The following is a 72,089-nucleotide window of genomic DNA, read 5'->3' as shown; positions in this document are numbered from 1 at the left end:
TCATTTTAAAATCAAATTAACATTCAAAGGAACCCTTTTATTCAAAATCAATACATACACATGTATAACAAGCATAATGTTTGAGTGATGAACATTTAACTACTTACCAAATAAAGCATGTTTGGAAAATAATAAACACATATAACAAGAATTAACTGTGCATATAATAGCTGAAAAAGTTAAAAATATTAAATGACTGATGAATGCTAAAGTATTTACTGTGATCTACTCAGGTCTCATCAGGTAAATAGACGATGTTTTCTGCACCTTTCGTTTAGAATAAACTAGGTATTCTTCATAAATACCTTTGTTGTCGACATGATTGTATTAATCCTTCTTTGTATATCAAGCATACACACGTTACACCAAAAAGAATATTAAACTTTATCCAGTTGAAAGGGACTTAAGATGTTTCGTAAACATTGGACAAGTCCAAAATATTATTAGCAAATTTATCACAATTTAAAGGCAGTAATATGATACAAATGCTAGAATGATGCATAGCACCATTACTCAGTTACTTGTCTATGGAATCATATATTACGAGTAAAAACAAGTTCAGGCTTATGTGATGAAATAACACCCCTCTGTTTAAACCTTACATCTATACAGTATGGACAATGATAACCAAAACTGTTGAATGCTAAAAAGAAACAGCTCAGGAGGAAAGGGACGCTTGACCTCAAGTTTTATCCTAATATATATATATTCTTACTATCTTTATTAAAAAAAATAAGACATTTTAATAAACAAATCAGATGTAAACATACTTATAAAACTTAACAGTATACATAGTCCTAACAAAATATTTGTAAAAACATTTCGTTGACCCAGAAGTGATAAAACTGCATTAACCTTTTTCCATTTTCCACACTCAATCCTCGGCCCTTGACCTCTGAATCTAAATTTGTCAAATTTTAAGATTCCCGTGCCAAATGACTTTGAAACCGTGGGAAACCTGTCTGTGTTGCTTTAGTTCTAAAAAAACTCAAAACATTGTTGAGTGGATAGTACAGACACTTTTGACATAAAAACATAGTCATATTGTATGAAACTATTTCCAGAAAGGATTTTTATTTGAAATCTGGACAAATCTTCTTTTTAAAACGTGTTTAACTTCTTATTACAGTTCACATGTTGTAACGGATTTATGAACTATGTTTTCTAACTATCAAACCTTAAAACTAAGCCTTAAACAAAACATTATTTTTTTTAACTTTTTAAGTTTTCGTCCTTCAAACGACTTGTGCACTTTGGAAGGCCCTTAATGGCCAATTTACTTCCAAGGGTGGTCCCTCAAATATGTTTTATGTTGCATATTTAAATGTAATTTAGATGTAAAGCATTTTGTAAATTTATCTTATTAATATATCTTTTTGTTTTTACTTTTGCTTAATACATTTAACTAACATTACAATACTAGTAAAAAGCCAGACTTTGTGATTGTTTGTTCTGTATAAATTGTTTTTAAAGATAAATGAATTGTTTAACTAGGCATGTTTGAAATACATAGTTACTGGGTCCCAACTTTACAGCACATGCATTACCATTGCAACATTCAACATTACTACTACTTGTAAATAATCGATAAAGGTTATATACTTTTTAATCTTTAACTGTGTTTTAATTTCAGCCAAGATAGAGGGAGAGGAGTTTTTTGAGAGTGTACCGGGCCTCTGCAAGTCTGTTGCCAGTATATGTACGATATCGTGTGTGGCGTCACTGATGACGATTGCAGCCATGAGCTTGAACAGATAAGTTTTCATTTGCGCCAACGACATATATAGCAAAATATTTACCAAGAAAACCTGTTGCGTCATATCATTATCGATATACTCCGTAGGAATAATTCTTGTCTTGATGAATACCGAAGGCTTAGGTGACCATGGTTTTGACCGAAAAAGTTTGGAATACATATGGGACAGAATGGAGACGTTCCCATTTACGATTATATTTTCTGTCATTTTGGTATGGATACCATCAATCATTATCGGCTTATGCTTTCTGAGGATTTATAATTACGTCCGGAAACATAGACGTCGAATACAACAGCATACCTCTCAAACATTTAATGCCGACCGGCCACTGAAGTGTTTATGCCTTTCTAAAACGTTTGTCTTAATATACACCGTATTTGTGTTATGTTGGACGCCCTACGCCCTTCCTATTGTTATTGATTTGAACGACACATTCCCGCACGAAGTTCACCTATACATCACTATGTTTGCCCATTTGCACCCGTCTATGAACTGGTGTATCTACTTCATGACAAATAAACATTTTGCAAAGGCGTACAAGGAGGTATTTGAAATGTTATTGTCTTGCAAAAAACAGACAAACACACGTGTGCACAGAATAGAATCACATCAGTTCAAAGTCATCAAAACCATTAGTCACTCCTAATCGAGTGTCTCAAAACGGCTCACGGAAACAGCATCCCGCTACAGTGACAATAGATGGTGTTGCCGATACGCTTATATGAAAACTATAAACAATGGTTTAAAATCAGAACGGTTAAAATACGAATCCCTTCATGCTTTTCAGTGAAAAAACAACAACATGTTTTTGAAAGTGAAGTTAGCACTGTTACGTCGGTAGGTTACATCTCTTAAATGATCTTCAAATTTACGCCAATCAAATTAACAATTTCTTTAAAATTTTAAAATAAAATTATAAAGAAAAACAGAAAATATGTTGCAGTTCGGTGCCTATCAACATTGTTTTCACGTTTGTTCCTAGATAATCGAATTATTACTTATCATCTCTGGCTGCGCTATTCGTGAAATATTACTTAAATTTAGACATTACACCGAAACTCCGATGTATTTGTGTTATTGTTAAAATATTTTAAATGACCATTGTAGGTAATTATAAACATCGGATTTTTGCGGTAAATGTGTACAAAATAAACAGCAGACATTACAAGTCGGTGTTATAAACTCGATCCAAATAGTCCTAGCAAGCACCTGGTACAATCGACACAGTACATATACATATATATATATATATATATATATATATAAATATATATATAGGGAATATTATGATAGCACGCTTTTCTGGTGACCTGTATCACGTCGAGTTCAGTGTCTAAACACGTATCCATCGAGACAGCAAGTCGAGACGGATACATGTTTACTTACCGAACGAGACGTGATCCAGGTCACCAGATAAGCGTTTTATCGTAATATTCTATTTATTATATACCTGCCTATTTAATTCTTCTTCTTTATTTTTCGGTTTCAATTTGATTTAATTTTCCCGCCATCTGTCAATGCGCGAATTAATTCGAATGTGTTTCGTAGTTGTGTATAATGAAGTCAAGGGAGACTACTAGAGCGAAACGAAGTCAAAAGTTACAGACATCACTTGAGTATTGAGTGAAAAAAGAACAAAATATTTTAACAAATTGATTATACGAAAACAATTATTAAATGTCACAGCACAAAAAAACAGAACAACAAAAAGCGGTACTTATTTTAACAGTTTACACTAATCGTCATTTCCTGTAGACGTAACGCGGCCATTTCAAACAAAGTAAATATTCGTGGGATTTTTTGACGATCATAATATACAGAATTGAGCCAATTGATTAAAATTAGAACAGTCATAGTACAAATCCCTTCATGCAAACAACTATTTCACTGAATCGTGTGTGAAGTAACTGTCTAGATAGATTGGAAGTGTTCTCTGCTTCGTGCCTATCCTCATGGTTCTTTGAAAAACATGCAAACATTATTCCTGAATATTAACATGCATCAAGTGAGAGATAATATATAGAGATAAATTGTTTAATTTAATGTATTAAAAAGTTGACAGGTTTTACAAGCTATTTTAGAAACGCGAAAGAAGTTCCGAAATTACACATGGTACTCGCATGATACGGAATCAGAAAACGACAGTATCGTGTCCTTTCCATTTTCGCGTATACGCCATGCCTGTTTGTGTTTCATATTTTACTATTATCTGTTTACATTTGCTATAATGCTATCTTACTTTTGCTATACTGTTATCTTACCATTTGTCTTACATAATGCATTTTGTATTATTTGATATGGTCTATTGGAGGGCGTTTTATTTACCTCCAACTTTGTTTCGGCCATGTTTATTGTTCGTTTGTAATACCATTTGTCTTACTTAATGTATTTTGCATTATTTGATATGTTCTATTGGAGGGCGTTTTATTTACCTCCAACTTTGTTTCGGCCATGTATATTGTTCGTTTGTAACGATATACGTCATTTAAGGTGAATAAATGACATTTTTCAATTTCCACCCTGGTTTGTCAATTACACGAAAGAAATGAGCTCAACTCATACCTATAAGACTGATAGGGTTGGCCACAACGGTAACATACAAGTCCGAAATGGCCAAATTCACGATAAAAATGGACTCCACATTCCTCAGTTTCTTTTTTGTAGCAATGACAAACAGAATCAACAGGTTACATTTTGTTCCAACAATTGATGCAAAGCCAGGCACAATAATGCATTGAACTGCTAGTCCAAGCCTTCAAAAACTCATGACGTCCGTTTAACAGTACACCTAATGTTATGTTGTCTACGACGATATTATTATTGGTAAAAATCGTGTCCTCAGAGTTATGATAAAAGTCTCCACATTCCTCAGTTTCCTCTTTGTAGCAATGACAAACAGAATCAACAGGTTACTCATTGTACCAACAATGGACGCAAAGCCAAGCACAATAATACATGGAACTGCTAGTCCAGGTCTAGCCTGCAGAAATACATGACGTACGTATACAACGTATACGTACGTGTGTAGTTTCTACGGCGCTAATATTATTGGTAGCAATCGTTTCATAAGTTAATAAACTCAAATAAAGCAGAACGTACGCTTCGCTACGATATCAAAAGGAAACCAATACAACGTCTGTTCAGAGTCGTTACAAGTTCTTACACAAACTACGTTCAATGACAATTGCGTGTTTCTCAAGCACCTTCTAACATAAATGATAAATGTTTCCACGTCGTCATTCTTGAATATAAACTCACTCTTCAACATCTACGGAATCGCCAGAAACCTTCAGATTTTTTTACAATTACAGATTTTCTTTTGGATAAACGTAAGAGAAGGTAATCTGCTTCTTACAATAATTATGTTGTTGCAGCAGTTGTTACTCTTTTTTTAATCGCGATAAATAGTAATATAACATTTTAATACGACGGCCATTCGAAAAACAATTCCTTATAACTTTTGAAGATTTGGACCTCTTCTCATAATAGTTAGTTATTATATAACTTTATCAATAAAGATATACACATGCACAATTTTTAAAGTAATTATTGGTTTAACAATAACACGGTTAAACGGAGCATACGGGTTAAAAAGGGGTTTATATGAATGTTTGGGTGATTAATTAAATAAACATGCGTAAAATGTTACCAAAATTTGTTACTGACAGCACTCAAGTAGTATCGGTGAATATGCGCAAAATGTACGAATAATAAACGATTCTGAACCAACCTTTCTGACAATCTTTCATCATCGAAGTGATTGACAGAAATAAATGTTGTCAAAATATGGACGGAACCACATTTTGTTGTATATTTTGTAAACATACCTGTTTTCTGTTCGAAAGTGGTAAGAGAACACACGAGTGCACAGTTCTACTTATGTATATTTAATGGTCGAACCTGATGCTATATATATATATATATATATAAACTAAAACATTCTTTCTAGGGCCATTCATATATATATATATATATGAATGGCCCTACAAAGAATGTTTTAGTGGGTCGGTTGTTCTTTGTTACGCAACTGTGCGTTTAACCACACTCCTGTGCGGATTACAACCGTTTAATGGGCGCAATATACGGGCAGAAAGGATACATGACACCAAAGCCCCTGGTTAGACTGTGAAGTATAAGGAAAACATGTGCTATTGGCTATAAAATATTGAAACATTAAAGCTGCACTCTCATAGATTGAACGTTTTGACAACTTTTTTTTAAATTTTTGTCTTGGAACGAGCAAATTTTTGCAAAAAACCATGGATACCAGTTATATAAGACTGCTGACAAAAAAATAGATCGCAGATTTGTATATTTAAGGTCAAAAAATGATGTTTTATGCATTTTTCTTAAACCGTTAGTTTAAGCCATAAAACATTATTTTTTGAACGTAAATATGAAACACAATGATCTGATGTTTTTGTCAGCAATCTTATATAATTGGTTTGAAGATGTTTACCCCAAAATTTGCTCTTTCCAAGACAAAAAATAAAAGTTATAAAAATGGTATATCTGTGAGAGTGCAGCTTCAAATGACAAATAAACGTTATTTGGCAAAATGATTCTTCAAACCATTGAACCTCAAAATGGCTTTTGTTAAATGTTAGGCTACTGGGCTACAAACCTTTCCGGTAGTTTCCATTAGTTCATTAAATGGGTATTTGACCCTTGGCGTTCACTTAAGATTATCCTTAAATCATTGTATGTTTGCAGTGCAAATAACTGGTGTGGATTACAATTTTTAGTGCTTAACCTATAGGCACAAAAAAGCCCAGAGCCCCTGGTCTGACTGAGAAGTATAATGAACACATGTCGTATTGGTGGTGTTAGGGTCCTTCTCCCGAGTGCATGTAAGGGGCACCGGATGCGAACCCTAACTCCAGAACCACTAATAAATAAATGTTTTGGGAAAGAGTAAAATATCCCAAAACATTGGATAATAGACTATCCATGTCATCAACGGTTTGAGTTAAAACTCTTGCATAAGTTTTACATTTAGTTGCGCTTTATTGTAATGGCCTATTGTTATTATCATAAACAAAACAGTTAGGAATGAAATGAGATGTGGTGCAACGTTGTGCGTTACTCATCTAGCGTGTGGTTTCGAGACGAGTTTTTAAGCACGACAAAATTCACAGGAAATGCCTGGCCAATGTGAAAGAGTGAGACATCTTATGTCAAATATTGTTGCCATTTCATAGAGCATTTGGTTATGACGTGAAGCATTATTGTTGAAAAACAATTGGACAATTTTTTCCGGTCTAGTCTTGGTTTATTATAGATTGTCTATTCTTTGGTATTCATTCACTGTAGACATTGTTTAGTTATAATATGAAACCAGTAACCTATGTACCCTCATTGTTTCAGTAATATATTTCCTTATATGTTTAAAAGATCGGAGTAATAGTCATATACTTCTTCAAACCAAGTAATTATCCTGCCAATACGGTAACAAAATGTATGGGTTTTTAAATTAATAACATTTACTTACAACATTTTCGAATTATTTATATGATAAATATTGGTCTGGCAAATCATTTTGATTAATAAGTAAACAAAATCACCTTTGCTACCTGTCAAAATGTGCTTAAGTATAACAAAACACGTTAACACGTACAGTTTTATCTCATAGCAAAATATATAGAAATGCTAATTGCTCGAATTTAGAACTATATAAAATTCGGATCTTATACATTGTCATCTGTCAATGTTTTATGTTCTTCTTAGTACTAAAGTCAAAGTCAAAAACAAAAGACAAACTACAAATATTATAAAAACAAGGTCGTTATATTTTTAATCAGTTTATGATAAACAGAAAGTGTGAACATACACAGTCTTGCCAGCATTACATAACAAAACATTTATTACGCTTTAACTGTAAAAACATTCACAGCAGACGGATACAACTTACTATCTCGGTGAAAGATTTACAGAGCTAGAGCCAAGCAAATGCAATAAAAATCATACAGTTGATAAGAATGGTAACTTTATCAAATTAATATTTTCACATCATCATTCAGTAGTATACATATTAACAAATATGTACTTGAAACGTAATATTATCCGATATGCTTTATTATTTGTTATCTAAACAATGTAACAGAAATAAAAATAAAACAGCTCGTATATTTATATAAGCTAAATATTTTCTTGTTGAAGATGAAAATGAAAAAAATGCAAAACAGACAGCCACGCCTAAACTATATTTGTAAAATGGTTAATGATAAACTTTCGTCGTATATTGAAGAACATATTGAGTTTATAAAAGAGGTTCACTCAAATTCAACAAAATATGTTTTATAAGTCAAACCTGTTAAGGGACAGAAATATTTCTTTTTTCAATCTATAGTGCAACAATATACTGGAATGGATTGTCAGCTGACATAAAATAGTCCTAAACATGTTTCGATTTAAAACTAGTGTTATGATTTGCTGGATATAGCAAACAAATATGCTTGCTATTTTATCATAAATCCAACTGACACAGAATTTAACATGTTGTGATTAATTTCTGTGATCCATTGCCTTAAGCAGCTTTATGTTAGCATTTAATGTAATATAGTTATGTAATACTAAATATATATTGAGTGAACATAAATAGACATAAATATAACAATGTATTAGTTGAACGTTGAGAATAAAATTAAATCGCACATTCTAGATATAGTTAAAATAAACCCTTACAAAAGTAAAGCATATTTATTTTTGCACTGGCTGATATTAAACTATTAATGTAAAAGTGTATTACACCATAATATTGTTTAAATCGCTGAAAGAACCAATTACAAAACACATACAACGGTTTAGCTTACTTAAGAATACCAATGTAATGTTCCAGAAATCATAGGAATACCGATGGTCGTTTGCCGCCTGTTGTTTTGAGCTGCGTATTGATAGACACAATTAACCTTTATTTGCTCATACTTTGTACATAAACTGCACGAAAACCTTCATTGCTTTGAATGGCAACCTTTATAAGTTAACAATTCATTTTCATTGAGGCCAGCTAAGTTGCCGGTGATTATTATTTTTTATTGGTAATCAAACGTAACATATGAGCTAAGGATATTGAAGTTCGTCTGTTGTTTCAGATTTTTAAAAAATAATCCGTTCACTTATTTCCCTCTGGCTCATGACGCAGAACATTTTTCTTCTGGCGTTTGCACATTTAAAGGATTAACTTTTTAAAATATTGCTTGGTCGATTTTTTAAACAATTATGCAAATTCGATGCCTCTAAAAGTTTACGCTCCAGGGTGTTTGAATGTGCGATAATAGATGTAACCGCATCGTATGACCTGCTAAAGGAATATGGCTGTTGACGCTGATATATTGTAATATAATTTGATAGATATATTGCTGTTTGTACTTTTACTTCATGTAAGTCAAGAAAATATATTTTGTTTAAGTATGCATAATTTTGGCAAGATCATATAAGAATATTTTGCCGGACCATAAAGTAATAAACCGGTACAAATACATATCGAGGTACAATGACTGACGTCCCTATTTATATAAGACATGTAAACTTAAAATTTCATTAAAAAGGAAGAAGCAATGGAACATAACATATATTTCTCCAATGACGAATACTAGTTTATTAAAATTGATGCACTTAAATGAAACAGACATTTCCACGTTTCCTCGGACATTTTTAACTAAAACAGCCTCGATTAATTAATGGATGTATGCTGGTGCATCAATAACAGATGTTCTTATTTTTTTAATTATATCATTAATTAATAAAGTGTGTTAGCTTGTTTTAACTGATCTTAGTTTAAATTGATTGGCAGCGAAGTGAGTATTTTAAAACATAATTCCCAAGAGTTAAATCATTAAGTTAAACTGCTAAATTAAATTTCTACGCGATCAACTTGAAGCGGACTTAAACATGCCAATTTCTGAGTATGTAAACCGTCCAAATACATCCGAGGTTGTTTTCGTTTAAATGGTCTAGGAGTTCAGAATGTACAAAAACGTACTATTTATTTACACCCATAAAACGTGTTGGCAGTCAAACAAACATTCATATCTTATACAAATGATGACATACACGTAAACGTTTGCTTTATTTTTCACAATGAGTCAACACACTGGATAATGGGAATCATTGGTGATATATTGTTATCCTTTACTTATTCCTGATTCCTTGTTCGAAAAAGAATTTGGACTAACAAATCGCATATGTCGTAATGATCATTATTTTTGTCCGGCCTGTTTATACAATGATCTGAAAGAGATGTATGCAGAGGCGGGTACCCGTGTACCTGTGGGTAAGAAACGTTTAGGGGAGTATAATTTTAAAACCGGGTACCCGACCAGTACAGCAATACAACATAAGTTTAGTGATTTGAGGTTGTTAACGTCAGCATTATCGCCTGCTGGTTGGTAAAGTGTATGGATAAGTTTGTTATTCTTACTATGCATATATGAGTTGGCTTTTCATATAACAAACAATAATGGAAATAATTGACCGGGTACCAACATTTCTATCTGTCAATGCTCATCTCAGATGGTGTCTGTTTAGTTTTTTGAACGCAGCTGTATTTCGAACACTGCCAACTTCAACTATTTCATCATATACGTTAGATCCCTCAACTTCGTTATTTGCTGCAGATTCCTCTTCTTGTGTGGCATCATTCTCAAATCGCACTTCTATTGCAGGTGTGATGTACATATCATTCTGTGAAGTCCCTTTATTGTACCTTGGTCGTTGCTTGGAATGCTGTCTGTATAGCAACCATATCACGAGCAATACTAACATAGCACAAACACCTACCAAAATGGAGCATATTATGACCAAAAAGTGCTTATTGTTCGTGTTTGCATCATCCTTTGTCTCAGATCCTGATGTGTTAGATATGTCATGTTTAACATCCATACAAATGAATGCATTTTCATTCGAACAGTTTTCTGTCTCCAGATAAATGATTCCTTTCAATTTTGTAATTGATAAACAAGACAAAGAAACATTGTCCTTGATTTTGATATTATCTTCAACAACTTTGAAAGTCCGAAAACTGCCAAGCATCACGGATGAATTTAAAGATAATGTTTTGCGAAAATTAAACGATAGAAGAGTTCCATTGTATGCCACACATTTTAGGATATGCTCAAGAAATGTACCATTTTCTTTGATCAGACATAATGCACCGCTGTTAACCTTTGGAATACATTTGCTACTTAACGGACTGTCAATACGGTGGCTACATAAACCATATAATGTAGACGAACATTTAGTGTTGTAATAATATGTACCGTCTTTTTCTATCAAAGCGCTTATGCAGTTGAAGTCTGGCGACTCAGATTGGGTACTCAATATACGTTCACGAAATCTAAAAACGATAATGCCTTTGTTGGTGTCCAGAAAATCTCGTTCTAAACATTCCGGGGTATAAGGAAACGACCTGTACGTCTCACTAATGCAGAAGCATAAGTTCCTAGTGATTCCAAAGTATCCGGTAAGATCGCGTTTTTGAGCACAGTGAACACTGCATTCATATAAAATATTGGTATGAAATGTCACGTTTTCTGCAAATGTGTGTTTATCCAAACTCATACAGGTGTAAAGTGCAATATAAGGACCTGAGGTTGCTAGTCCTAAAACCCATACCGGGATGTTTTCCGTTAATGAGTTGTATGAATCAAGCTCATCAGCGTTCTCAATTATACCTCTAAAAAGATTTGACGATTTAAACACATTCTCTTGAGGTAATCCTCCATGGTTTTGACATTTGAAGCTTGCAGTTTTATAGTTTGTTACTTGTCCACTTTCATCTTTTGCACAGGCGATTATGTGCCAAAATATCACAGGAAGACACGTGATAAGGACTGACTCAGTTATAATATATCCCATAGCTTAACGCAGTAATATCATGATAACTAATAACTATAATAATTAAAACCCACATTTCACTGTCGGTCGTTTAATGTCCTTGTATAGAACCTAGCCTTTAAACCAATTAGAATAGCCTGCCTATCAACAATAAAAACATAAATTTACAACAGTTTTTGCAAAATCAAGTATTGAAATCATTAGTTATTGATTATTTGCAACCTTCAAGAGTGGTTGATATATATACAGTATAAAATCAGTTGAACACACACAATGGCATATTTTTACACAGAAAACTGTCGAACTAGTAGTATCTATCTATATTTAAAGAGATAGCCATAATATTGTACAAGAAAGCTGTGAAGCACGTGCGAATGTTCGGTCAAATGCGGCTGATTTAAGGGATGTCGCTTGCCAAGTCTCTGAATGTGCGCGGACCCACAAAGGGCAGTATGGTAAACCATTTCCTCATAATTAGCACGGATCGTTCAAGAATATATTTTGACATATTGTTGTGGATATGTACCCGTACGAAATAAAGGGGCGGTTTTAGGGCTGAATCGAGGCGTAATTGGCGCGGTTTCAGTGAATTCCGCCTGGAGTATGACCGGAATTATTATTGCGCCTGAAATCTATATGTTTCATGTAGATTATGGGCGTAAAAGTATTGGAAGTTCTAAGCGAAAGCAAAGTACGGGCGTATTTATATAATTTAACAATTGTATTACACGGAATTTTGTACTGATTTTTGCATGTTCACCATTGCTTCAGAGATGGACGCATGCGCATACCAAGGGAGGAATCAAGTTGACATTATCAAGTTTTATTGCCTTTGTTCAGAAGGGCTTAACTGATGTTAGTACATTTATAAACATAATAATAACAATAATGAAATCCTGAACAACTTAAACTCAACGGTAATTGCTGTGTTTTTAAAATTAACGTTATCAATAGCAGGTAAATTGGCAGTTTAGTTATAACTTTTATAACGTTACGTTAACAGACAAAATTACAATAAAACATTTTGCTCAAAATGCAGACCATGCAGGCTTGTAAACTAAAATAGGTCAAATTCCATATAAATCCATATAAATCGCAAATAACACTTGCTTCAACGAGATTATTTGGACAACAAACAGAAATCTGACAGCCGTTAACATGTGCTTGTTTTCGTTTCTAACATAAGCGAATATAACTACATTTCATGATGGCATATAACTGCCGTAAGTTAACGTTCGCGAATTGTTTTATGTTAACCACTTAATTTCCGCGATAATTATCCAGCTATCTAGTTAATATCCGCGAAACATTTTCGGTAAGATAAATATCATATGACTAAAAACTGGCGTGAAAGTGCCCAGAACTGCCACCTGTTACATATTTAGCTGTACAGCATTAACAGGTTAACTCCACTTAATAAGTAACATAATAACTGGTTAACTAGATAAGATTCGTGTGACCACTTACCTATCAATGCACTATTGGAATCTAGCAGTAACTGGTTATCAAGTAATAGTTGCCGAATTCCACTTAATAATATTATATTACTTATTAAGTGGATTTCGCAAATCATAACTATTTAACCTGTTTATTGTTTAAAAAAGTAACTCTTTTTTAAGAAAATATTGACTCCCCATATACACGTAAAACAAGAGCTGTTGTAGGACACCGCGCTCGACTATTTGCCGCTTTGTGTTAGAAATGAATACAATGATGATGTATTATGTGCTTGTCAAAGCAATTAAACTGTCAAATTAAAAAGTTAACTGAACAATGCGACGAAACCAAGTTATCAACAATTGACAGAAAAACATAAGTCTTCCTTGTTAAATTAAGTTTCAACTGTATTTTCTATCTGTGTTTAATAGCAGTGACCTGGGTCTTGACCCTAGGGGCCCGAAACGCAATTCCGTGGAAGACTCCCATAAACTCTTCCTACATACTAAATTTGGTCAAAACATATCAACCCTAACTAAAGTCATTCAGTACCAAATTGTTATCTATTTAAAAAAAAAACAGTGACTTTGAACAAAGGGCAACAAATGCGACAACATAAAAGGTCTCCATTAACTCTTCACATATATCAAATTTGGTCGCAAAGTCTCAAACCTAACAAAAAATAATTCAGTACCAACCAATTTTCTATTTAAGTAACATTGACCTTCACCCTAGTGACCACAAACGCAATCACATGAAAGGTCTCCGTTAACTCTATGTCCCAAGTTTTGTTCAAATATATAAACCCTAACTAAAGCTATTCATTGACACTGGCTGTATAAATTCTTCATATATTCCAAGTTTAGTCAATTCATGTCAAACCTTACTGAATTTTGTTCGATACCACAGGAGAGTTTGACGCCGCCTTTTGGCCGCCCATACAACGGCGTATTTTAATAACCAGGAGTTACTTTGTGAAAACCGTGTTAAATATAAAAATGTACCTGTGAAAAGCAAGCAAAAGGAAGGTAAATTCAATCAAGCGCCATTATTTGTTTTAAGGGTTAATATAAAGTTACCTAACATAATTGTGTGATGACTACCGTGTCAAGTATGAGTGCCACTGAATGAACAGTATTTAAGGTTTGAGTTAAAACCCAAAACATTACCCGATTTTTTTAAGCCGATCAATTGCCATAATTTGTATCAGGAGTACTATGGAGTAATGTTACCTAAAATTATTAAAGGGGGTTGAGAGTACTCCAATAAGATTTGCTATTGTAGTCAGTGGCGGAGTCATCAAGTTTTCCCTGGAAGCCCAGAATATGCTGTATAAATGAATAAGGGGAAATGAAGGACTTCCCACTATAATTTTCGTCTTATTTTAGTCTTGAACTGTGCAATTTGGTGTAATATTTGCATTTTCATATAAAGACATGAACATTTCACTTTATGGCACCACTTTGAACATGTGACGTATTCCATGAAGGCCCAAAATATGTACTCGCCGAAGAATTTATTGGCTAATTGTATTCTTAAACAGTGTCTTTTGTAATATTTGCTAATTATGTCTACAATAATGAAATGAAAAGTTAATTTCGAACATTTTAGGGGGTTGAGATTATACATATTTAGATAAATCATAATACTTTAAACTACCAAATGCTTATCAAGTATAGCACAGATTGCTCAAATCAAATAATGTAAAAAGGAACTATATTTCAATATTGTTTTTAGTAAATATCACTTCTAATCAATTAGCTTTAATATGATTTTAATCAGCTGATGTTCAATCAACAGATTTCTCATTTGAATGCTTTACTTTGACAAAGGGTTTTAATAAAGAGTTTTTATAAGAAATTTGTATCGAAATTAGCCGCGAAAGTCAATGTTGTGTACGTTTATCAACTGGTCCAATAAGCATACATGAACACGTATTTATTTGTCACTGTATATATTTTATTATAGTATTGCTTTTTTGTTCATGACCGTGCATCTTTATTGAGTCCAGTCATGTTCGTCAAAATGTTCAATAAAACAGTAAAAAAAGTCGTGCGCAATGTTTACTGCAGTATGTGATAAATGAATGAGTTCCAGTACTTTATATTTACGGTAAATAGTTGCGCCAACTCCTAAATCAAAGGATGCCATGCGTTGTGACAATGTCCTAGAATTTTCTATAAGCACGTACCTAATTTATGAATAGCCTGATACATCTACAAGGGGGCTGTTAGGGATAGAAGGCAGACATTAGGTAAAAATTGCTGCCTGAGTGAAGTCAATTTTGTTACGTCTATGTACAACATACAATAAACGGCATGTTATCAGTTCTCGGGCAACTATGTATAGATTGAAGGCATGATCATGTGCTCAGTAAGAAGACATGTGTACTTTGAAATTGTATGATAATAGAAATATGTGTTTTGATAGTTGATGATTTTCAAATCGAAGATTCTGTGGAACACAAAATGACACTGTAAAAACTGTTCTAATGAACCCAAAGAAGTTTTGGGTGTTGTTTTGTTCTCTAATTATACATGAATATTAAATAGTGTTGGCTTTCATCCATACATATTGTTCAATAGTACCGTTTGAATTAAATTAACATACTGGTTGGCGAACTTAATTTATGTATAGTTTGTGAAATATTTTGAAAATCTTGTTTCTTATTTATCGATGCACATTAAGACACACGATGTATGATTATTTATGACAGGCTTTGGTCAATCCCGGAATACGGAAATTATGTTTAGCGTTCAATGATGTCAATTTTCGGATTACAATGCTGATATGAGATAAAAAAAAAACTATATATCCATGTATAACGAGAAACTTATTACATGCATTAAAATGACAGAGGCTTTGAACTATCCCTGTTAACGATGATGATGTTTAGCGATCCATGATGTGATATCCCAGCTACTGATTTGTACTAAATACGCTTTGAATACTTGATGTATGCTGGTTTATGACAGAGGCTTTGATAAATGATCGCTTCAAATTGCCATATCTAGGACATACTATTCACACATTCATATTTTCACAAAATGGCATTCTATTTTGTAAATTTAATGTATTCAAGTATTAGTTTATGGACCTAAATATAAAGGTAAACAATCTTAAATGTTATCCCTGTGTACCCCCGTTGATATGGACTTCCGGTAGCAGTCAATAGTTTTATCAAATTTTTGTCTATAAGGCACTGGGGTTAAATTTAAGCATTATCAGTCTCTTCAAATTATACAATGCTTTCGTTTCTGTTAAACAGGTCCAGCTACTGTTTCTTTTCATTTGAAGGTGTTTTATTTCATTAAATTGCAACTATTCAATATGCATTTCGTAAAAATACAATTAAACATTATTAAACAACACATTTATATAATAAATTATATGATTTACCGATATAATCTTTTGTTTTCTATTGTCACGTGATTTGGATGGTATGAGCGATGAATGATAAATGTTCAAGAGCTTAAGTGTGCCTAACGCCACAAAACCGCCAAGTGTTCAACTAGAACTAAGTTAGAACTCAACAACTTCTTAAGTTCATATTTTTATACTTGAATATTTAATTTAATTTATATTTTGTTGCATGAGATCACATCTCAAAATATCAATACAAATTTCAACACAATATTTAGACCGACATTATAAAATCAAGTATGCAAAGGGATTGGACCACGAGTTATCCCAACATCAATGTCAAAAACTTAAAAAAAAGGAATTCTCAGCTTTTTGACTTGACTGTAGTACTAACACAGAGAAATGTGATTAGAGGTGCAATATTATGACAACTTATAAACTACCCAAGCCCACACTCACTTGTACTAAACATGACAACTTATTCATAACTGTGCATTTGTTCACAATCAGCTGTCAACCACATAAGCAAAAGTGAATAATAACGTATCCTTCAAATTTGTCCTACACTAATTAAGAAGTGTTGAGTATCAAAACATGTATAACATATATACATTTAATAAAAACCTAATTACTTCATAACAGCGACGACAACGTTCTCTTAAGGTTATATTCGGGAATTTTTATGAAGATTTTTAAAACAAGTCTGTGCTTCAACCCTATACAATGGTGATTTAACTGTCTACATATATTGTCGTCCCTTTTTAATGCAAGAATTTCTTTGCACAAGCGATAGATAAGTTTTGATATCTTCACATTACACGGATTGTTTTACGAATCCTTACGTATGACACAAAGTCGTAAAAGTTCGAGGATCCTTGTAATTTGGCCTCTTTTATGAGTGATTTAAGAATGGTAACGAGTAGTTACGAGTCATTTACGGTTTATTACGAGAACTTGCGATGTATTAACGGCCAACTACTAAACTTAGTTCCAAGTTACCACGGATAAATATGAGCAAGTTATAACATTGTACGAGCATTTTATTGATTGTTACGAGTGTATTACGGAATGTTACGACCCATCTAAGATTTTACCTGTAAATTAAGAAATGTTAACGTGTTGTTACTAATAGTTGCGAGTTCGTTACGAGTTTGTACGTTTCATTTCGATTTTGCAAAAAGTATGTAATTATTTATGTATCATCAATCGACATCTGACATCCAGCGAGACAACATGGCATGTGGGAGAAACGGATTGCATTTATACGTTATACGTTATTTCAACACCTCAGCGGGCTGTCGCTGCGGTTGTAGTTCTGTGATGGGTGAACGCGTTCTCTCCTTCTCAATGACTGCCTTCCTCTTTGGACCTATGCTTGTATATATTGTATACACGACGTGCAGGGATTTGACTTATTTGACGTCTTGAAAACAACTGAAGGGAACTGTTCGATGTTGTAGTTTTTATATCTTTTTTAATCGTAAAGTATACGTATGAATTCGTAAAGTACTCGTAACTACAATTAAAGTGCTCGTTATACCTCTCAACATTCCGTAAAGTTCTATAATTACACGGAACCTCCCGATTGTCTGCGAGTTGTGACGAGTTAATAACGGATACCAACGACATATATACGAATGTTTGCGCTTGACTAAGAGTTACTAACCGTAAGGAAAAAATCAGTGTATGTGAAGGGGGTAAAAACTAGTATGAGCATTGTACAAGTATCTGACATATTTACCGGAATGAAAAAATAAGAAACTTCAAAATACGCAATAAGCAAAACTGCTTGGTCAATTTTTGACAAATTATAAAAATGTAGTTATATACAAATACAAGCGATGTTGATTAATCCACTGAATTTAAGCAATTCTTGTGTAATAAAACCTCCGCCATGGTGACAGCTCACATATGCACTCGTGTAATTCCTTAAATGTCATTTTAATTGGGTTTAAGAACATATCCATGATGTTATGCTGATGAATATTGAAAACAATGCTTGAAGGAATGTTTCATGTTGGCACGTAGATACATTTTGCGGTATGGATGAATACTACGTCACAAGCACCTGCCGAATGCTTGGTAAATGTAAAAAAAACACACACACATTAAATCGCACTTGCTGCTTTATTTCCCTTTGCATTGTTGAAGAACAGTAGTTGCACAATACATATATTGATTCTTTTGTGAAGAGTTTTTTATGATTTACAATTTTAATTTACAATATATAATAATTAAAATGCCAAATTACCCAATTTTTAAAAATTACTTTCATATTATTTCAGTATTTACCTAACTGTAACACCACCCTACTGTCCTGTGATATATTTAAACATTCTTATCCATGAATGTAATACTAACCTTTAATGCACGACTTGTTTGAATGTGTGGAGTGCAATATGAGTCATAATTATTGTTCATGTTAAATGCGTTTGATTTTTATGATTTCAGGTAAATGCGTTTTGTTCTATTGTTTCTATATTAGATATAGTCTTATCGGCAATTAACATATTTCATCGTAATGTCTTAATTTAGTTTTTAGATATATTATAGTAAGTAGTGAAATTCAACAAGTAACATTAAAACGTATTTGTATAACCATGCATAGTATTTGCATTTATTTGTCCTGATGTATGACCAGTCAAAATGATTGTTCATAATAGATATCTTTGATATGTACCATTTCAGTTTTATTTCAAGGTTAATTTAATATAAGAAATACCACAATGAACACAAATGCCAGATGGGTAACGTCGACACTCGTATATAGGACACGCAGTCTGGTATCAAGCAGGGTTTCGTCACGTGATACAGATGTATTATTTCTGTCTTGATCGAGTTTTGCATTGCAGGAATAAAGTGACGTTGTTATATGTATATTTCATGTATCGTTTTGATGAAAAAAAGAGGTAAAGGTCAAAAACGAAAATCAAATGACATTTCAAGGACGTCATGTCTAGATCAGTAAGGTAAAGCGGGACAGTAGGCGAGCGCTGAGGACTCGAATATACTCAGCGACTTACTAAAGAGATACATTCATATTGGTTACAGGTGGTTAATACGAACAGCGTCTTTGATGGCTGTAGTACCCATGTGACCTCTCAGAGTGAACATCTTCACATATCCGCAATTCCCTCAACAAATATGGTTACATAGAGAGTAAATCAGGAGCCTCAACATTAATATCAACTATAAATGAAAATGAGTCTTACGATGATACGCCTTCTTCTGAACCCACTATGGCTGATATTTTCATTCCAGGGAAGGAAAAGGGCTTAGATAAATCATACGTTATAGAGAAGATAGTGTCAAGTTTTAAAAATATAAAAAAAGTTTCAACAATTCTGGAAAAATAATAATGAAATATTGCTGGTAGTAATAAAATGCCTAATTGCTGTCATTAACGGGGATATGGGCGCAGTTGGGTTAAAGTTCGCGTGGACTTCACACAATTTAACCAGCTTATCTTTGTTCATATTCCGATAATGACACCAATAACGCAATCCATTCCTTGAAAAAATACATAGATATGGAATGATTGTCCAACATCAACCTTGGACGTAGTAAAGCGTGGATTTGAACCTGGGAATCGCTATAGAGAGGATGTGAACTATGGAGAAGCAACAGTATCTCATAAAAGATGAGTTGTGTTGAATTAATAATTAAAACGTCGGAAATTAACCCCCTACTGCATTATCTAAAGAAACAACAATGTTTGATGCTCGAACCAGGCAGTTAAAAAGGTAATGAGTTTGACATCTTATGCTTATGCCTCTTTACATCTAAGACGTATATATCGTTTATAAGCGTAAAATGGCAAGATACACATGAATAATTGAATACATGATGCTTCATGTAGTCTCTTCTAACATCTCGGCAAACTCACTGTTGTCTGTATTGGCACAGTGAATTAATGTCATTGTTATGAAGTCTATAAAAAAAACTATGGTGTTTGAAAAACGGAAGAGCCTTCAAATCTTATTTTTTTCAATTTTGAAGTCATATATCTTTTAATAGGTAAATATCTTGGTAAGGACTAAAAATCACAATTTTAATAAATAAAACTATTATAAAAAGCAACATGCTTGTTATTAAGATTAAAACATCAGTCTACAGTTCTGGGTAAAGACGGAAAGGAGAAATTGCTGACATTCTATTGTTTTATCTAGAGACTTTGTGTCATTCTTCAATTGTATTTAAAGAGGAGGAGGGCATGTATAAGGTGGACACATTGTGTCATTCTGCTGTTCTATGTATATATTAAATGGAAAATTGTGCCATTCTTCTGTTCAATTTACAAACTAAATGGAAACGTTAGGCCATTCTGCTGTTCAATGTACATATTAAATGGACACATTGTGCCATTCTGCTGTTCAATGTACATATTGAATGGACACATCGTGCCATTCTGCTGTTCAATGTACATATTAAATGGACACTTTGTACCATTCTGCTGTTCAATGTACATATTAAATGGACACATTGTGCCATTCTTCTGTTCAATGTACAAATTAAATGGAAACATTGTACCATTCTGATGTTCAATGTACATATTAAATGGACACATTGTGCCATTTTGCTGTTCAATGTACATTTTGAATGGACACATTGTGCCATTCTGCTGTTCAATGTACATATTAAATGGACACATTGTGCCATTCTTCTTTTCAATGTACATATAAAATGGAAGAATTGTGTCATTCTGCTGTTCTATGTACATATTAAATGGACACATTGTGCCATTCTGCTGTTCAATGTATATATTAAATGGACAAATTGTGCCATTCTTCTGTTCAATGTACATATTAAATGGATACATTGTGTCATTCGGCTGTTCAATGTACATATAAAATGGAAGCATTGTGTCATTCTGCTGTACTATGTACATATTAAATGGACACATTGTGCCACTCTGCTGTTAAATGTATATATTAAATGGACAAATTGTGCCATTCTGCTGTTCAATGTACATATTAAATGGACACATTGTGCCATTCTGCTGTTCAATGTACATATTGAATGGACACATCGTGCCATTCTGCTGTTCAATGTACATATTAAATGGACACATTGTGCCATTCTTCTGTTCAATGTACAAATTAAATGGAAACATTGTAACATTCTAATGTTCAATGTACATATTAAATGGACACATTGTGCCATTTTGCTGTTCAATGTATATATTGAATGGACACATTGTGCCATTCTGCTGTTCAATGTACATATTAAATGGACACATTGTGCCATTCTTCTTTTCAATGTTCAAATTGAATGGACAAATTGTGCCATTCTGCCGTTCAATGTACATATTAAATGGATACATTGTGTCATTCGGCTGTTCAATGTACATATTAAATGGAAACATTGTGTCATTCTGCTGTTCTATGTATATATTAAATGGACAAATTGTGCCATTCTGCTGTTCAATGTACATATTAAATGGACACATTGTGCCATTCTGGTGTTCAATGTACATATTAAATGGACACATTGTGTCATTTGGCTGTTCTTTGTACATATTAAATGCAACCATTGTGTCATTTAGCTGTTAAATGTACATATTAAATGGACACATCGTGCCATTCTGCTGTTCTATGTACATATTAAATGGACACATTGTGTCATTTGGCTGTTCTATGTACATATCAAATGGACACATTGTGTCATTCGGCTGTTCAATGTACATATAAAATGGACACATTTTGGCATTCTGCTGTTCTATGTACAAATTGAATGGAACTATTAAGTCATTATGCTGTTCTATGTACATATTGAATAAAACCATTGTACCATTCTGCTGTTCATTGTACATATTGAATAGACACATTGTGTCATTCTGCTGTTTAATGAACATATTGAATGGACAAATTGTGTCATTCTGCTGTTCAATGTACATATTGAACGGACACATTGTGTCAATCTGCTGTTCTATGTACATATTGATTGGAACCGTTAAGTCATTCTGCTGTTCTATGTACATATTGAATGGAACCATTGTGTCATTATGCTGTTCTATGTACATATTAAATGGAACCATTATGTCTTTCTGCTGTTCTATGTACATATTCAATGGAACCATTGTGTCATTGTGCTGTTCTATGTACATATTGAATGGAACCATTGTTTCATTCTGCTGGTCCATGTACATATTGAATGGAACCATTGTGTCATTCTGCGTTCTATGTTTCTGCGTTCTATGTACATATTGAATGGAACCATTGTGTCATTCAGCTGTTTTATTTACATATTGAATGAAACCATTGTGTCATTCTGCTGTTCTATGTGCATATTGAATGAAACCATTGCGTAATTCTGCTGTTCTATGTACATATTGAATGAAACCATTGTGTCATTCTGCTGTTATATGTTCATATTGAATGAAACCATTTTGTCATTCTGCTGTTCTTTGTGCATATTGAATGAAACCATTGTGTCATTCTGCTGTTCAATGTTCATATTGAATGAACAAATTGTGCCATTCTGCTGTTCTATGTACATATTTAATAGACACATTGTGTCATTCTGGTGTTCTATGTACATATTGAAGGAGCCATTGTTTCATTCTGCTGTTCTATGAAATTATGTAGTGAACATATTGTTTTCAATTTGCCTTTCTGGGTATAAACGGAGTGGGCATATTGCTGACATTCTATTGTTTTATCTAGAAAAAGAGTGGATTTTGTGTCATTCTACAATTGTATTTGAAGAAGAGGTGGACATGTATGGAGTAGACACATTGTGTTATTCTGCAATTTTATGTAGAAATGGAGAAGTTCAATTGTGTCATTGCGCAATTCTATGTAGAGATGGAGTGGGCCCCTTGTGTCATTCTGCAATTTAATAAATAAATGGATTCAAGACATCGAGTCTTTCGGCATATTTGTTTGTAAATATGGAATGGATACATTATGTCATTTTGTTGTTAAATATGGAAATAGAGGGGATGCTTTGTTTAATTCCACTGTTTAATGTAGAGATTTGTAATTTTGCAGCTTATTGTAGAGATGGGGTGTGTTTGTCATTCGACAGTTTTATGTAGGGTTGACATGTAAAGATGGAATAACCCATTGCTTTCACTCTGCAACTCAATGTTGATATGGAGTGGACGCATTGCTGTCACTCTGCAGTTCAATGTTACGATTGAGTTAACATATGGTTTCTATCTGTAGTTCAATGTAGCGATATAGTGGACAGATTGCTGTCATTTTGCAATTCCAGGTAGAGAAGTAGTGTACACATGGTGTCATTTTGCAGTTCAATATAGAGGCGGAGTGGACGCCTTGTAAAATTCTGCAGTTTAATATAGTGATGGAGTGACCACATTGCTGTCTTTGCGATTCGATTTACAGAAGGAGTGCACTCATTATGTCACCCTTCAGTTCAATGTTATGATTGTGTTTTTAATGAAATGAAATTGAATGAATGTTTTTATTTAACCTATAGTATGGTAGCCTTGTGGTGATTTCGTTAGAATATAAGTTAGTATATGTATGATATTCATATATAGATAAATGTCATGGCTATCATATATATGTTTGCAACGTTATTTGCCAAAAGCATTATGACGATTTGTCAATAATCTTTGAATTATTATAAACATGTGAATGACGTTTTAACCACAAGTTAAAATGATGTCTTGGCTATAATTTTAATAATATATTGGCTTTATCTGATAATGTTGTATTGGACAAATAAGAAAATAATGTCTTGCTTATGTATTATAACGATGACTCTTTATAATCTTATACAAGTCTATTAGACATTGCTTGGTATGAAATATTAATGTTTAAAGGAAAGACATTTATCCACATACAAGGCCAAATTATCTATTTAAATACCAAAAATGTGAGCATGTTCAAAGAATAATTAAGACATAAAATGACATGCATGTTAGGACTTTTTATGATATTTTTATAAATGTAATTAATATTAATATTCTGTGTTTTGTTTACATTTCACTGAATGTGTGTTCTGTATTCATGATAATCGTGTTGATTTTTATAATCTTAGAACATTGCAACTTTATTGTTTGGTTTTGTAAGTGTATAGTTACGTTGTATATTGATAAAAGCTGGACTGATTTCTATATTGAATTGCTATTAGTGCATGGATTAAGGAGTGTATGTTATGTTTATTAAGAATGGCATTTAAATGAAATATAGCAATTGTAATTCTCACAAGTAAAAGTTAGTCTTCCTGTTCCAGAATTTGAAATAGAAACACTGAAAGGATTTACAACATACGGTGGACTAACAAAACCATTTCCTACAGCTCTACCGAATAAATATTGACTTCTTAAATACGCAAAAGAAACGTTTAAGCATTTTTTTATGAAATATATCAATGCGTCCGCGGAATCCTAATTTGAGACAATAAAGTGTTCGCCTGTATCATACCTACACAAGGCCATGCTTACAAATGTAGACCTTCGCCATACAATGAGTATCAAGATGTTCGTTGCGCAGCTAAGTTCCTTCAAAAAAATTAAAACGGAAATAGTTTTTATCGTATCGGATCTTTGTGACATAGTATCCTACCATTGTGAAATAGTTAAACCGCTAAACAAGTGTGAGTGCAAACATGCTACATTTCCTTTGCGGCTTTTTTGTTCAAGTTTTAAACGAGCAGATTAGCATTGTTACGTTCGTTAAGACAAGTAAAATGCTTTTGTTAGCTATAATTGCGTATTTATTTATTATTGCTGAAGGATACAAAGAAGATTTAAGCAACTACACAAATGCGAAAGCTAACTGTCACAATCGTGGAGGTCTTATTTCACAGAAGATGCTTAAATTCTATGGATTAATCAACATCACATGTGAACTTGGTGTGAACAACGGTGTTTTAAAGGACGGCGAATCTGTGTGGGTACAAGGACAGATTCAAACTGGACCCTATATAGCTCTCCATACTTGCATGAGATTTAGCAGCCAGGATAAACACCATTTTGCAAGAAACAGGACATTTTTCCAACATCCTATACGAATGCAGCGTATTCTGTGATCAGACTGTAAACTCGTATGGATATCTAGGGATTTACAAAGAGTCCTGTTTGTGCATTTCTGATTCATTCAAATTTCCACATACACCGGAATGTCTGGGAAATGATTTTATGGACATTTACATGGAGGTAATCGTTTTCAGACTGATTGGAAGCATACAGTTTGATGTCCAATCAAAATCAGCAAATTTCAACTGCATTGGGGCTTCGTTTCAGGAAAGTGAAAATATATTGTACTTTAATACTAAATGTTCATCTACGTTATATAGCATGTGCATGCAACGTGTTGATAGTGATCTTAGTAACAAATGTCTACCTCGACAAGACGGGTTTTGTTTAAACAAAGAACATATTACATTCCTTGAGCATTACCGAAAATGTTGGCTTTACAATGGAACCCTTATCCCGTTTATTTCAGGCATATCAGTAAATTTTAATTATTCAGTTATGCTTGGCAGTTTTCGAGCTTTCAAAGCTATTGGGGATAATGGACAAAACAATGGCAATGCTGCTTGGTTATGTTTATCAATCACAAAATACAATGGAACCGTTTATCTAGAGACAGAAAACTGTTCGAATGAAAATGCATTCATTTGTATGAATGACATATTGAACACATCAGGATCTGAGATGAAGGATGGTGCAAACACAAACATAAGGCAACTTGTTATCATAGTATGTTCAATTTTGGCATCTATGGTTATCATGTTTACATTATTCCTGATCTGGTCGCGTTACAGACGTCACTCTAACATCCAAGCAATGTACAATAACGTAACCTCTCTGAATGATATGTACATCACACCCACAACATACGACCGACTTGAGAATGATGCAACGCAAGTGCATGAATCGGCAGCCTATGATGAAGTCGAAGCATCTGAAATCTACGATGAAATATTTGAAGTTTGCAGTGTTCGAAATACAGCTTAAAAAACTAAAATGACATCTTCTGAGAAAAGGCATAGACGGGTAGAAATGATTAACCGGGTACCTTGTTGTCGATTACCTCCGAGTACCCCTAGGTTTCCGTTTATACATGCAAACATCAGAAACGAACCAAATGATAAGAAACATGCCGTTTGATACAAAAAAAGTACAGTTTGTACTTTTATCAATCGTTATGTCATATTTTGTCACAAATGTCATCTTTGAAAAAGTATCAGGAGAAGAAACTCAACGAGCAGATGACGATAAAGCTAACGCCTTACATCACGTTGCATGATGAGATCATGCTTCACTTGTCGGGTACCGGATTCTAAAATTCACCAAAAAGTGCATTGCCCGCGGGTGCCGGGTTACCCATCCAAGCGCTATTACATTTAAAGATCATGATTACCTTATTTGTTGGTTCTTATTCATACTCTAATAAAGAGTATTTGAAGTATAAGGAACCAACTGATAGCTCATGACGTTTTTTACCCATATCAGGTTTAAACAAAAACAGTTGTACATTTCGGATATTGTTAAATATGGTTGAACATCCTTTTCAAAGACAAACTTTTCTGTCAAACACGATGGACACCTGTCTTTTTCTGCGTTCAACATTAAACAAGGACATATTAAGTAAAGATCAACTTAGGTGCTGCTTTATTAATACTACTCTAACTTTGTAAAAATACCGAATATAGCATATTGAACAATACTACCTTATCACTAAATATTTGTTAGTATGCCATACTATTGATGATGTAAAAACATAAATTCATAAATTTGATATACTTTTTAGCTGATACTTTTATTTCTTTGGCATGTCACTATCTCCAAAAAACTTTCAAACATGGTGTTATTTTTATTTGATGGCTATGAATAATTTTACATTGAAATCTTAATCAATGTGTTCGTATTTTATGTTATGTTATGTAATCTTAGGTTACGCTATGTTATGATATGTTATGCTATGGTATGTTATGGTATGTTATGGTATGTAATGTTGGCAAAACTTATGTTTACACTTTATCTTGATACAAAACAAATAATAAATCATGTAATCATGTAATAATAAATCAGGTTCTGAGATACTTTCCTTTGTTTGTCTTTAAATCCCTTTTTGACTTGAGAACCAAGAGAAATATATATAGTCCAAAGTCCGCTGTACATAAGAGCCAAAATACGTAATAACTTGTTATAAAATCGGGGTATCAAACATTTTGAAAAATAAATTTCATTTGTGAAATCCTTACAACACTATTAACAATTATTTCCCTGGACAAGAACTGTCAACAGCAAGACCTCGGTAAATTTTCAAAAGTAAAACCTATCTAATTATAGACCTAGGTAGAAGCCAACAGTAAGCCTAGGTTAATTTCAAAAGTAAGACATATGTATTGTCAACAGTAAAACCTAGGTAAGTAACTGTCTACAGAAAGACAGATGTGATTATCAACAGTAAGACCTCTGTTAATGTCAGCAGTAAAACATAGGTAATTGAAAAATGTTAGACCAAGGTAATTGCCAAGAGTAATATCTTGGTATCCCTTAATAGCAACTGTCAACAGTTAGAACTACGTAATTGTCAACAGTCAGACCTAGGTAACTGACAACAGTTAGACCCTGGTAACTGTCAACAGTGAAACCTTGGTAACGTTCATAAGTCAGACCTAGGTAACTTTCAAACGTAAGACCTAGGTAGCTGTCAACAAAAAGTCCTAGGTACTTTTCAACAGTTAGAATTTATTCATTGTCAACAGTTAGACCCTATTCAATGTCAACAGTTAAACCCTGGTAATTGTCAACAGTTAGGTCTTGGTAACTGTCCACAATAAGATATAGGTAACTGTAAGACCTAAGCAATTTTCAACAGCAATACCAAGGAAACTGTCAGCTGTAAGACCTTGATAGTTGCCAACAGCAAGCTCTAGGTTCATTTTCAAAAGTGAGACCTAGGATATTATCATGAAATAGACATATGTAAGTGTTTACAATAAGACCTAGGCTAGTTTACAAAAGTAAGATAAATGCTATTTTCAACAGTAAGACATTCGTCACTGTCAACAGAAGGATCTTGCTATCTCTCAACACTAAGCTCTTAGTTACTGTCAAGAGTGAAGCGTACGTAACTGCCAATTCCTTGGTATCTGCCAATAATAGGACCAAGGTAATCGGCAACAGTAAGACCTAGGCAATTGTCACCAGTAAGACCGTGGTTACTGTCAACAGTAAGACCTAGGCAATTGATCCCAGTAAAACCTTGGTAATTGTCAACAAAAAGACCTTGGCTACTAATAGTTTTTTTGTCAACAATTAGACCATGGAAATTGTCAGTTAAAAATTGTCAACAGTAAGTCCTAGGTATCTGTCAACAGTAAGTCCTAGGTACCTGTCAACAGCAAGACCTAGGTTACTGTCAACAGCAAGACCTAGGTAACTGTCAACAGTTTGACCTAAGTAACTGTCAAAAGCAAGACCAAAATAACTGTCAACAGTAAGACCTAGGTAATTGTCAACAGCAAGACCAAAATAACTGTCAACAGTAAGACCTAGGTAACTGTCAATAGCTAGACCTAGGTAATTGTCAACAGCTACACTTAGGTAACTGTCAAGAGTTTGACCTAGGTAACTGTCAACAGCAAGACCAAAATAACTGTCAACAGTTGGACCTAGGTAAATGTCAACAGCAAGACCAAAATAACTGTCAACAGTAAGACCTAGGTAACTGTCAACAGTATGACCTAGGTAATTGTCAACAGCAAGACCTTGGTAAATTTCAAACAATACGACCTCGGTAATTGTCAACAATAAGAACTAGGTTACTATCAACAATAAAATCTAGGATATTTTGGCAACACTTAACCATTAGTAACTGTCAACAGTACGACCATAGTAACTGTCAGCAGTAAGACTTAGGTAATTATCATCAATAAGACCTAGGTAACTGTTAACTGTAAAAGACAAAGTAACTGTCGACAGTACGACATTGGTATCTGTCAACAGTAAGACATTGGTAATTGTTTACAGAAAGACCTAGTTAATTGTCAACAGAAATACCTAGTTAGGTGTCAACAGTCAGACATAAGTAATTTTCAATAGTATGACCTAGGTAATTGTCAACGGTAAGACCTAGGTAAGTTTTAACAGTTATATCTAGGTAATTGTCAACAGTAAGACCTAGGTAACTTTCAACAGTGTGACATAGGTTACTGATGACTGTAAGACCTAGGTAAGTGTCAAGAGTAAAACCTAGGCAACTGTCAACAGTAAGACCTAGGTAGTTGTCAACAGTACGACCTAGCTAGTTGTCAACAGGCAGACCTTCGTAACTGTCATCAATAAGACCTAGGTAATTGTGAACAGTTATTTTTTAGGTAACTGTCAACAGTAAAACCTATGCTATTATTAACACTCGGACCTAGTCAATTGTCAACAGTAATACCTGGGTAACGGTCAACAGTAAGACATAGGTAACTGTAAACAGTAAGACCTAAGTTATTGTCAACAGTAAGACCTATGTATTTGTTATCAGAAATACTTGTCACTGTCAACAGTAAGACCTTGGTTATTGTCAACAGTAAGACCACGGTAATTATCAAGAGTATGGTCTAGGTAACTGGCAACAATAAGAACGAGGTACCAGGCAACAGTTACACCTACGTAATTGTCAACAGTAAGACCTTGGTAATTGCCAACAGTAAGACCTAGGTAACTGTCAACAGATTGGCCGGGGTACTTGTAACACTGTAAGAGATCTGCTAACAAGTTACCGTTCTAGTATGGAAATAAGCCGTTTACAGATACAACACTGTCAAATATGATTGACGATAAATGTAATGGTGTGAAAATAATCCTGTTAAGTTTAAGCCAATATTACTGCAAATACCTTACATATATCAATGGTATTGGCCATAAACGTTTGTATTTATGCTATTGATCGGAGCATGTTCTCAGTGCATGAGTATGCCATTACTTAGTCAGTGTATTGATATGATAAAAACTTGGTTTGAAAAAGCATATTGATTTGATCTTTAAACTCATAGTGAAATGTATTTTACCTAAAATCAAAAGTCTACATGGGCACTTGCGGTTTTATCTTATTTAATAAACAATGTATGCGGTTGATGAATTACAAACAATACAACAATAATCAAGATGAAACTGCTTCACGACCGGGAAGGAAATCTCCTATTGTATAGTTATGTTGATGATTCATGCACACACGCACGTACGTACACACACTTACGTGGCGCTCTCTCACACACACACACACACGCACGCACGCACGCACGCACGCACGCACACACACACACACGCACACACACACACATACGCACGCACACACGCACACACGCACACACACACACATACACACACACGCACACACGCACACACACACACCCACGCGCGCACGCACACACACAGACACACCCTTTGTTTTGCTAGCTGGCTTGAAAAATGATCAAATTTGATCAATTCCATTACATTAAAATTTGCAAAATACTAAACATTTTAATTTTGTCGTAAAATAAAGCCTATATGAGCAATTATTCTATATTTGTCACACATGACCCCTTTTATGATTGAAACAGATATGTTAAAAAGTATAAAGTTAATTTGGGAAATCTAAGAATTTATTAAAGACTAATTAGTATTGGTTCAGGACATGAAACACTGAAGAAACTTCATTGTCAACCACCGAGCCACTGGCAGGGCAATGGGGATCATCCGTGGCGTAATTCGCAATGTTCCTACTTACTTAACTGGTTCGAAGTGCCGACATTCTACCACGACTATAATCATCGGTCTTGCAATTTTCAGTAGGGCATTATGAATGTTTCGTTTCACGGTAGATTTGTTAAACTTGGCTTGTTGTGTATGATATCCCTTGCCGCATTTAGTCGTCAGTGATCTGCGATGGAAAGAATACAGGACAGGTCAAATTGCTCTTGTAACTTGAATCGGACAGAAATGGATATAAAGACACATCTTCCTGCGATTATTATCAAATGGAAAAAGTTTAAAAACCTTTTCTGTGCATGGTAATTACATCACTTTTCTAGTTCAGCTTGTAATGTCGATCAATGTCTGTATTTTAATATTCTTCATCAGATTCTGCAAATATATGTAACTTTTCTGCAGCAGCTTTTACAATTTTAATGAAACTTACATGATGGTTCCTTGGGAGCTGATATTGTGCTAAGCGTGCTAGGACGTACTTTTTAGGCAAACAATAATACACTTTCATCTATTAATTAAAGTTAACATTTAACCACTGGGATAGTTAGTCTTAAAACTGATTAACATAGACCAATATATACTACATCTAGAATTCTACACAAATTAATCCACATCCGCTAGGCTCAGCATATTAAAAGAATTGTCTAGTGATCCTTAATAATGTTATTATAATATCCTCAGATAGGTGAATAGGTTTAAATAGGAGCTGCACGTCGCGTCACGTCGCATCCCGTCATCCAACTCCTTATACTTGTTCGTATCTAGCTTCAAAATAATTTCACATGTAGACAGTATGTTGGTCAGCAATGGATGTTATACATCCGTCATTAATGTCACATTTTACTATGACTATCGAGAGTTATGACCCTTGGCTTAGCAATAAATGGTCTGAAAATGATTTTGTCGATGCAGCACCATTGTATCCAACTTAGCAAGGGTTCGTGGCATTTGTCATTTTCGCCATATTTCACTATGGCTACCAAGATTTATGGCCCTTGATTTGGTAGCATACGGTCTGATTATTTTGTTCGCATGTAACTCAAAATGTATTGCTTTTACACCAATGAATCGTCACTGTTATGCTAGTTAGCATTGTAACTTGTGCAATTTCGATTGTTTTGACATTTCTTTTTGTCGAACAATAGTATAACCCTTAGTACAAAATGGCCTCAGAAATCTTGTGTTGAATGTAGCAACAGATGTATTGCCCCTACACTCATGAAGCTACATAGGAATATTGGTCGGCGTACGCTACTGTGCATCTGCCATGCTTTCAACTTTAACTCCTTTATTCAACAACTCGATATCTAACCATTCCTCTTTTGTATAGGCGGCGTCTGAGGATATTTGTCATGCCCGTTATATCTCTAGTTTTCCATTGTACAATATGACATATGGATGACATATGATGAACTGTCTGTGACTATTATCCTACCCTAAAGAATGAGGTTATGACATCATTGTCCGTTCGTCATTCTGTCTATCCATCCTCCCTAGTTCGTCGGGCTTCAGTCCTTCCATCCATAATTGTTCATGTCTGCGCCAACAAACCGTGCTAAATATTAATTATACTTGGACCACATTCTAATCATAAAGTCAAAATGCAGATCCATTGTTATAATTATGTACGCTAAAGGTCAAGATCGCATTTTCATAGTTCTTGCATTTTATGTCCGTTCCTTCTGTTATGATCGTTTAAAAGTATTTCAATTCATTTGTGGTCAAATATATTTTCCAATTAAGTCGGATATGTCTAAGTCAAGCCACTTTGAAAAGGCAATGAACTTTGCACATAATGTTGTATTTAACTTTCCATATTTTATGGCTGGATATAAAACATTAAGCTTTGTATGCTTTGTTCCATTCATTTATTCACATTTTTCTTGTTAACATGTTCATCTGCAAATATCAATTTTAACTCGTCGGTTTTTGTGTCGGGGTGTTGTTATAGCCTTAGTGCCGATTGTGCAAAATCTGTAACCTTGGTCATAACTTATTAATCGTTCAAGGTAGACAATACACACAGGTAAAGCAACGCACCAAATTCTGGCTTTAATAGTTGTTGAGAAACGCCTCTTTTTGAATAGTAATTAACTAGGGATGCAAACGGATGGCAAAATTGATATTCGAATATTCGGTATTTCTTTCGATCAAATATTCGAATATTCGAAAACCAAAACGATCCTTTAAAAATTGTATTAAACTAATATTCACCTTTTTTGTATTCGGTACACGCGACGGACACTTATTGTTCCACAAATTTGCCTCTCTGAATTTCCCCATTTTCAGAATATATCCCAAGAAAAAACGATATATTTTGAACAAAAAAACCCGAACTATATCAATTCCTCTGCGTTCACTTTTATAAACAATGCAAAATAGGATCGGGTAATCTCGTTTTTTCCCTGTTAAATGACGATATGCGCAAACGTGGTACTTGCAGCCTCGTTCTGGGATTGACGAAATATATTTATAGATAACGACACCAACCATGGACAAACGTCGATTTTGATTGATGTATTGTACAACAATACAGGACATATATCCTTAAACATTAAACCATATAGTTACTTTTCAACGCAAGAGGGTTGTATCGAAACATGAAAAACAGTTTAAAGCACATAACTAGCACATGTCCTTCGAAACATCAAGGCGATTTGCGCAATATCCCCAAGCTTGATTAGCAGTGAAGATAACACATTGGTATTAAGGCCGATCTTAATGTTACCAAAATAATTGGAATGTGTTTGATGTCACTTGTCTAACAGCCAGTAAATGCAAAATTACGGGGACTGTTTAAAGTTCCCGACGATATATTCGATATGGCGCGTGTATAGAGTCATCAAGGTCACACCTCTGGCATTACGGGTCAGTCGTTGTAAAAACAAGACAGACAAAGATGACAGTTGTAGGCAAAACGTTTATTAATTTATTAATTCAACAAAAACATCGAATATTCGAATACCGATTTTGACATTCGAATACCAAACGTTCGATCGAATATTCGAATATTCGTTTGCATCCCTATAATTAACTGACGAGCTTTGCGTTCGGATCGATACGCTCTTGTTAAAATTTAAGATGCATTTACAACTTCAGGGCAGTTTAAAATTATATGCAATATAATCATAGCAGATGTCAACAATAACTTCAACAAAAATATAACTGCTCTGGTAGCAGATAAGGTGATGCATTTGTTTCTATTCTTATGCGTTGAATCGCCACAAGATGACGACGTTGAAACCGAGCACCAGGAAATACACAGCCCTGACGACACGGTCCGATAATTCGTCTACAAAGTCTCATGGCCCTTGCTGTTCATTTGAATTGTATTGTATTGTATTTTCATAACTTGGCTCTTGGTATGTGATGCCGGCAGTTTCATGAATTTTTTAACCTTCGGCAATACTTTTAAAACAGTGTAATATATTCACATGCAAATATGTATCAAACATTGAAGCTATATTTAACCCTGGCTTGAATTATTTTAGTAATGTCCTTTCAACTAGCTGAAAAATTGGATGGGCTTTTGCAAAGTCCACATGCTCTTGATTTTCACAATTTGCATTGATGTTATTGTTAATGTTAATATACAATGTATAACGGTAAATGCATAAACGTTAATATGAACCATTCAAACCAGCTCTACTCGTTAACTCCGGGCACGTGACTAATGGGGAAAAAAGCGGCATCTCGACTTTGGCCATCAGTGGCGGGTCCGTGGTTTAGTGGTAACACACTTGACTGTCAATCCAGGGGTAGATTTCTCGCTGCACCACTAAAAATATTAGTCGTCTTCCGGAAGGAAGTTCCCTGTGACATATGTTATACACTGATGCATGTTAAAGTACCAGGGTAGCTCTAACCAGGATTACATTCTGTCTGTGCACTAAGCTTCAAAAACCTCAAACTACTAACATTCTTTTCGGATCACCCGCCGAATGGGCCAAGCCCGAGCGCGAGGATTAATAGGCTTACACACACTCTTTTGCCATTCTTGTGCTGGCGTTCGTTTGGGTCACATCACATATTACATGTGTAAATATATATTTAATCTTAACGAACGGAATAAACGCTGAACACATAAAACATGTTTACACTTAATTTCTCTAATAACAGTTTTGAACAAAAATATGTAAAATTTTGAGTCTTGAATTTTAATCTCAAACTCACGACATACGTGAATATTGGCCTTTATAATTGTTGGGTTACTATTTTTATCTTTGCAGGTATTATATGGAAAGACAGTATGCACATTATAGCAAAAGTATGTTGCTAGTTATAGTCAAAATGATTGTTCAAATCAGAACTGTTCGCGTTCATTTCTCGAGTGAGGTACAAGAACATTATATGTTTGTGTGTATATGTGAAGCATCCTTATTCAAAATTAGACATTTCTTCCCGGTCGTGTCAAGGTTTCTTCTTGGTTGTCGTTCTTTTGTTTAGAACTTCTTTCCTGTAGACATTGTTTATTTCTTAGGTGAAACAGGAACTTTCCAAGTACAAGTTTGGTTCCATTAATATATTTCCTTATCAGTATATTAGAACAAATTCATGGTCATATACTTTTTCATACTACGTCGTTTTTCTGTCAATACGCGGTCAACATGATTATTTTAAATATATACATAAACATATTTTCACAACCTTTTTAGAGTTATATGATAATAAACGCTCATGGCCAATCCTGTGCCTTTTACAAAATGACCAAACGAAGCCAACGTTTGGTACTTGTCATAAAATTCGCTTAAATAAAACAGAAATACGTTAATACAATTACAGTTTCATATTGGAAAGTATATATTTGCATTTAAGAACGATAACATGTAAGCTGAGCCCTTACAGTGTGTTATGTATAAAGGTCATGTTGAAAGTTTCTATTAGCAGAACGTATTGTTAATACTTGTCAGGAATGTAATATTATGCCTGTAATGTACGAGTTTGTATAAAAATGCTAGATGCCTCGGTTTGAAAACTAAAAAGTACTGTTAGGCTCTTATACAGTGTCATCTGGATAATTCATGTTCTTCTTGCTACCCATGTAAAAAACGGGACCAAAATACATACTTCAAATATGCCAAAAACAAAGTCGTTATATTTAATGATAGATTAGGACCAGGATAAATTGTGAACGTCCACATTCTCGCCAATATTACATAACATGACATTTGTTAAGCTCTAAATGAATCAACATTTATAGTCAACTAATACGATAAGCATTATTCGTGAAGGTTATACAGAGATAGAGAAATAAGAGTGTTTTAACTTTCATACAGCTAATAGGAAAGTTAAACTTATAAATGATGTAAATGTTTTCACATTATCATTCAATAGAAAGACATATTATCAAATATGGAGACAAAAGTTTTTTTGTTCAATATGCTATATTTTTCGGTTTCTTAACAAATTAACAGTGTTATAATAAAACAACACATATATTGATATTATTTAGGTATGTCCTTGTTGAATGTTGAAAATTAAAACTGTTAATCTTAAACAATAAACATACATTTTTTTCAAAATTGTTAATGATATGTTTCCATCGTATATAAAATTATAGTTTGTTTTTGTAAAGGATGTTCACTCATATTTAATGAAAATAATATGCATAACCTTTAAGTTTGAACCTGTTATGGAAAAGAACATTTCTGTCTTCGATAGATCCATAAAAAAGGGAATTGATTGGCAGCTCTCAGGCTTCAACCACTTTTCGTTATACCATTATACCATTATGCGTTATCTTTAAACGTGGAAACTGAGAGAGAGACATAATTTTTGCGTTTCTTTCAATCATGTAAAATGATGAATTATCTGCTTCATACTAGCTCGCATTGACAAATCTAGGCATGTTCTGAGAAAATACTGTATTTGCCGATATGGGGATCATCTGGTGTCTAGGCTGTTTTGAATGGGAAACGTTTTCAAATAACTTAAATGAAAAACAGATTCAAAATCAGATAATGTGGTTAAACTACTTCTTTGTCAAATAAGTACTGCTTGAAGGGATCCAGTTTTTGTTAAATGCATTTTATCTTTAGAGCATTAATATACATGATCTAGTTTTGCTAACTCTTATCAATCAATGCAAGCATATTGAAACGTAGAGTTTACTAAAAGGGATCAAGTTTTGTTAAAATCATTTTCTGGGATAAATAGTTAATACTTAGTGGGATGATCCATTTTCGAAAACACAAAATGTGTAGCAATATAACATCGGAGGAGAATAAGCAGCTATATCAAGCTTGGTTGGCTAACAAGGACTTATTGGAAGAAATATTTCCGGAAAATCATCCGGGTCGTGAGTTCAAGAATTCATCAAAGAGTGGCACGACTTATCCGACGACTAAGCTGTATCGACCGACCTACAACGAACCATGCCTAAGCGTTCAGCAGAGGATGTACTCTACCATCCAGGAGCTAAACGACGCCGACGGGAGGGCGATGGAACGAGAAAACGAAGAGTCATTAGATACAGAAGAAAGCACGGAGGACGAGGACGACGAGGAGGACAAAGGAGGCACAAGCGACACATCCTGCAGTTCCACGGAGGAGATCGAAGACTCGCCCACTACCCGAAAGCTAACCTCGTCAAAAGACATCAGAGTTTTGGAGTCGATTCCATGAAAGTACTCACGCTGACGTACTCTCATATGGCAGTGAATCATCAAGTGCTGACGCTGATGATAGAACCGTTCACGATCTAGACAACAGCTATAACGGACTTTTCAGATATGGTGGGAGCCAATTTGGACAATTACGAGATGTACCAGTTCCTAGACATGAGAGTGGATCTATTGAACTTCAACAGGAAAGACACACTGAGTTATGGATACGTGCCGAGCCAAGGAAATCTCATGATGAGCAATGTGGAGACGCAGAAATACGACGAAACGGATATGTACTACACATGGGACTACAGCAATCAGTTTGGATCAGCAAGCAAGACCTATCCTACAGGAGACCTGACCAAGCTTTACAAAAGGAAGACCATCCGTTGCAGGAACATGAGGTCATCGTTCACCTACTACTACAAGTGCAAACCGCATCCAGATCGTACTTGTAATAACGTCCGAGGAGGATCAGCAGCAGGATCGAACTATATCTTCAAGTTGATCAAACACTTCACGGAAGGCAACAACGGCGATATCGAGATTGGAATACGTCGCATCATCGCACAGCCGAAACGAAAGATATGGTCAGGAAAATACTTTGCTTACGGAGACGACTACACCCCAACGCGACTCATCATCGGATTAGAGAACCACTACACACCAGAAGAGTATTTGAACCATACCACACTCCATGGCACAGGAATTGAAGAGGTCAAGAGTCATCTGGAATGGAACGAACAGGTCAAGATCAGGATCATCACGTAGAACCCCACGTGTCCACCACTGAACTAAATATGGCACTGTTTAACAAGCTTTTAAAATTTATTCACAGACTGAAATGTATTTTTGTATGTACATGTACTTGTAATCATACTATTATACGATTAATAAAGGCAAGGCCAATAAAGAAATAAAAAAAAAATAATTCGATAAGAAAATCGATACAAAATGTCAACCCATGGATTATCTCCCCTGACGACAGAAATTATTTCTGACTAACGGGAGATGTGATTCGACCTGGGTGAGAGGACACACTCTAAAAAAGTTGGAATTTTAATGACATCCTTGATTTGCGGTCAAAGCGCTGATCGGTCGCATGCGACCTGCAATGCGCGATGACCGCAAATCAAGGATGTCATTAAAATTTCGCTTTGTAAAGCCGTTATATGGTTATATGACGTAGTTTAGAGGCATGAAAATTGCTATGAATAAACACGGGATCGAGCTTATTACACTTGCAGTGAAATCTTTTAAAGGAGCTGTTATTGAAAGCTAAAATATCAGAAATAATCAAAACGCAGGCAATATGTCATTATATTTTTAGCATACCCATATTGGCCTTAACATTCGCATTACAGCTGACGGATCAAATACATTTTCTGGTTACAATGTACTAAATGGAAAATTAATTTGATAAATAATGGATCTCATAAAACATTTTCTTTTTCCATTCTTCAAAAAATGGTCAATAAGTTCAGAATGCTTGAAACTGGATCATATATAAAAGATTGTGCCACGAAAATGTACCGGATCAAAACTGGATTCCATAAAACATTTTTTTTCTTCAGAATTATGGTTACTGAGTTTAAATCATGTGCAAACATTTCTCCCATATGATACAGTGTACCCCAAAAATGTGTATTTTGCGACAAGTTTATCCCATGAAACCAACTTTTTTCAGAAAATGGTTAAATGCTCAAAACTGGATCTCATTGTACCTAGACAATACATTTGATAAAAATGAAACTTACGTTACAATCTTTAAACATAATTGCATGATTGCTGACAATGAAATACCAAAAACCGTATCAGATACGGTACCCAGATAGTAATTAAAATGTCAAGCGAAAACCATATATCTTATTTTAACAACTTACATGAAATGCTTTCTTCTTTTCAATGTTTTAAGTTCAAACTACCGCCATACTTCGTACAAGAACACATTACCCAATAAGTTAAGCAATACCATCAACGTTTGGTGATTTGAATTTTTAAACGTCGACCTAATTGTCTGTTGCTTGCTGAAGTGAATAAATAAGTGTTCTTCTCCTTGTACCTTTTTAAAGATAACATTCACCTTTATTTGTGACTGAGTTGACATGAACATACACGGAACGACTTAACAATTTCAAACTGTACTTGTTTTTGTATCAGGTGACATGGCTTCAATTATATGTCGACTGTCTGCTGTTTGAATGTTTGGACTATGTGTCCGGTTGTTGTAGATTTGTTTGTTTTTTGTGAGAATGACGTCTGTGTAGCAACCATACCAGGAGAAGTGCTAACATAATATCTACAGATTTCATTGTATTTTGTGATTGATAAACATGACGAAGAATTAGTGTCATTGTTTTCGCCATCCTCCCCCATCGCGTTGAAAGCTCGAAAACTGCGAAGCATGACTGAATGATTCAAATATACGGTTAAGCTTGAAATAAACGGTATCAGGGATCCATTGAAGCGCCAACACTTTCGGTAATGTTCAAGGAATGTACTACGTTCTTCGTTAAAGCAAAAGTTTCCTAGTCTAGGCAGACACTATTTACTAAGATAACTACCAACACGTTGTTTGCATATGCTATATAACGTAGATGCACATTTAGTGTTAAAGTACGATATTTTTCCATCCCGCTAACGTATTTATATATTTTGTAATAAAGTTTGCTTTTAACGTTTATTTCGATTAATTGATACAGTTGATATTATTCCACCAAGACGAACTTTTTACATGGCTTTACGAACGTTATCATAATGCTCGACCTGCATGATACTTAAAGAAGATAATACCGCAAGGAAACGTGGCATGTTGGCACCGACTGACGTTTTGCGGTTGAACAAGTTTATAGTGGTGGAATAGTACGTCATAAGCACCTGCTCCAACCATTTCCTGGATGATTGGCAAACGTAGACGAAACCAGTCAATCTCTCTACTGCATTATTTCTTTGAGGTTTTAAGAAGCGGAAATCTTGATTATTAATTTATACATGCCGAAAATATGCATACTTCTACGCCTAGACTGGTGTCCATAAGAGAATTATGTTATTGTCACTTTGTTTATTTCACATATTTAAGATACTCAGTGTAACATTACTGTCCAATCCAAACTTAGGGTTCGGTCACGTGATACAAAACTTACAGATGTATCAGTTTATCACGAAACTTCAGTTTCAAAGGACACGTTTTAAGGGGATACAATTAGTATATACTTGGACTTTTAAAGAGTATAACAGTGATAATAAATAAATAAAATGGTTCTATTTCAATGTTATTGATATTTGGAACAAATTAAAAATTGAATTTATAAATGTTGATACTAATGGCTTAAAAAAATAGAGTAATAATGATGATAATCGTAAACATATTCGTGACAATTCAAATAATGGTCAAGATGAAACCCCGAGAACAGGCAGATCCACTTAAAAGGGACCAAAAATTTAACAATCTAACAGTAACTATCATAATTCGGAGAACAGATTCAGTGAAACATAATGGGCATAGTATTTTGTATGACGATTCGTTTGCCTTGAATAATATTGCTGTTGAATCTGAAACTGTACTTCTGGGTAGGACTATGGCAGAGGCGGCTTTTCGATTGGCGCCGGAAGTCCCAGAACAGCCAGCGTCTGCGGTGCCCGTATGAACAAATGCACGAGAGGACGCCCAATGAGCATATCCAGTTCTTTCGGAAACATAGCATGCTAGTACGCCCTCTACTTGTCGTCAACGCTGCTTTGGACTATTTAAGGAGGATAAATAGCCAGTAAAACTTTCTAAACATACCCTTCTTTACCCTTGACAACATTGAAAAATGTCAGTAATTTTGAGCAAGAGATGAAGAAAATGTAGACGATCAGAAACATGGGCGCTAATTTGATTTCCGTTGATGAACGTGTGAACACTCTTGAATACAACTTATTGACGACTCGAAGCGAGCTTCATCAAGTCCGTAACGAGGAAATCAAAACCAGGAACGGCCTTATTTTTTGTAAAAACGCAATCTATGAGCAATGATTTGGTGTTAGGGAACATACAGGATCAAATGGCTTAAAGTTGGGCTGGAGTGAAATCTACGTAAACTGAAAATTGCTAAGGACATTGTCTGCACAAACACATCCCAACACACTCAGAGATTTCCGGTCGTCGGCGAGAGCTTATACCACGGGAATCGAAACCTTTTGCCACAACAACACATCAACTGGCACCACAACATATCCACTGGCACCACAACATATCAACTGGCACAACAACACATCAACTGGCACAACAACATATCCACTGGCACAACAACATATCCACTGGCACAACAACACATCCACTGGCACCACAACATATCCACTGGAACCACAACATATTCACTGACACAACAACATATCCACTTGCACAACAACTGGCACCACAACACATCAACTGGCACCACAACACATCAACTAGCACCACAAAACATCAACTGGCACCACAAAATATCCACTGGCACAATAACATATCCACTGGCATCACAACACCTCAACAAGCACCACAACCTATCGAATGGCACAACAACACATCAACTACCACCACAATATATCCACTGGCACCACAACACATCAACTACCACCGAAACATATCCACTGGCACAACAATACATCAACTGGCACCACAACATATCCACTGGCACCACAACATATCCACTGGCACCACAACACATCAACTGGCACCAAAACATATCCACTGGCACAACAACATATCCACTGGCACAACAACACAACAACTGGCACCACAACATATCAATTGGTACCACAATATATCCACTAGCACCACAACATATCCACTGGCACAACAACATATCCACTGGCACAACAACACAACAACTGGCACAACAACATATCAACTGGCACCACTATATATACACTAGCACCACAACATATCCACTGGCACCACAACATATCCACTGGCACAACAACATATCCACTGGCACAACAACACATGAACTGGCACCACAAAACATCAACTGGCACCACAACATATCCACTGGCACAACAACACAACAACTGGCACCACAACACATCAACTGGCACCACAACATATCAACTGGCACCAAAATATATCCACTAGCACCACAACATATCCACTGGCACCACAACATATCCACTGGCACAACAACATATCCACTGGCACAAAAACACATGAACTGGCACCACAACACATGAACTGGCACCACTACACATCATCTAGCACCATAACATATCCACTGACACAACAACACATCAACTAGCACAACAATATATCCACTGGCCCACAACACATCAACTAGCACCACAGCCTATCCACTGGCACAACAACACATCATCTAGCACCACAACACATCAACTGGCTCCACAACATATGCACTGGCACAACAACATATGCACTGGCACAACAACACATCAACTACCACCACAACATTTCCACTGGCACCACAACGCATTAAGTACCATAACAACATATACACTGGCACAACAACACATCAACTGGCACCACAACATATCCACTGGCATAGCAACACATCAACTGGCACCACAACATATCCACTGGCACAACAACACATCAACTGGCATATCAACATATCTGCTGGCACCACAACATATCAACTGGCACAAGAACACATCAACTAGCATATCAACATATCCACTGGCACCACATTATATCCACTGGCACAACAACACATCAACTGGCATATCAACATATCCACTGGCACAACAACACATCAATTGGCATATCAACATATCCACTGGCACCACAACATATTAACTGGCACCAAAACACACCCACTGGCACCACAACATATGACTGGCACCACAACCTATTCAGTGACACCACAACATATCCACTGGCACCACAACCAATCCACTGGCACCACAACATATCCACTGGCACAATGATCGATCCACAGGCACCAAAACTTATTCCCTCGTACCACAGCATATCCACTTACATCACATCACATCCGATGACAGCACAACATATCCACTGGCATCACATCATATTCGATGACAGCACACCATATCCACTGGCACCACAACATATCCACTGGCACCACAACATATCCACTGGCACCACAACATATCCACTGGCACCACAACATATCCACTGGCACCACAACTTTTACACAATCAAACATAGTGCACCACATTTAGCAAATTTGTAACAACGCAATCCTTTGTTTGTAAAAAAGAACTACAAGTAGGTATGGGAGTTTCTGAAACCAATTTAATGAAACGAAAAAGTTATCAATCTGATTAAAATCATTATCGAGTTTTTAAAAAAGAAAAAAAAGGAAGAACGACCGCACCGCTTAGCGAATTTAAAGACTCCCTTGGTGCTTGATAGATTAATACTTTATTTCCATATAGTCGTCGTAATTGAAATTCTGTATATTTCAAGATATTGTAGCGCAAAAAATGTTCAAATTTCAAACATGAATCAACATGTGTTCCTTGAGTTAAATGTTTAATAGAAAATAGAAGGCCCGATTCGAGAAGCGCCTCAACGTCGGGCTTTTGCGTATGTCAAAGATTACCCATATGTTTTAATGTTATAACATGTCAGAGAATAATGGATACCGGGCACAGAACAAATGTATACTTTGTTACGAAGAATAAATCTAGTTTAATTATAGAGAGGGAAATTTATTGTATCGACAGTCAAACAAGATAAAAGTATGATTAAATCAACATTGTGCTACTGCATTCTATTCAGGTTTCCTGTGTGACTTAATTGTGTGTTACTGTCTTGTAAAAATAAAAGGACAGTATTTATAATTAAGGGAAGTAATCGTATATACGAGAGACGGTTGTTTAAATTGTGTTACATACCACCAGTTAAAATCCCTATTTGTCCTGAAGTTCTGACGGAATGTGAAACGTGATTTTATCATTTGTTCTGGTTCGTTGATTTCGAGTTAGAAAGGTCTATGTGCTGTTTGACTTGACCCGTGCGTCGTCACAACTTAATGTGAATTCAAATACCAAAAGTGACATGAGTAAAAATTGACCGCATTATCCAGTCATATCAAGAACACACCTGTTGAAGAAACAGAATAAGAAACAAGCGGATCCGGGCGCGATAAAGAAAAAGAAATTGTGTGTATTGCTAAACAGAATGTGTTTTTGTTCAAATGAAAGTGTGTGGTCAGGTACAGTAAATGCTACAAAGTATGATCGATGATTCATGTGCATAACATTATGTTATAAGGCTGGGCTGGGATCTCCTCCTTGTGTCTGATCCCAATGACATTTGTGCGAAATTGTATGCTTTTCCAATAATTTGCGCAGTTTATTTAATAGTTGCATATTATTACATTATTAGGTAGGTGTTTATCGGTATATTGCTTTTTTGTTGGCAACAGAAGGCTGGTAGCTTTGTCACGATGAAAGGATGCTTTGCTAAAGATGCCACAGGTACGTTACACTGATTCGCGACTGTTAGTTCTATCAAGATGGGAGCTATAACTGTGTGTTTGTTGATTATTTGTTGCGCTCTAGTTTGCTTTGGTCAGCAGGTTAGGATCCCAGTCGGCATGTCAATAGCTGACTTTAACGATAAGGTTAGCCTTTAACAGTTTTTATAATTATGTGTAGCAGAATCTGCTTCGAATTATTGACTTATAATTACGTTTAAATAATTCAGCTTTTGTTATAAATTTGGAAACAAGGCAAAGGTTTTCAGATCAAAACATGTAAAAATTGTGATGGACGATTAAAAGTTTCTACTGTTCATTTTGCATCGAGTGTCTGGACGAAATGAAGATATTTGTCATCTTTTGTTTCATCAGTTTTTGTCTGAAAGAAAAAAAAATAACTTTCGTAGGATTGGAAAGAGATTATTATTATTATGACCAGGGCAAGTTCTATCGGTCAATCGAATTTCATCAAATGCGGTTTTAGTCAAGGTTTTTGTTGTTGTTTTGTTTTCATTTAGAGCAGCTAACATCTGTCAATGCATATACCTGCTACATTGCCAGAGAGGATAAACCTTAACTCAATATCATAAAAATGATTAAGTCAAATACCAATCTCAATCTTAACTCATTTTACAAAGAAAAAAGAATTGATATATTTTGTAAAAAGTTGAAGCGCATTCTCTTAAAGAATATGTTGATTAAAACCCTTGGTCAAGATCAAAAGAATATATTCTTCAGCGAAAAATGTAATTGGGGCAAGCTCATTGTTTTTAGCTATAACTCAAGTACATTTTTGCATATACTTTTACAATATGAACTTGAATATATAATGCATACTAATTAATCAGGTTGTGGGGAAATTCCATCGACAACTCTACTGGGCAGTACCTGTCATAAATGGTGCACCGAAGTTTTCGGCTGGTCTAGGCTATCAGCTCAAAATCAAACAACTGGAAGAAGAGAATAGATACCTAGTAACAGCAATTGCTGATGTCGCGGATGGGTTAGTACAATGATTCATACAAACATATCTTGACGCGTTCTTATACGTCTCATATTATTCTTTTAAACCTTATTTTTGTCAAAGAGAAAAGTGTTTTGCTTTGGTCGAAATTTTGGAGTGTTGGATAAGTTTGAGGAAAAAATATTTTAATTCAGAAACATATATACAGTACTGATTTGCAAGTACTTTAAAAGCCTGTGATTAACAAAAATACCTAACAAATAAAATTGATCTGAGTTTGAGTAAAACGAATAAGAAAATAAATACTTTCCTTGTTTTTAATGTAAAAATGGCCAGGTGGCGTTAACAATCAATAATGATTTTAAAAGCATTCACCTTGGGGAACCGATACGTTCAGATCGATTCAATTGATGTGAAAATTTAACATCTGAATGTTCATGGTGAAAGTGTGTCATATGCATTATGAAGAAAAATGTTTACAACTTTTAACAAGGAGCATAACAATAGAAGTTACACATGTACAAATCGATATAGTTAAACCTTATTAATCAATCTACTTATACATCGCTGTAGATGATAACCGAAATCAAGTGGTAAAACTGGTCCAGTAACTCATAATGACCAGGTTTCTGGTTTTACCAAAAGATAGGATTTTATCACAGTTTTGTCCGGCCAGTCGACCATACCTGTAGGCTTATTTTCTGTCCTAAACGTACTTCGCTTATTTGCATGTGATTCATCTGCTTCTCAATGATATTTCCGATATGTTGAAATATTACGTTTTTGTATAATGCACTTTATATGTCAAATCTTAAGGTGTGGTTCGCTCCCCCACTTAATCCATTTGTTTGTACTTTGAACGTATTTTCTATTCTGCAATTTCGGTATCAAAGAATGCATTACCGTGAAAAAAAAGAGATGTGGTCCAAAACATGAGCGAGTCCCCAAATTAAAGGTACACTGTATAAAATTGCTGTATGACTGCTGACAAAAGATCAGATCAAAGTTTATCCTATTTACAATAAACAAAAAAGACAAACTCTGAGAAAGAAGGTTTAAACAAGAAGTTACGATAGTTACGAAATGGTATTCAGGGAATGTTATTGTCCGTTTAATAAATTTCAGAGATTCTGTCGCACTGCAAAAGTGTAAATCATACTCTTACTACCTTAAGAATGATGCGGATGATGGTACAACCGTGCTCAACAATGTTAACGAAAGTAAGTGGAACAAATTAAATTTACTTTTGCCACTGTGAATATATGCTCTGGATCATTAAATCAGTCGCTTCTAATAGGCCATCTCCGATAGGCATGGAATACATACTTTAGTTGCAACACTCACGATACGCTAGTTAGTTAGGCGTATGATTCGCTAATTAATATGGCGCACGATTCGCTAGTTCATATGGCGCACGATTTGCTAGTTCATGTGGCGCACGATTTACTAGTTCATATGGCGTATGATTCGCTAGTTCATGTGGCGTACGATTCGCTAGTTCATATGGCGTACGATTCGCTAGTTCATATGGCGCACGATTGGCTAGTTTATATGGCGTATGATTCGCTAGTTCATATGGCGCACGATTCGCTAGTTCATATGGCGCACGATGTGCTAGTTCATGTGGCGTTTGACTCGCTAGTTCATGTGGCGCACGATTCACTAGTTCATGTGTGCACGATTCGCTAGTTCATATGGCGCACGATTAGCTATTTCATGTGACGCACGATTCGCTAGTTCATATGGCGTACGATTCGCTAGTTCATATGGCACACGATTGGCTAGTTTATATGGCGCACAATCCGCTAGTTCATATGGCGCACAATTAGCTAGTTAATAAAGCGTACGATTCGCTAGTTCATATGGCGCACGATACGCTAGTTAATTAGGCGTACGATTCGCTAGTTAATATGGCGCACGATTCGCTAGTTCATGTGGCGGACGATTCGTTAGTTCATATGGCATATGATTCGCTAGGTCATGTGGCGTACGATTTGCTAGTTTATATGCTGTACGATTCGCTAGTTCATATGGCGCACGATTGGCTAGATTATATGCAGTATGATTCGCTAGTTCATATGGCGCACGATTCGCTAGTTCATGCTGTGCACGATTCGCTAGTTGATGTATCGTATGATTCGCTAGTTCATTTGGCACACGCTTCGCTAGTTCATGTGGCGTTTGATTCGCTAGTTCATGTGGCGCACGATTATCTAGTTCATATGGCACACAATTAGCTAGTTTATATGGCGCACGATTCGCCAGTTCATATTATGCACAATTAGCTAGTTAATTAAGCGTACGATTCGCTAGTTCATATGGCGCACGATACGCTAGTTGATAAGGCGTACGATTCGCTAGTTAATAAGGCGTACGATTCACTAGTTAATTAGGCGTACAGTTTGCTAGTTGATAAGGCATACGATACGCCTGTTGATAACGCGCACTAATCGCTTGTTAATTAGGCACATTATACGCTAGTCAAGAAGTCACACTATACGCTAGTCAAGAAGTCGTACGAAACGTTAAATGGAAAGGATCATGATACGCTAGCTATGACCGCTACGCACGCAAAGCTAGTTGATTAAGCGCACGATATGTTGGTTGATACAGTAAACGATATGTTTGTGTCAACGGCACTCGAGAAGGTATTCAATTAAGTGCACGATACGCTGGTTAACCTCGATCGAACTGAAAATTTGTCGCATATAATCCCTGCTTCCGGATCATGTACAAACGAGATATTTAAAGGGGCGATTGCTGAGTAGCTTTGACGAAACAAATATGGCCAAAGGACTGAGGTGTTTTATGATTTACCGAATCGATCGCTAATATATAAGGTTCATGGTACGCGAATTCAAAAGGCGCACGATACGCTAATCGATAGGGAGCACGATACGCTAGTCTATAGGGTTAATGATACATTAGTTTTTAAGTTGAACGATACGCTAGTTGTTCATGTGAACGATTCACAAATTGATATGGACGTCCATTATGCTACATGATTTGGGGCATGATATCCTGGCAGAGAAGGTGCACGATATGCTTGTCAATACTACGCGCGCTTCCCTAGATGATACGGCGCGTAATATGTTAGCTGATAAGCCGCACACTCTACCAGTTGAAAAGGCACACTATACGCTAGCTGATGCATCGCACGACAGCTTAGTTAAAATTACATCATTTATATGGCGCATGATACGCTAGTTGATACGAGGCACGATTCCATAATTGATACGGCGCAAGATACGCTCTTTGATAAGGCACAATATATGCTAGTTACACAGCGCATGCGCACGATACGCTTGGTGATATTGTGCACGATAAGCTAGTTGATAAGGAGAACGATACGCTAGTTAATAACGTGAACGATACATTTCTTTGAAAGGCGCACGATACGCTAGTTGATAAGGCGTACGGTAAGCAAGTTGATATGGCACGATACGCTTGATGAAAAGGCGAACGATAGTCTAGTTAATAAGGTGCACGATATTGTAGTTTATATGTCACACGATACGCAGTTGATAAAGCGCACGATACGCTGGTTGATAAGGCACACGATACGCTTGTTGATAAGGCACACCATACGGTAGGTGGTAAGGCGCACCATACGATAGGTGATAAGGCGCTTGTTGATATGGCAAAAGTTACGCTAGTTTTTAAGTCAATAGATACGCTTGTTAAAATGGCACACGTTATGCTAGTTGATAAGGTACACATTAACCCGAACTTACACTTACACCGATATTGCTTATTTTAAATTAATTAACTATAAGTTTTAAATACACTTTTTTAAATTTCAATATTCTTGCGGAAACTAACAGTCTTCGTTTTACCAGAGTTGAAGATCAAACATATCAATATGTTTTTAAAGTTGAAACATAAAGTACATAGTGTATAATGGTAGTTTTTATTGTTACAGCAACCACCCGCTACGCTGTCTTCTGGTCGTCAGACGTAGATCACTACACATTGATGCTAAGATGTTTTATAAAGGAAGGCCTACCAGAACCAAGGACGTGCAAGGTAGAAGATACGGCGATAAGTCTGTTCGTACCAGACACACTTGACAATCTGAAATGGAGCAAGGTACTGAAAGATCTTGAGGAGACCGATGTTGAGTTCGGGAACGAACGATTTGAATGGTTTTTCAATTTCAACTATGGGAAAAGTAAGTATACGTTTTATGAGACATATGATCATCTTGTGTTTTGTTGGTAGAATAATACACACATGAACAACTCCAGTCTAGTGCGAGGAAAGGTTTCGGTCCTTCCACAATATTGTAAAACAATAAACGCAGAAAAATCGACGATGTCAAGATATTGTTGCAGATATTGATATACGTACAAAACATATGAATCACTATGATATCGACAATTTTCCTGACGCAGAGAACTGCATAGCATTCGGACTAAAACATCAATTTTGCATGTAAACAACGTCTAGTTCTTGTTATGCCAGAATAGTCTTTACCAGAGCGCTAAGTTTAGTGATGATAAATAAACATTAACGAAAGTGAGAAAGAAAACAAACGTCCTTGAATATTTATCTCAGTTGTATGGCCATACTTCTGGAGTGACTGGAAATTTATGACCTATTATTATTAACAGTATCTTTCTTTATTTAAGGCACGTGTGTTGACGTGTGATGACTGTTCAGATTGATTGCGGCGAGGACAGTGTCTTCCGATTAGACAAGAGTCACCAATTTTATTTGCACTTTGTATGTTTGCTTGTATTTGAGCCTGTAAGTGTCCTCTCTTTAACATAAACAATATTTATGAATCTTGACTAAACACCACCACCATCACCACCACCACCACCACCACCACCAACAACAACAACAATAAATCAATCATTCAGTCCTAGGGTGTACCTTTTAAACATAAACTTATAGAGTGTTTTTTGTTCAATTATGAATTGTTTACCTTTAAATAAAGTTTCTTATGTTTTCTGCTTTGCTGGTTTTTCATTTGAATAAAAGCTTGATTTATATAACATTTTCAATGCTGTTGTACTACCCATAAGCAGGCTAACTTTATGTGTTTGCGTTTTCGTTGCCCGCTTGCAGTTTTTGCTGTACGACAGGTATGTTCACCTCAGTGGTAAATGAACTCACTGTTGTTCTGCCTACAGTGTTTACTTTTGTTTTATTTCTCAAGTTCATAAAGTATTACAACTCAACAACAACATGAACATCAACTATCTTTCCCATTCCCCCCAAAAACATCAGAAAGTCGGATGTTTCGATTCGGACAGGAAACACACATCTAATAGTTTTATAGTATACCTTAAATTTATTTTCATTAATTTGTGGACAAAATATGCAGAAATCAACGTTAACGTGAAATAGTTCATCTAGGAACCGCGTGTTTGATGATTTATCACTTTCATATTGTGATTTAATATCTTAAAAAAATATATTGATCTAGCTCTATTAAAAATATAAAATTTCATTCGCTATAAACTACGAAGAGCTCGACCAAATATATATTTCTTCAGGAAATTAAATCACAGCATAAAAATAATAATAAATCGTCTAACACGCGGTTCTTAGATGAGCTTATTTTATCTACTACTTCACGAACAAACTTTTTGCGAAAGCATACAAAGAAGTATTCGAAAGTTGCTGTTTGAGTGGCATTCGCGCCTTTCCGTCGAGTGTCACTTCTTCCTCAATTCTGAGGTTTTCTGATGCAAGTTCATGTATGATATCTTTGAATTAAATGTTAATTATCCACAATGCCATGTCTGGAACGTACAAGTTGTCGAACATTTTGAAGTGTAGAAATTGTATAGATTACAAACAGAATCTGGTTTGTTTTGAGTGAACGTTTATATAACTTTATTCATTGAGGAGTTTTGGTCTCAGAGTTTAAGTTCATGTTGCTTATCGTCTTACTAATTTTCATGTTGGAATATTCGCTATGATTTTCGTGACAAATAATATTTATTTTAATTGCCTTTTATCAACATGCTGCGTTTTCCTTTCTTTCGATGGATAACTGAAATATAAATAGATATAGATATAGATGGTAAGATACCGTTCAATGCATAGCCTGTGGATAAAACACAGCAATATGGCGAATAAAAGATCGTTTTAGTGTTAGATAGCAATAAATTTCATCGAGTTATTTTCTCCCCGAGTGGGGTAATGCGGCGAAAACTTATAGAAGACTTAAACTAGGCATCTCTACGTCATAGATAGACTGCTCATACCATATCTTAAATAACAGAGATCAGTTAATTGCGATTAAAGTATCGGTATTTACCTTTAAAAGGCTAATTATCATAAACTGAAGCAAAAGTTATAGTTTTTCGCAGAGAAAAACCTGTTTTCCGTAACATTAGTTTATCCATTTTAACGGCAAAAATGGCAACAATATTGTGTTTTTTTTCCCAACTATGTTTTCATCATATTTGATACTGGCTCAAGTTCGATTCCCAAATATATGAACTATGACACTAAACTCATTTCAACGTACATCAATAAACCTTATCTCTTTCTAAAAAATGAAAGACCGTTTTTAAAGCTATGCTTAAAATCATTTTTCTAAAACATGACTCTGTTGCTTTACTATAAGGCCATTGATATTGGAAAAAATAATCTAATGGTAAACTTTTGTGCCTGGAAACAGAGCCCGTATTGGTTTCTTTCCGACTAAATGATTACAGAATAGCATGATAATTTCGATGTAGCATTGCGAAGAGTAACGACGCTTTGGTCACGTCATTTTGCTTTAATAGCATTCTTGTTCCTTTAAATCTTTACATTATAAACATATGTGGTTCATTCGGATTGCTTAATAAGATTAAAAACAAGCGATGAACAACTCTGAGGACACGATTTTTACCAATAATAATAGCGTCGTAGACAACATAACATTAGGTGTGGTGCTATACGGACGTCATGAATTTCTGCGTACAAGGCCTGGACTGGCAGTTCCATGCATTATTGTGCTTGGCGTTGCATCCATTGTTGGAACGTTGGGTAACCTGTTGATTCTGTTTGTCATTGCTACAAAGAGGAAACTGAGGAACGTGGAGTCAATTTTTATCGTGAATTTGGCTATTTCGGACCTGTATGTAACCGTTGTGGCTGACCCTATGAGTCTTATAGGTAAATTTAAATAGTTGTCATTTTAATTTGCATTCATTTGATTAAGAGATGTTATTAAGAATTGCTGTCTTAACATGTTTGTCTTAGTGTTAAACGATAGTTCAGATGAAAATAACATATGAGATTCATTGAGAAGTTATAAACAAATGTATCAAATCAAAAAGATCATTTTTTCAGTCACTGGTCATTGTAAAAAGCTAGCTTAGATTAATTGGTGTTGGTAATATGTTGTTACATGATTAAACCGTCTGTATTTTCATCATAGTATATCCTAATTGTTATAACTCACGTGACTTTGCCTCTATAAAATTACCTTTAGTTATCATAACCTATTTTGCAGTGTCTCAAAACTTCCGACGCGTGTAGTCTTAACTTAGATTGATTACTTTATATTTTATATTTATTACTTATTGTATACTTAAGGATTTTTTTACTGAAGTTTAAATAAAGCCATGACAAAAAAAGCATTTTTTTCAGTCAGTTCTATCTCTTCCTTTTAATTTTCTAATTATTGAACACTAACCTTCTTATCCTTTTATTAAAAGGATGTATGTACAATTCCATATAAGGCCGGCCATACCAAATAAATCATATGCTTAGCGTCAGATTATCTACCTAGCAAGTAGGAAATTAAAATATTATAATAGTCAACCCACTTAAGGTATATGTTACAAAAGGGATCAGAAAAGTAATTTGACGATGCAAATTTTAAACATAAACCTATACGCATCAAGATCCATAGGAAACGTATTGTAACAGTTATTAGGGTTATAAATATACCTTTGACCTTGTCTTACTGTCATATAAGCTTCGTAAATACAGCTTTTTCTGTGATACATTATCTTTTAGAAATGTTTTTTTTCGGTTTCGAAGTCCAAAAATTTACCGGCCAAATAACTTTATTTGTTTACGATGTCGAGTTAAACATATTCTACCTCTAAATATAATGGACTATGCATAGAAATTGGTTCTGAAATGAAATGTTTGGTATGGATATTTATTGTGTGCAAAAAAAAGTATAATAATTCACTCATTCTAATGCTGTCAACTTGTTATGTCGCACATACGGAATTATTTGTTTACTTTTTAACGCAGGAAACTAAAATCTCTCTTAACACGTGTGAACTGTCATTTTTTAAGCATCCCGTTTAACATACACATATAAGCAAAGGTTGTAAAGAAACTAGTCATAACAAATAAAAATATATTGCGTATCAAAATGTTTTGAAAATACATATGATCTTTTGTCATCCATTAATAACATTCCTTAGGCGCTTAGTCGATGCGAAAATAGTAAAGTTCCATCACGACTGTTGCTTTCTACCTTCTTTGATGATACTGCAACCTATGAATTTTCCTAACGGCTTAGCTGTTTTTATAAGCAAAATCAGACGTTCGTGATTTATAGGTCTGGATTAAAATGATTATTGTTTGAAGGATTAAATTAGAAATATACGTAGGAATACACTAGGAAAAAATGAAGTGCATATATCGTAGAAGTAGTCCGTCAATTCCCCAAAACGAACACAGGTACATAAAACCGTACGAAAAGTTTATTGATAAAGTTTTAGATCGACATATACATAATTGGTCAATTAAGAATGTGTTACAAGAACCACAGCAAATGTATTGCAAATAAACTTTTCTGAATGACTTTGTTTTCCATCTGATAATATGCCATTCAATTAGATTTAGCCACTGAGCTATGAAGTTTCATATCAAAAGTAAACATGGTCCCTTGTCTCAGTTTTTTTATCTTGCGGGGTTGGTTAAGCAATTTAATTGGAAACTCATATCCGATTAAAAGCAATATCATTCCTGTTGTAAGGACTATATTGTATAATGAAAATTTAATTGCATGGGGATTTTTGCATAGGGATTTTTTTCTTCTTTTTACTCAGATTTCCCAAGTGTGTCTAAAATTCGTTGATGTACCTTTTTGGTATTCATGTAAAATGTACCTTTTTTCCCTTCTGATTCTTGTGATACACTGACAGCCATACATATATAGACAACGATGAATTAATAGACAACGTACATTCATAGATAACCATACATTCATAGACAACGTTCGTTCATAGATAACCATATAATACATAGACAACGTACATTCCTAGATAACCATAGATGCATAGACAATGTACGTTCATGGATAACCATACATGCATAGACAACGTACATTCATAGATAACCATACATGCATAGACAACGTACATTCATAGATAACCATACATGCAAGGACAACGTTCGTTCATAGATAACCATACATGCATAGACAACGTACATTCATAGATAACCATACATGCATCTTTCGTTAATGGATAACCATACATGAAAGACAACGTTCGTTCATGGATAACCATACATGCATAGACAACGTTCGTTCAAAGGCAACCATACATGCATAGACAACGTTCGTTCATGGATAATCATACATGCATAAACAACGTACGTTCATGGATAACCATACATGCATAGACAATGTTCGTTCATGGATAACCATACATGCATAGACAACGTTCGTTCATGGATAACCATACATGCATAGACAACGTTCGTTCATGGATAGCCATTCATGCATAGACAACGTACGTTCATAGATAACCATACATGCATAGACAACGTTCGTTCATAGATAACCATACATGCATAGACAACGTTCGTTCATGGATAACCATACATGCATAGACAACGTACGTTCATAGATAACCATACATGCATAGACAACGTTCGTTCATAGATAACCATACATGCATAGACAACGTACATTCATAGATAACCATACATGCAAGGACAACGTTCGTTCATAGATAACCATACATGCATAGACAACGTACATTCATAGATAACCATACATGCAGCGTTCGTTAATGGATAACCATACATGAAAGACTACGTTCGTTCATGGATAACCATACATGCATAGACAACGTTCGTTCATTGATAACCATACATGCATAGACAACGTACTTTCATAGATAACCATACATGCATGGACAACGTTCGTTCATAGATAACCATACATGCATAGACAACGTACATTCATAGATAACCATACATGCAGCGTTCGTTAATGGATAACCATACATGAAAGACTACGTTCGTTCATGGATAACCATACATGCATAGACAACGTACGTTCATAGATAACCATACATGCATAGACAACGTTCGTTCATGGATAACCATACATGCATAGACAACGTACGTTCATAGATAACCATACATGCATAGACAACGTTCGTTCATAGATAACCATACATGCATAGACAACGTTCGTTCATAGATAACCATACATGCATAGACAACGTACGTTCATAGATAACCATACATGCATAGACAACGTTCGTTCATGGATAACCATACATGCATAGACAACGTACATTCATAGATAACCATACATGCATGGACAACGTTCGTTCATAGATAACCATACATGCATAGACAACGTTCGTTCATTGATAACCATACATGCATAGACAACGTTCGTTCATAGATAACCATACATGCATAGACAACGTTCGTTCAAAGGTAACCATACATGCATAGACAACGTTCGTTCATGGATAACCATACATGTATAGACAACGTTCGTTAATGGATAACCATACATGCATAGACAACGTTCGTTCATGGTTAACCATGCATACATAGACAACGTACGTTCATAGATAATCATACATGCATAAACAACGTTCGTTCATGGATAACCATACATGCATAGACAATGTTCGTTCATAGATAACCATACATGCATAGACAACGTTCGTTCATAGATAACCATACATGCATAGACAACGTTCGTTCATGGATAACCATACATGCATAGACAACGTTCGTTCATAGATAACCATACATGCATAGACAACGTACATTCATAGATAACCATACATGCATGGACAACGTTCGTTCATAGATAACCATACATGCATAGACAACGTACATTCATAGATAACCATACATGCATCTTTCGTTAATGGATAACCATACATGAAAGACAACGTTCGTTCATGGATAACCATACATGCATAGACAACGTTCGTTCATAGATAACCATACATGCATAGACAACGTTCGTTCATAGATAATCATACATGCATAAACAACGTACGTTCATGGATAACCATACATGCATAGACAACGTTCGTTCATAGATAACCATATATGCATAGACAACGTACGTTCATAGATAACCATACAGTCATAGATAGCCATACAATAATAGTAGTGTTATCTGTTTTTCGACGTTAAATGTCATTCTTCTGAGTGTCTGTTCGATTGAAATGATCCTAATGATTGATAAATTATCAAATCTGTAAAGTTAAAGATAAGCTAAAATATTGTAATGTATCAAATTTGAATTCACTTTATATCTTTCGTTGTTGACCTGATTCAATACTCGTGTTTGATCTAGTATTACATTTTGTATATGAAATAAATGCTGGTTAAACCTAAAAAGCTTTTTAATAATTAGTTTACTAAGCTCTTCACTGTATTTTCTACGGTAGTTTTGACAAATTGTGTCTAATGAATTTCCAATAAATAAGACATTTCCTTCTGTCAAAATGAAATTAAAATATCTTTAGGATTAAAGATCTAACAACGTTGTCTAGTATATAAAAAGTACACGTTGCAATAAAACAACGAGTATGAATGATCTTTACAAATCGTGGCCAGTAAGTTTACCAGTTGGAAACATCAAATAAAGGTTTTATATCAAACACTATTAAACATCATCAAAGTAATGGAAAATCACAATTACAGTTTCAAAAATATCAATGTTGAGTGCTTTTTGTGTTCATAAATGATGAAAGCTTAGCTTTTACGTCAACTCTTCTTAAATACCCTATCATTTAAGTCATATTTGTTTCATAATAAACCCCAGTTTTTTATGAATTATATAAGTTTAAAATGTACCCATACTATGTTTTTCCATTAGATGATTTACAAGAATTTAAGTACAGTTAGCTTAACCGTAGCATTCGTTTCATAGAAAGGTTTTTAATTTTTTACAAAATACACCACTTATGAATATTCAACTATATTTCTAGACCTATGGTCATGAAAACTAGATTTTTGCCTTTGCATATAATATTTGTCAAAGACAAATTACATAAAACACTAGCTTAGGAATACGTTGTGTAAAATATGTACTTATTAATCCAGTTCATAAACAATAAGTCATAAGATCCAAACTGCTCGAATGTTCTTAATCGTAAAAAGCTTAAGTAGCATTTAATTGCATAATAAGTAGTTTCTCTGTTAATCTTTACTATAGTTTCCTTAATTTATCCTGATAAGCAGAGATGATATCATTTAAAATCCAAAAACATTTAAAGTGACACTCTTATTCAAAATAAATACATGCACATGTATAACAAACATTACGTTTGAGTGATGAACCTTTAACTACTTAATAAATAATGCATGTATGGAAAATATCAAACACAGATAACAAGATTGTTACCGTGCATTTAATACCTGAAAACATAAAAAATATTAAATGGCAGGTCAATACTAAATGATTAAGTGTGATCTACAGTACTCTCATAAGGTAGATATACTATGTTTTCTGCACCTTTTTTTTCAAATTAAAGTAAGTATCCATTATAAAAAACCTTTGTTGTCGACATTTATTCATCCTTTTTTATATATCAAAACATACACAATTAATACCAAAAAGAATAGTGAACTGTATAGGGACTTAAGAAGTTTCGTGAACATTAGGCAAGTCCAAAATATTATTAACAAATTTGTCACAATTTAAAGGCATTACAAATTATAGAAATGTTAGTAGGGTGCATAACACCATTACTCAATTACTTGTCAATCGAATAATATATTACAACCAAAACCAATTAAAGCTTGTGTGATGAAATAACACCAATCTTTTCCACCCTTACATCTTTACAGTATGAAAATTTGATAACCCAAACTGTTGAAGGCTGAAAAAGAAACAGCGCATGAGGAAACGGACGCTTAACCCCCTTTCAGTTTTATCCTATTTTAATTGTTCTTACTGTCTCTATTACAATTCTTAAGTCATTTTAATAAACAGAGCTCGCCCCAATTTTTCGAAATATCTTAAGTCTCATATCACAGTGTTAAGCTAAGCTATTTTCCATTGGTCAAAAGCAAATTTAAGTATTAATTTGGCTTATTTAATTAAGACAATTAAGTCTGTTAACCTTAAAAATCTTCGGAAAATTGGGGCCTGATGGCAATACACTAATACAACTTAACTTAGGAAATAGTACTAACAACGGATATGTTAACACATTTCGTTGAACCAAAAGTGATAAAACTGCCTTAACCTTTTTCCATTCTGTCTGTTCTCTTTTAAAAAAAATGATTCCTCGGCCTTTGACCTCTGCCAAATTTTGAAATAATCATGACTAATTGAGATCTGCACTGACTTTGAAAGCATGGGAAACATGTCTGTTTTTATTTGTTCCAAACTATCTAATAGATCAGCATTTAGTTTCCAATTATGACCTTGTTGGTCTTATTGCTTCCAATAATATTAGCAATTGACGAGAATTTGGGATCTTTATAAAGCCTTTGAGAAAAAAATACGTTTTTGAGAAATTATATTTCTGAATTCCTAATTAATTTTCTGAAATGCAAAACGTATTGTTTTGTTATAATGGGTGATTTATTCCGGGAAATCAGTGAAATAACAAATGCATTTCTGACACGTCATGTTATCACCCTTGCATTAATCTTTCATGAATGAACACTTTAAATAATAATCCTAAGAGAAATTTAAAAAAAACAACACAACAATGCTTGAGTTATTCAGTTCTAGAATTATATCAACGTCAAACGGCTGTTTCTTAAAGGGTATTCTAGAATTACCAGTTCGAACGAAGTGTTTTGTCACAAAGAAGAAAAAATAACACGAGCCGCGAAGCTAAGCTTCAGCTTGAAATGTATTATATTAATATTGAAATATGATAAATTTCCCCTACCCATGATTCTAGTCCAATGAAACAGATGGATAAAAGCGTTTATGATTTTGTTTGGAATTTAAAAGTGCCAAAGTGGGTAGGGAATGCCATAAATCAAAACGTTTTAAAAGTTCTTGTTTTATTTGGTTTTAATTAACGATCTATCTGGAATCAAACATACATTCTTTTTGGCATGTTATGGGGTAGTTAAGTGTTAAACAAATTTTACGAAAGAAGATTTTATCAGGTTTTTGATAAAAATGCATTCACATAACATTGTTTTTGTGTCAAAGTGCCCTATAAACCCTAGTCAACCATGTATTGCGTGTTCTTGATGATATTTTTTTTTTCAAATCATAAACAATAGATGTTCAACAGATTATTGAAAAATAGTGGATAAAATTTAATTCATGGTTGCAAAATACAATACGCTCCCCTCACCAAAAAGCATCAAAACATTTTTGAGTGGATAGTACAGACAATTTTGACACAAAAACATAGTCATAATGTATAAAACTATTTCAGGAAAAATGTAGAGGGGTTTTATTGGAAATCTGAACAAATCTTTCTCAAAACGTGTTTAACTTCTTATCACAGCTTCACGTGTTGCAACGGATTTATGAACTAAGTTTGCTAAATATTAAACTTTCAAACTAAATAAAATTTTATTTTAACTTTTTAAGTTTTCGACCTTCAAACGACTTGTTTACTTTGGAAGGCCCTAAATGGCTAATTTACTTCCAGGGGTGGTCACTTAAATATGTGTTATGTGGCATATTTAAATTTTATTAAGATGTAAAGCATTTTGTAAAATTTATCTTATTAGTAACTTCTATTTTTGTTTTTACTTTTGCTTAATACATTTAACTTACATTACAATAACAGTAAATGCCAGGCTTTGTGATTGTTTGTTCTGTATATATTGATTTTAAAGATAAATGAATTGTTAAACTAGGCATATTAATTTTGAAAAAAAACAAAAACATAGTCACTGGGTCCCAACTTTACAGCACATGCATTACCATTATAGCATTCAACATTACTACTACTTGTATATAATCGATAAAGGTCTTATACTTTTTAATCTTTAACTGTGTTAAAATTTCAGCCAAGCTAGAGGGAGAGGAGTTTTTTGGGAGTGTACCGGGCCTCTGCAAGGTTGTTGCCAGTATCTGTACGATATCGTGTGTGACATCACTGATGACGATTGCAGCCATGAGCTTGAACAGATATGTTTTCATTTGCGCTAACGACATCTATAACAAAATATTTACCAAGAAAACCTGTTGCGCCATATCGTTATCGGTATACTTCGTAGGAATAATTCTCGTATTGATGAATACAGCAGGCGTAGGTGACCATGGTTTTGACCGAAAAAGTTTGGAATGTATATGGGACAGAATGGAGACGTTCCCATTTACGATTGTGTTTTCTGTCATTTTAGTATGGATACCTTCGATCATTACCGGCTTATGCTTTCTGAGGATTTATATTTACGTCCGGAAACACAGACGTCGAATACAAGAGCATACCTCTCAAACATTCAATGCCGACAGGCCACCGACGAGTTTCCGCCTTGCTAAAACTTTTGTTTTAATTTACGCCGTATTTGTGTCATGTTGGACGCCGTACGCCCTTCTTATTGTTATCGATTCGAACGACACATTTCCGCACGAAGTTCACCTATACATCACTCTGTTTGCCCATTTGCACCCGTCTATGAACTGGTGTATCTACTTCATGACAAATAAACATTTTGCAAAGGCGTACAAGGAGGTATTTGAAATGTTATTGTCTTGCAAAAAACAAACAAACACACATGTTCACAGGATAGAAATACATCAGGTAAAAGTCAGCGAAACCATTAGCCACTCCTAATCCAGTGTCTCAAAACGGCTCACGGAAACAGTATCCGCTACAGTGACAATAGATGGTGTTGCCAATACGTCAATACGACAACTATGAACAATGGTTTAAGAGGAACAGTCATAATACGAATCCCTTCATGCATTTCCGTGAAAATACATGTTTTTCCACCATCACTTTTAAAATGACATTATCACTATTAGGTCGGGACGTTACATCTCTTCAATGATCGTCAAATTAACGCCAATTTAATCAACATTTTCTCTAAAAAAAGATAGCATAAAAAGAAAAACCGAAAATATGTTGCAGTTCGGTGCTTTACAACATTGTTTTTACCTTTGATCATAAATATTTATTATTTATCATCTCTGGCTGCGCTTTTCGTGAACTATTACTTAAATTTTGAAATAACACCGAAACTTCGAGGTATTCGTGTTATTCTTGCATACCAGACGTGTGTTTCCGGTCATGTGACCGCTGCTGGAAAAACTCTTCTTACACCCCCTATCTAAGATGAGTCACGTGCAAGAACGCGCCACTTCTTATTTATTTTATTGTTTGGTTTATGAAAAGTATAATAGGCAATTTCAATAAAGCGGAATCAAAAATATAAGTATTCAATACCTTTAATTAAAATTGAAAAAAATAATAATCGTAAAAGCGCGATTTTCAAAGGAACTATTTGACGTCTATAGTGATTTGAAATTATTGCGCTTTATGACGTCAGTACACAACGTCGCACGCGCTATTTGGTGAAACGTACAAAAGTGCGTTTTCTACGTCAATTTTTCCACAAATTCAATATTTTAGGTATGCAAGAAAAATATTAATCATGTGTTTCCGGTACGGATCGAAAAATCCGACCCTCGGGAAGCCGCGTGACCGGTAACGAAGCTTGCTCGGCAAGCCTCGTTACCGGCTTACGCGCGTGCCCTCGGGTCGGATTTTTCTATCCATACCGGAAACCCATGATAGATACTTATATTGTTCAAATATTTTACATGGCCATGGTATGCATTTATAAACAATGACTCCCTGGTCACCAATTTCCAAGTTAAAAAGCGCTAAAATTCCGAATTGCATGATTGAACGTTTTCAGCTTATCACATAGACGTACATTTTTATAAAAGAGCACAGCCTGCGGGGGCTGAACGCTCATCTGAGTTTATCCATTTACAGTTTATTCATTTCGTATTTGAACATTGTGAACTAGTCCAAAGTTTGAAAGTGATAGCGTTGATAGTTTGCTTGTAAGTGACCAAAGCACAAAAAAACAGACTAGCTAAAATTATAAAGTCCGAAAATTCTATAATATCCCCCACCCTCCCTCAAAAAGCTATGTCCAATTCTCTAAATCAACCAAAATCCATTAAAATTCTTGTGTTTTACCCATAAAAACCCCCCAGATGTGACTCAGCATTTTAGGTACAATGATAAGAAATGTATTTGTTGAAAAAGTTTTAACGTATTAGCTTTGTTAGTTTTCATTTAAGTCACCTAAACGCAAAACATAACCAACGCCTCCAACGACGACGACGGCGACGACCATCAAGTGAGAACAACAGCTCGTCATTTCTTTCAAAAATCAGTCGAGTAAAAAATAGCACTCCACGTTTCGAGACTTGCAATGCAATGGTTGGGTAGGGGATTTAAAAAGGGCAATTTCCCTATTTTTTCAAAAATAGTTCATACACGTGTGACTAAATTAAATGTAAAACATGCAATAAACATATAGCGTTGTCACATTGTGTTCATCACATGACTATTTCTGAAATACTAGAACCTCAGAATTAACAATCTCCGAAGTGATATAAAAAGCTATTTAACTCTACCCGATACATTAATATGTGAATTAAGATATTAAATTTAAATGTATTTTGTATTGAAAATGTGTTTAATAAATAATTTAACTATATTTGTGAAATCGCCTGTGAACATAAGCCAGAATGAAAGGTTATACTTTAATATAATAATAATAATAATAATAATAATAATAATAATAATAATAATAATAATAATAATAGTAAAATAATATAATAATGGTGATGCATAACAGTGTTCCAAATATAGTTGCAATTCAATTTATATATGTTTATATCTTTCTTCCCAAATACATATGTTATTTGTGTTACCCCCTATTTTCTATTTTGTCTGCTTCTGTTTTATGTTTAAAGTGGGATTTCTCTTTTTATAAAATATAACTTGAAAGTTGATATTTCTTATGTCATTCTAATGAAATTAGTAACCCTTGTTTGAGAAAGAAGATTCAAACTGTATGACCAAAATATGTACATACTTGCAAACCTTTTCCGCCCGTATCTTTGAAAACGATACCAACATCACATTGGAATAACGTTCCCAGCAAGGAAACTATTTATAATTGAACGAAATGGTGAATAGACACAAATAACAAGGGTTTGTTTACCCAGTGCCATTTAACCGGGTTTATGTTTAAACTGTTTGCTACCAAGCTTCTTTCTGTAGTTTTTCACATAAGAATTGGCAATATGAAAGACTTTGTGCATAAATAAATAAATAAATTGTGCATGCATATGATATACGATACTGTATTCTCAAAATTGATGTAATTAGTTTACTGCCTCATAATTTTCAAACGAGATTTTAAATTTGAACAAGGTGGAATTAAGTTGGTTGAAACACTTAAAATGTGAACAAGGTGGAATTAAGTTGGTTGAAACACTTATAATGTATCCAATAAAGTACTTCAATGATGTGAATTGGTTGACGATATCTAATGAAGATGAGTATCGAAGGCGTTCAACTAGATTGTAATTGGAGACATGCCATATAATGAATTCGAGAAAGAAATTCAAACATAGATAATGATACTCTTTCTGGAACATCGTTTTGATTAAAGGACTTCACAAATGTTTCATTTTCCCTTAATGCTCTCCTACAACGAAGTTCAAATAAATGTTTTTCATCAGAGAAAGTGTTTGATTTGTTATTTCATTGCATATAACGTTTCTGAATTTATTACTTTATCTTTTTTATAGTTAGGTTTCTGTAAAGTTTGTTGAATTTGATATATTTTTGAGCTAAAAAAATAAAAACATTTATCAATAAATAACAAAGGGTCAAAGTGTAAATAAAACAAATTTGAATTAACAGTGGACTAAAACAGTTTTCCAAGTGCCATGGTAAATCACACGTGCTGTCCGAAATCAGTGTGACCGCTTGTACACGTGTCGTTTTCAAGCTGAATAATCAAAACCACTCTTCGTTGTTGTTATGATTATTTACGGTAGGGTATTTAAGTTTATTTTTTTTGCATGAATTTTCCTGGAATGTCGAGTTACAAAATCAGACTGTTTCTAAAGGTATTAAATAGATGATAGAGACTTTGTTTGGGTTATGTCTCAACGGTGTACCATGTAGGATCACGTGATCAAAATGGACCAGCCAACATTATCATTGTAAAATAAAACTACAAAATATATAAACAACCTTTTTAAACAAACACTTGTATAAACTGATAACATAAAAAGTAACATCATGATACCCCCCAAAAAACGTTGTCTTATACTGTTATTTCAAACCTTTGGGCACAAGAAATGGGTATTTAATAACTTGTCCTCAAATTCGTAGGTTACGGATTTTTATATTTTGGTTTACGAACCTTACGACCCGATTCATCAAATCTCAGTAAAACGTTTTGGAGGATGTTTTTCTTATCTAAAATAATCTGATTTCTAATAAAATTAATGTGTAACTTTGAAAAGTCAATGACCATTCACTACATATTGCACTTTCAATAATATCATGCAGGAACTGTACGTAACAAAACAATTACATAGGCTCACACGATTACCCGTCAGCCAATCAAATCGCAGGTATTTCAGTTTAGATTCTTCCAAGTTTTTTTTTTAACCAACAAGAAAAACATGTGGTGAAAGCGGTCGGCGGAAATAGAAAAAAAAACGGAAAACAATTTAATGTTCATAAGTATATAAAATAGAGTAGTATTATAGTTCATACTATATTGTGTTGGAGAGGTGTATAACATATACCAACATATTTACATTCTTACACAGTGTCTGGTGCTGATAGTGTCCGAACAGTGGCCGGGCAATGGTTCGGGTGATTACCTGTGGGTAGGGATTGACCTAATCATGGGAGAAACCATGCTATGCGTTTGTCAGCTACTGTTTCGAATAATGTTTAAGTTATACTCTTGAAAGAACTTACCATTTACAGTGGCATGTCAACTAGCGGAACTGTGCGCGTGTGGATTGCCCGTACAACCGGTACTGTGTTCAGTGCTCAAATCCATCTTTTACTTGATGTAATTGTATGCAATAATATAATAAGGAACAGCTTTTTTAGTACTGTCCAATAATTGTAACTGTTGTAAACGATATGCTTTTACTTCCTGGTCACATGCTCATTGTTATGTTTTGATATGTTATGTATGTTTGTTATTCATGTCGGAAAATAGCTCATTGAGCTTACGTTCTCTTGTTTTCATATACTCAACTATACATGGAAATTAATGTATCTTGTATACTTGTGATACAATTGAAGGAAAATCTCATTGATTTGAAGTGATATTTACTCAAAAAGAGAATGACGTATAGATATGTATACATACATGTGTGTAAACTTTAGTTTAGTGAAGGGACATTAATTATCAATGATTTAATTCTTAGATTTTTTATTATAAATATTCATTACGATCCAGTGGCGGGTCGCTCCCTCCCCCACCCCTTAAATTGTCGAAGTGACATATCAATATAGTCTGGGACTACTCCTGGATAATGAGATATGGTCGGCATAAGGACCTTCAGGGTCAATGTCTTTGTTACCTTAAAATTACCTCCAGCTGAAAATCGGTTTCCGACCAATATATTAAAATCTCTTATTATAGAGACCTCGAACTTGATAGAGATCCCTCATGACCAGGGGCCGTATTCAATAAACATCTTAGTGTATTTCTTAACTTCGTGAGAATTTCGTATTTTTTGACATCGATTATTTTAAATACCCGCTACTTTTCATCAGATTTATTCATATCCATACATTGTTAAGACATTTTTTTCTGATTATTCTCATATTGTTGGTGTAGAAACATTGTTCTTTTTCAAAAAAATCAAATAAGAAAAAGGCAATGTATCATTAAGTTGAAAATTTTTACTAAGATGCTTATTGAATTCGGACCCAGTACCTTAACTTTTGCTATATCAGCTAGTCAAAGGTCAAGGTCTTTGTGACCTTAAGCTGAATATCCGATTTCGTTCAAGAACTGAAGAATGCTTTTATCCACATTCTTCAAACTTTGTATCCTGATTTATTGCAATTACTTCCTTTTAGTCTTGTTTCAAAAACATTCGCCGCGTATATGATGCTTTGCATCAAAGTTAATCTTGTATTTCATTTGGTGTTTATTCTGCAAATGTTCGAGAATACAGCTTCAAAAAAACTTTTGAAAAATAGAATTAACGTTTCCTTTATAAACGGTAAGTAATGTGGGTTTTTTTATAATGTCAATGTATGCTGTTATTTTCTAATATATTATCATACGTTGCTTTTTTTAATCGCTGTTTCAAAAGTGAGGTACTCAGTTTGCTGTTTGTTCCTGCGATGTTCACTACTATCTCAATATTCTTATATATATATAAACTCGCTCTTCAACATCTACGGAATCGCCAGAAACCTTCAGAAAATTTTACAATTACAGATTTTCTTTTGCATAAACGTAAGAGAGGAAATCTGCTACTTACAATAAATACGTTGTTGCAGCAGTTGTTAGTCTTTTTTTAATCGCGATAAATAGTAATATAAAATTTTAATACGACGGCCATTCGAAAAACACGTAGGCTTTCCTTCAATCTCATTAAAATCATATCGTGACGTTCACTTCATTTCATTACGTTATGTACGATCTGAGAACATGACGTTTGAGGTCACCTCAAGTTAACCTTTATAACTTGCATATTCATAAGCAGGTGCACTAAATCATGACCAATGATAACGTTCGTAACGTAGCAGGTTTGGTTGAAACTTTAAATGGCGTCGTTGGTGACGATGCTGACTCGGGATCTCCCTGCCCGCTTTAACAATTTCTTTCCGAAAATCAGTGACTGTTAGCCTTTGATAAATTAACGAAGCGTGAAATAAATAACAAGGTCAAGGATGACAGTTCAATTGAATCGGAAAACGACAATATGAACTTAACTGGATTAAAGAAAGTTATATAATGCTTTTAAACGAGAGCATATCGTGTAAATGGATAAATAACATTATTAATTAGACCCATAGATGATACACCACTACAAACCTGATGTGATGTTTTGAATTTGACAATGTAATACAAATTCGCGAGCACGAGCTCTAGATTCCTGGACCTGAACTTCGTTCTCAGACGTTAATCACGGTGATTGACCAGTTAAATAATGAAAGTTAGTCATTATTTGCACATATCTATGCTTACAAGTGTTCATATTGATACATTGTTAATGTTATATGTAAACACCTAAGTATAGCATGTGTAAACTATCATCTATGCTTATCATGTTGCACAGTAAATGTTACTGTAAGCCAGGTAAGTTTTAACTTGAATTGTATTTAATTGTGTAAAGCTCAGTCAGGTTTTTTCGTTATTTTTACGAGGGAAACCCCTGTGGTGTAAACTGTTTTTACTGCATTGCAGCTGCAATATTTTGGAACTCAGAAGAGTGAGGTTCATTTAATAAGTAATAAGACTTTTTTTTATATTATCTTTTATTAGGAGAAGGATGTATCATCAAACAGGTTTTAAGATAATATGAAAAACCCAGGAGGCTGGGACCCTCTGCATTGGAGTAAAAAAAATAATCTATTTTTCAGAGAATGCCCAAAAATATTTTGATTTAAGAGTAAAGACTGAATCACGTGAATAATATGAATATTTTATGGGTATTTGATTTAAGTTATACTTAGAAATGTGAATTAGGGTGTTATTGTTTATGATTATCATTCTAAATATTAATAATTACATTGGACATAATTGGTTTTGCCTTTGCCAACCCGACATCAGGTTTTGATATTTGGGAAGTGTTTTGGCTGATAAAATGGAATATTTTAAAATCTACTTCATCATCATATTCACTATAATTCAGTAATCACATCATTCGAGCGGAGTATTCTCGCGATATTGATAAAATACTGAGCGCACATAGCAGTCGGAAAAGCTTTTTACAAAAAAAAACAACCTTCTTTTGTACACATCTGATAAACTGGTTAAAAGCAATCAACAGTTGGGTGTTTAGATGCTTTCACCACCTAAACTTTTTGTACTAAATTAATTGAGGCATTTTATTTCACTTCAGAGAAATTTCTATCATATTTCGATTTCTTTTATAGTTTAAACATGTAATGGAACAATCTGTAAAGAAAACATAGATTCTCTTTCAGCCAAAATAGAGGGAGGATGAAGTGACTTAATTATTCTCAAACGTCTGTATCTAACTCGGTGATTTAATTAATTATACTTCAAATATACAGGAAAAATAAATGAGATCATCGTATTCTGGAAGCAGTTTATTAAATAAAATAGATACCCGATATATGTATCCTTAGTGTCCAAAACTTTATTTTGTCCATTGGGATGGCAGTACTTTTCAAATCTGGTATACATTTATTAAGGTAAATCAGCATTCAGTAGTTATTGATTTAATGAAGTGAAACTGTAGGTTTGAACAGAAGCTGGGTCAATTGACAAAATATCATCTCAAACACTAATCTGCTAAATGGTGTGTCTGTCACATTAAGACATTTTATTTTGGTAAATTCAAACTAATAAACTTTAACCATAACATAAACATAACATAAAGAGACACATTTAATACAACAATTAACAAATAAAATAGTTCATGATTGGTGACAAACTGTATTCATGTGCAGTATATATAGCTAATGAAGTGAATGTCACTGATCTGTATAAATGATCAAATTCATCATAGCTGATCATGTTTAATGTGAACTTCAAATATTTTGACTCCTGTTTTCTTTTTTCTTAACATATTGGTTTACATAATGGTTGCTGTTATGAGGCAGCCAGAGTCCCAGTCGTTATGCACTTCCATAGTGTACCTTAATAATGAATTGAAAGAATAGTTGAATAAATACATTCTTGATAAATGCTTAGCTACAACAATGTTGTGTTTTGGATTCTAAGAAATAAAAATGTTAAGTCAATTAATATGATTAACTTTAAATTTCTTCATTAATTTCCCTCTTTGACAGAGTGAAAGAATAATACTTAACAAGTATATTTCCAGACTTGAAATGTAATATCATTCAAATTTTTACAAAAAAGCTTTTTTTATCTTTACACAAATATTGCAAACACATGGAATCCAAAGATGCTTTAATCATTAACTTCAAGTAGTAGTATATCTACCTATTTTCTATTCCTTAAATAAAATTAAAAAAAGTTTGATGAAAATTTTAATTGAATATGTATTCACCTGTTCTGTTTGTGTCTAAGGATAACCATATGGATATGGTTAATACAGGAACACCTTCTTCTCAGACTTTCAGACAGCTGGACTTCCTGAATTGTTCAACTAAAAGCAATAAGTTGTCAAAAAACACACGCATTCATTTCACTTCATGTCAATGTAACATTAGTTAGTAACTTATTCTGCACACACGAACATGTACATAAAAAATGTATTTTTTAAATGAGCAGTGAAATTATAATTACTTGTTTATATATTAGTGTAGGTCTATTTTTTAAGAATGTATTATTGTGGACAAGTACATCAGTAACATTCATCTATGGGACAAGATTAAATACACTTGGAGAGTACTGTATTGCATTTATTAAAGTACAAATACAATGAACAGTTACACACAGGTTAAGCAGCACTTATCATCCATGTTACCTGATACAGTAACTGCTAAGATATACGTCTGTTCTGTCTGGTTCTGTATGTTGTAACCCACAGTTTTTCTCTAGCCAGCCAATCAGGGCACTGCTTGCAGCGCCCTCTCATTCTGTGATCACGTTGTAGTCATGTGATCACAACAACTGTTAAAATAATCTAAACATTATAAAAATATTCAAATGTTAACTCGACCAGGGAAGATAGCTCAGATCATATTTGTTTCAAACTCTATGAAATGACAGTGTACAAGCTTCAATCTAAGGAATTTTTAAATTAATCTACAACTGCTAGTACATACCAATAAACTCTGCTTGTATCCTGGATGGGGGTCATCTGGTTTCAAATCCTTTATGATATCTGTATTGTAGGATATCCGGTTGGGGAAGAGAACTCAAAGACTCATATTTAAACTGTAAAAAAATAAAATTACATGGTTATTAATAAAATTCAGCTCATTTATATATATTTACAATATATTGGCGAAATAAACACTTGGTCTCCGCCAGGGCCTGGTTCACACATCAACTATGATGATCTACAATAATTTACAATATTAAAGTAACCTGCGCGGTTAAGTATGCCGGGGTGAGGCTCGAACCCACGACCGCCGGAACGCTAGCACGACGCTCTACACAACTGAGCTAACCGGGCGGCTGGTTCATACCCACACACAATACGATTTTGTATTATCCGGTGTTTTTATCAAACTGTTCATTCCAATAATTCTTTCCAAGCAGGCCTTACAGAGTATCTAATGCTGCAGCAGAGTCATAACATGTGTACATACGAAATGAATAAATAATGTAATATTCTTGGTGAAAATGAAAGTGTCAGTCAACTGGACATACAGCAAGTTCATAACTTTTCATGGACATCAGAATAACCCGTTAATATTATGGTATTAAACTATTCATATTTAATATTTTACTCACGCTTAGGTATCCGCATCGTTTATAATAGGTCAATAGTTCGTAATATTATGATCATATTGGAATTGTTTTACTAACAAACAAGTTTAATTTTCTAAGACGCCGTTTTGTTTTTTGGTAGTGTTAATTACGGGAATACTTCAGTAATCAATGACACTTAAAAAAACAGTTAAAAGAAAATACAGGATGGAAAGGAATATTTATTATAAACTTAATCCAGTAGCAATCGGTTTACATCTACAAGTGACGGATGCCGGTGTTTATCTCGTAAATAAA

General features: G+C 34.5%; 2 protein-coding genes and 1 pseudogene across 2 annotated transcripts; all 3 read left to right on the top strand.

Moving 5' to 3' along the window:
* LOC128237704 (melatonin receptor type 1B-A-like) overlaps positions 1-2,403 on the top strand; it is a 5,608-nt pseudogene extending 3,205 nt beyond the window's left edge.
* A 42,675-nt stretch (positions 2,404-45,078) lies between these two features.
* Positions 45,079-51,009, top strand: LOC128238130 (uncharacterized). The gene is made up of 5 exons (XM_052953704.1): positions 45,079-45,235; positions 45,940-46,094; positions 47,181-47,275; positions 49,978-50,226; positions 50,687-51,009. The coding sequence occupies exons 1-5, from the start codon at positions 45,128-45,130 to the stop codon at positions 50,704-50,706; spliced, it is 627 nt and encodes a 208-aa protein (XP_052809664.1). The 5' UTR covers positions 45,079-45,127; the 3' UTR covers positions 50,707-51,009.
* A 1,873-nt stretch (positions 51,010-52,882) lies between these two features.
* Positions 52,883-62,005, top strand: LOC128237703 (melatonin receptor type 1B-A-like). Its single transcript, XM_052953285.1, has 2 exons — positions 52,883-53,177; positions 61,236-62,005. The coding sequence occupies exons 1-2, from the start codon at positions 52,883-52,885 to the stop codon at positions 62,003-62,005; spliced, it is 1,065 nt and encodes a 354-aa protein (XP_052809245.1).
* Positions 62,006-72,089: the final 10,084 nt, after the last annotated feature.

Source organism: Mya arenaria, chromosome 6, assembly GCF_026914265.1.
Source record: "Mya arenaria isolate MELC-2E11 chromosome 6, ASM2691426v1".
Taxonomy (NCBI): Eukaryota; Metazoa; Mollusca; class Bivalvia; order Myida; family Myidae; genus Mya; species Mya arenaria.
Note: the sequence above shows the minus strand (reverse complement) of the source record. Positions and strands in the feature narration are given on the sequence as shown.

Coding starts and splice junctions, on each gene's coding strand:
- LOC128238130 (XM_052953704.1), top strand. CDS start 45,128: ATGGGAGCTATAACTGTGTGTTTGTTGATTATTTGTTGCGCTCTAGTT. Junction 46,095..47,180: donor ATTGCTGATGTCGCGGATGG/GTTAGTACAATG, acceptor AATAAATTTCAG/AGATTCTGTCGCACTGCAAA. Junction 50,227..50,686: donor CAATTTCAACTATGGGAAAA/GTAAGTATACGT, acceptor TCTTTATTTAAG/GCACGTGTGTTGACGTGTGA.
- LOC128237703 (XM_052953285.1), top strand. CDS start 52,883: ATGAACAACTCTGAGGACACGATTTTTACCAATAATAATAGCGTCGTA. Junction 53,178..61,235: donor TGACCCTATGAGTCTTATAG/GTAAATTTAAAT, acceptor TTAAAATTTCAG/CCAAGCTAGAGGGAGAGGAG.